The sequence below is a fragment of the Capsicum annuum genome, chromosome 4 (genome assembly GCF_002878395.1).
Source record: "Capsicum annuum cultivar UCD-10X-F1 chromosome 4, UCD10Xv1.1, whole genome shotgun sequence".
NCBI classification, from domain to species: Eukaryota; Viridiplantae; Streptophyta; class Magnoliopsida; order Solanales; family Solanaceae; genus Capsicum; species Capsicum annuum.
In genome coordinates this window covers 58,065,754-58,137,842 of record NC_061114.1, presented here as the reverse complement: position 1 = coordinate 58,137,842, position 72,089 = coordinate 58,065,754, and the positions used below count along the sequence as shown (strand labels likewise).

At 34.4% G+C, this 72,089-nt stretch overlaps 1 protein-coding gene, 1 non-coding gene and 1 pseudogene across 2 annotated transcripts; 2 read left to right on the top strand and 1 right to left on the bottom strand.

Annotated features, from left to right (window-relative positions):
• Positions 1-20,431: 20,431 nt before the first annotated feature.
• Positions 20,432-24,899, bottom strand: LOC107869025. Its single transcript, XM_016715615.1, has 3 exons — positions 24,813-24,899; positions 24,501-24,659; positions 20,432-20,569 (listed from the first exon to the last, which is right to left on the bottom strand). Exons 1-3 carry the CDS (start codon positions 24,897-24,899, stop codon positions 20,432-20,434), a joined length of 384 nt encoding a protein of 127 aa, XP_016571101.1.
• Positions 24,900-27,058: 2,159 nt separating this feature from the next.
• On the top strand, positions 27,059-27,165 carry LOC124898220. The gene has a single exon (XR_007055196.1). It is a non-coding gene; the product is annotated as a small nucleolar RNA R71 (small nucleolar RNA).
• A 32,918-nt stretch (positions 27,166-60,083) lies between these two features.
• LOC107869756 lies at positions 60,084-62,988 on the top strand (annotated as a pseudogene).
• Positions 62,989-72,089: the final 9,101 nt, after the last annotated feature.

Sequence of the window (72,089 nt, the reverse complement as noted above, 5' to 3'; positions counted from 1 at the left end):
ATGGGTGAACTTGTATTTTGTGTTTTTATTTCCGTGATCGCATCTGAAAAAATAAACGTGTGGACAAAGTGGATTTTTAAAAAAATAAATTAACAACATTAAAAGAAAAAAGAAAAAAAATAGTGAAAAACAAACAAAAAAAATAGGAAGAAAGAGAAATACAACATTCAGGAGCCATTTTGGAGGAAATGACTATTATATGGTAATATGAATTCAAGAGCCATCTCGTCCTTTCCCCTTTAAAGTTTGGCGAATTCATATTCAAATTAAATATTTGCTTAAGTCTTGTGTTAACTATTTTAGATGTAGGTCATTCCAATATAACAATCGGACTAGCCAGATCTCTTATGCACCGACCCAACCTATTTAAGTCACACTACCCAAATTTCACATAATTTTAGTGCTCAACCGCTTCCTCTTCCTTTCAAGCTTCCATAGAATAATCAAAATTGAACTGTGGAGACAATTATGGTCATTTCCTTACGGTTGCCTATGGCGCCATTAGTTTCATGTTCTTCATCTTCATCGATGTCTCGGAAAATAAATCTATGATGAAGTCTTAATAGTACTAAGATTTATGAATTTATACAAAATTGATAGTTCAACAATATTCCATTCACTTTCACCGCTAGCTATTGTCAACACCCACTGTTAATAAAAAAGAATTAGGTTTTTATGTTTAACACTATATTCGTAATGTTTTTTTCTTTATGTTTCAGGCTTTTAGGTTTAAGAAGTAGGAGTGGTTTTCAGAAGAAAAGGACTAAAGCTTATTATGAGTATAAAAGTCATTTAATATCCAACGCTATTTTAGTCAACCTACAAATTATATTCTAACATCGAGAGTGAAAAGATGAAATTTGTTGTATTAAGGGAGAAAGTACGACTCAACAAAAGAAATATGGTTGTATTCTTTGGTTAAATCCATTAGCCCGTTAAAGAAAAGTCCTTTTTTCACCGAAATGTTTTTCATTTTTAGGATTCAACCAAGATATCATACGTGCTATGTGTATAGGATTGCTTATTGGATGGATTTAATAAGTCTATAAGTTAATTTACAGTTAAGTTATCAGTTACGGTTTAGTTTTGAATAGTCCTACATGTGTACCTTGTTAATTAATAAAAAAAATATATAAAATAGACTAATTATTACGTGTAACCCATATCATTGAGTCCATAACTTCAACGAATTAAAGTAAGGCAAAATGACCTTCTGGATCTCTGTACTTTGTCGGTTTTGTAAGTTGGACACTTCTACTTACATGTTTGTCATCTGGATCCCTGAACCCACTAAAAAGTAACATTTTAAACCCTTTTTTGGTGAGTGTAACACACTCTCCCCCACGTCAGCTGTCATGTCAGCTGCCACGTCTGTCACGCATGCCATGTCATTTAAAAAAATAATAAAAAAAGTATTAAATTAAATTTCAAGTCATTTTTAAAATGCTACATAACAAATTAAATATTAAAATTAATTTAATTAAATAAGAAAAATTTATAAATTGTAGAAAAATTTGAATAATCATATTTTTATTTTTGCTCACAAATTAAACATCAAATCCATTCCAATTAATTAAAATTCTTCTCCAACAAATTTAAATTTTTAACTATAAATTCATACATACAAACATAATAAATTTTTTATTTTTATATTTGAATATTTTTAACAAATTCACAAAATTTTTTAATTTTTTTCAAGCGAAATTCACTAATTTTTTTCAATATTTACTATCACTCACTTTCAATTTAAATTTAAATTTTAATCCCCAAAAAAATAAAAAGATTTCAAATTTAAATTTTAATTAAAAAAAGAATTGAATTGAGAGGAAAAATTAAAATAAAAAATAAAAAGTGAACGTGTAGGGGGGGCTGGGAAGAGTGTTGGGGTGGGGTGTGGGGGCTGGGGGTGGGGTGGGAAGAGGCTGGACGGGGCTGGTGAGGTGTGGGGGTGGGGTGGGATGGGGCTGGGTAGGGTGTGAGGGGTGGGGACGGGCTGGGGTAGGGGGGGGGAAGGGCGGGACGGGTGTTGGGGTAGGGTAGGGGCTGGGGGTGGGGTGGGATGGGGCTGGGTGGGGTGTGGAGGTGGGGACGAGCTGGGGTGGGGTGGGGTGGGAAGGGAACTTTTCTTGTTTTAAATTTTTAAAAATATTTTTAAAATTGATTTTTTAATTTTTAAAAATATTTTAAAATTATTTTTAAATCTTTCAAAATATTTTAAATTATTTTTAAAATTTAAAAATATTTTTAAATTAAAAAAGATTGAGGGGAAAAAAGGATTCTTTTAAAAAAAAAATTTAAAATTTTAAAAATATTTTTAAATTATTTAAAAATTTTTAAAATTATTTTAAAATTTTTAAAAATATTTTTAAATTTAGAAAGATGGAGGGAAAAAAAGAATCCTTTTTTTTAAAAAAAAAAATTTAATATTATTTTTTAAAATTATTTTAACGTAAAATTGGCCAAAAATTGACCCCCACTCGCACTCCTAGGCGAGTGGTTACACTCTATTTGTCCTACTCACCATGACTTTGCCACATAGGCAAGGTCCCCGGTCAAAAGGTGCGAAATGTTGTTTTTTGATGGGTTCAAGAGTCCAGATGACAAACATGTAAGTAGAAGTGTCCAACTTACAAAACTGACATAGTAGAGGAGTTCAGAAGGTCATTTTGACTTAAAGTAATTACAAAGTAATATCTTTGAGTTACAATATAAATATCAAAGGAAAACTTTATCTCCCTTCGTTATAGTTTAGGAGTGTCATTAACATTATGTACACAAGAAATTTTTTTTCATATATTTTAGGATTCTAATTAATATTATTCAGAAAAAGAATAGCAACAACTAACAACAACAAAATCCTTTGATATTGTTATACATGTATAACTCCTTTTATAGGAGTATTCACAAATCAAGAACGAATTTAACTTCAGAATCCTTTATACATGTATAACTCCTTTTATAGGAGTATTCACAAATCAAGAACGAATTTAACTTCAGAATCCTATATGATTTGTATTAAGATATAATTGATAGTGAAAGAAAAAAGAGAACTCCTATTTTTTAATTAAAAATTCCTCCCGTATCAGTTTTTATTTGCCAAAATAAAAAATATTTCTCACGACAGTTTCTCTTTTACCAAAAAACAAGGTAGTTTGTATTTTGCCAAAAATGTTATTTCTACAACAAAAAATATAATGACGGTTCATTATTTTACAAAAATAAGGCACGACTTTCTAGTTTTGCGCCAAAGAGGTACTCTTACTTTTTTTCTCAAAAAAGTAAGGCAATATCTTAAGACTCCTTCTCTCTGTATAATTTTAATTATGGTCAAAAATAACGGCAACTTTTTAATTTTACAAAAGTATACTCGTTCGTTTTTATTTTTCAATGTAAGACAACATTAGTTAGAACTCTTTACACAATTGAACATCTAATTATATGTGTATACTCATGAAAATCATACTAAGAGAGATATCCGAAGGCACAAAACCATAGATTTGCTTATACAAAACCACATCATAACAAAGAAGCAATAACAAATACTTTCTAGCATTCCTTTACCTCATCTTTGTCAACATGATATTAATTGTTGGAAACTTGCGTTGTTAATCACTTTACATATTTCAACAAACTATCAAATTATAAAAAGAAATAGAAATTGACAAAAATCATTATCCATCAAAATAATAGTGAGTAAATATATACTCTTTTAAGTAAAACAATGCATGTATGTATATACTAGTTTAGGTTTAGGCGCCTCGCGCGTGTACCTCACTTTGTTGAGTTCAAACATTACATTAAATAGGACATTTGTTTAAATAATAAAGATGAACACAATAATTAAATTCAATATCTTTTGGAGAATTTATTTAATTAAACCTAATATTTATCAAAAAAATTTATCAAAATCGATCGACATTTATCTACCTCCTATAAACTGCAAACTGCAACAATACAATACGATGATAGAGACATCAAAATAATAGAATTAAATCTAACTTTTACATAAAAATTTTCTCAAAGCCGTCTGACGCTCATCTACCACCTGTAAATTATAAAAAAATAATAAGATAATAAAAATATCAAAATAATACAACTAAACTTTACCTTTACACAAAAAAAAATTATCAAAATAATACAATTAAACATAATCTCCATCATCTTTGGATAAAAAAAGTGGTATCATTGAAATAGGACATGCAAATCACAAAAAAGTAGATATAAACCATGCAAATAACAACTTAAATTCTTTCTTTTTCCGCTGCTTGATTTATTTATGCTATGGATACTTTTGGCCTAACTTGATCATGACAAACTCAACCTTACAAATGAGACACATTAGTCAGAGACCAATTATTATGAGAATAACCCTTGGTCCGAATGAAAGCTTGTTTTCCTTTTAAAATATTGTTAACGGGTATCTCTAATATTTATATAGAAGTATTTGCTTAGTATAATTCTATTTTATGAGTATTTTTCTATTTTATTTTAGGAGTATTTTTTTAATTGATCACTATAAAGGAAAGTATTAATTGATTCTCCTTTCATATATTTTAGGAGTTCCATATATTTTAGGAATCTAATTATAAATATAATAAAAATAATTAAATAATAATAAATTAAAAAAAATAGTGAAAAGACATTTTTGTCTAAAGGAGGGACTTTGAATGAAGGACAAAAAGTTTAAATCACTTTTCTAAGGGGTTTCACGCTTTTGATATATATATATATATATATATATATATATATATATATATATATATATATATATATATATACATAACGTCCATGAAGACAAGATCATGAGTTCAAGTTACCTTCAAATACAAAACATTAGAATAAGGACAAAAATGCCTTCTACGCATGAGAAAAATAACATCGAGCATGTGTATAAGAAGAGTGTTGTAGACCTAAATATGATTAAGAAAAAATTAAATACATCTTAATTAAGAAAAAATAGATTGTTATACACACACAAGTAAGAATTAATCTGGCCACAAATATGAAAATTCAAGAAATAAAAGTATGACAAGAATTGAAATGACACACCCCAGATTTTGGCCCTTGAAAATTATTGAGCTTTGAGCTCACTGCCTTGATTACGACTTGACCATACGAATCAAATGGTGTCTTGACGGGTCAGGTGGCCCTAGTTGTAGGGTGTCCAGTGGATGGAGTTTGGGTTTCTGCCTTGGTTACGACTTGGCGATACGAGTCGTAAGGACTGGTGACGGGTTGTTTGGATGAGCCATAACCAAATCAGTAAGTTTGTGGCTTGACTATGCTTTGAGTACGAGTAGCTCACTAAGAGCTGTGAGGCTAGGTTATGAGTCGTGAGGTAAAATCGTCGGTTGTCTAGTGTCTAATCCATTTGAGTTTTGTCTTGCCTACGATTGAACCTTACGAGTCGTAGGGTCTGGTTACGAGTTGGGTGGTTGAATCATAAGGTTGATAGAGTATGGGGGTCTTGGTCACTGTCTTGGTTACGGTTCATGGTCACGAGTCGTAAAGAGTGGTTAGAGTCAATGGTTGACTCGTAGTCAAAGGCGACACTTTTTCAGCATTTAACTTAGGGGCATCTTGGATATTTTACACTTTAACCCCATGACTTAAAACCTTCCTTGGGACTTCATCATTACATTATTCTCAATAAAACACTCCCAAAATTTTCTCTCAAACTCTTTGTTCAAGCTAAGGCTAGGGTTTTAAAGAAAGTGATCATCTAGGGTTCTAAGGGTGCTATATTTTCCAAATTTCTTGATGTTTCAAGCATGTTACTCCTCTCTCATTGTTATTTTATAAAAAACACATATTTTAATGTATGACTTTCATGGTACTATTATGGTTTTGAAATAAAGGTTGGGGGTTTTGAATGCTTATCGTTGAATAATGTTTTCCCATGATTTAATTATGGGTTTCCATGTTTTAAATATGGTTTTTAACATGTGGGTGCATGGGTATGGTGGTTGAACTTGAGAATGGTAATTTTCTCTAAACTTGTGACTTTTGAAGTGATTATAACCCCAACTTTATATTGTAAAATTGATTTGTAGTTATGAGAAAGGTGAAACTTTCAACTAGGGGTACAATGAAATCCCCAAAGTGTTTGGCTCGACTTATTTCTTGAAACTAATGCATGGAATGAATGCTTAAATGATTAAGGATAATTTTGAAAATCTTGTGGGGTACACTAGAATCCCCGAAGCGAATATTTTATGAAAACCCTGTAGGGTACACGGGAATTCCTTAAGTGATTTTAATAATAGAGTCTGCGGGGTATATGGGAATCCCCTAAGTATTGGCTTAATGACATTGCTTGCAAACTATAGTTGGTATGACGATACCACTTAATAATGCCTTCATTATTGACTCCTGGAATTAGTGGTTTGGTTGTGTGTTAAATGTTTTAAAATGGTGATAATGAGGGTTGTGATAGTTAGCCGTGAAGATGTGAGTCCGAAGGACGGACACTGAAAATTCATGTTTGCCGACATAAGGGTTGGTCTTGGTGACCATGTGCTTGTGGGGTACAAGGGAATCCCCAAGACAATACACGTATATATGTATCATGGAGGGTGAAGAGGTATAAGAGAATCCCTGACCATCTATGATAGCTTTGGTTCATGCGGCAACACGCACTGGGCCCGTTCAGGGGGTAACACTGGACCCATATAGATCGTGGGTGGATTTATGATGGTAAAACTACACAACCTAGGCTAATATATTAAAATGCATGCTAAACTTTATTCCCTATCCCGACACGGTATGTATGTATATATGTAATTGTATATGGTTATTCGCATTGGTTTGATTTGGTTTTGAAGTAATGGCATTACTTTATCTTTATCCCACACGGTGTAGGAACTGACCATACTTCCACTCCCCCTGCTCAGTGACTTGGTAATTCGGGGACAACTTTTGAGTTAGACTGAAGTGATGATTTTTCATACTCTGGAAGACTCCATTTCATGATATAGATGGTTTTAGATATGGCCGGAGGGATATTCATTGGTTCTAACTAGAGGCTTTGTTGGACTACTATAGGCACGGGCGATGTCGGTATTGGTATTAACATTGGTATTGGTATTGGTATTGGCATTGTGATTGGTATTGGATGGTTAATTGATTGTGGATTTTGATTTTGGTTCTAGACTTATTACAATGTCTTTGATTTGATGTTATTTTATCTTTTTATATGTTCGGAATTCATCCGACTTTGGGAGTAGGGTGGTTAACGGTTTGAGTATTTGGGTGGTCTCTGGTCCTGGTTGGACTTGAGATATCCTACACGGCCAGGCCCTGGTTTGAGTCGTATCAGATTGGTATCAGAGCCTAGGTTCATGGTCAATTGGGTGTCCACAAAGCCGTGTCGAGTAGAGTCTCTTTTAAGGGTGTGTAACGCGCCACACTCATAAGGGAGAGGCTAGGAGACATTTAGGAATATTTCTCTTTCTTGTGTTCATTTTTCGAGCTGTAGAGTCTAAAGTCCTGAAATCTTCTATAATTCCTATTTGTTCACTTTACAGATCATTCCTCCCAGACGATCTGAAGCTTACAAAAACTCCTCTGTCCCACCCGAGGACAATGTTGATGGGACACGCCCTGCTTATGGGGTCCAGACTTGGTGTCCAATTCCTGATTGCCCTTTTAGAGTTCCACTAGTCCTCTCCACTCCTTCTCGAGCTCCTCAGGATGATATGACGAATGCTGAGTTTCATCAGTCTATTCATATGTTGGCTCAGTTGGTAGCTTCTTAGTCTGAGTGTTGTGATTATGTTACTCCATCTTCTGAGGCCACAAGGGTTGGCCATTTTATGAGGTTGAGCCCTTAAATCTTTACTGGTGTTGAGGTCGAGGAGGATTATTACGTTCAAACGCACATGCAAGTGTATGCGATCGTACAAGTAATATAGTGACTTAGACAGTCGGATATCGTACCCACAAGGACTACGCAACTAGCAATTCAACCAACTTTTGTTTTAGACAATGAGGTATTAAGTGTTGTAAAGTATCAAGATGATTTTGAAGTTTCAAACAAAAATATAAATAAATAAGAAATAACAATTTATGACAATAGGAAAGCAAGCAAAGGTTGTAAACAATAATGATGAAAATTCTAGGGTTGAGGCATTTCTAACAATCTTACAAATCTCCATTCTTATTGTAGTCTAGTTGGTTATCGGGTTGTTGATTCGCAGGGTTTATAACACGATCAAGGTCTCCCGACCTCTAATCTTCTACCTATATGAACTTTGTAACTATATCATTGAGCGGGGCTAAACTAATCCATTTAGATGTATATGGCTATCTTCCTGCAATTGAACCAAACAAGGCTTCTAGATATATCCCTATCTTAGATGTTAATTCAAATCCTCTATTTTATAAGAAGATGAGAACCTTCATCCTTAATCTCTTCGTTCTATCCTATGATTTTCCTCCTGGATTCACATAGAAATATAGATTTATTCTAATGGTGGCCACTCATCAAAATAGTAAGCACAAGAAATTAAGAAAAGCCTAGATGATAATCCGACAAGAAAACTACGATAAAGAATATCAAAGAGTGATCATGTTCTTGGCCTCAACCCCAGAACAAGGGTGTTTAGCCACCCAAGTCTCAATTCAAGATCAAAACTAAGTGACTAATCATACCCAAAATTAATCTTGAAGTAAAGAAGTTCAAAAGAAATTCTAAGAATCCTAAAAAGGAGATTTTGCTATTTTTTCGCCGTTGTTGTGCTTTTCCAAAGTAGTTTCAAGTGTACTGAATTGTTCCTTTTATAGCTGGGTCAAATAATCCTGCTTTTTCCTTTTACTACGATGCGATATCATCACCATCGCTATTCTCACCGTGATGCAATGCAATCGCGGTGAGCTACTGGATCTTGACAATTCCAAATTCTTCCTTCACCGTGACGTGGTAGGCTTCATAACTCGAGCAATTGAGATTAATCCTTCACCACGACGCGATGACATACTTGATGAGCTTCTGTACTTTTGGTTTCTCACCTTTTTCTTCCTTAAATCCTTCTCAAGCCATGTTCCAATGACTTCATTGTTCCCTTCATTATTTACCTCTCGTTAATGCATCCAATCACAATTAATTCCATCACAATTTGGTCCTGTATACACTAATTATGTCCATTAGATAAGGAACATAATTAAAGCTCAATTATAATCAGAATAACATATTTTTGCTCTCAGAACAAGTCCAAATAGAGGTGAATGTTGGTGATTGGACATATAAATATGCCCAAGATCACCACCCTACACTTAAAACCTTGTTCGTCCTCGAACAATCAACAACACATTCACTCAAGTTTCACATCACAACCTAAGATTTATGCTTGCGTTGGGCACTTACAATTCTAACAATGACTTTTCATCTCAAAACATGTTAAAATACTTTTATGCACATGAGACAATTCTTTTCAAACCTCATTATCTCAAAAGTGACATCCAATTTGTTGGAAAACTTAATCAAATCACTCAATCTAACAACATAATAAGTAATCTGGACTTTCATTTGTATGCACCCCCACAACAAGAATGTTTCCCCATACCACTCATAATTTTTCAATGTATCACATGAGGGGAATATCAGAATTAAATCACTAACTCTCAATAAAGAATTCATACATGATAGATAATGAACCATAAGCATTCCCTTAGTGTACTACTCCACTAATAGTCGGATGTTAGGATGAAGGATCAACTAGGTCTTTCATGGTTGCAATATAAGCTAAGGGACGGGTAGGAACTATTTAGGAAATAGTGACTAATCTCCCTAAGCACTTTAATACCTTGCATTATAAAATTAAGATCATTCTCTCTCAACCCAACTTCACCTTTTCTACCTTCACACACATTTGTTTCACCCCAATCTTATTAAGCACAATAACATACACTATGGTGGGAGTATTTTTCTTTTACATCATCATTCAATTTTTAGCCCTTCTCTACACCCATTTAATGTTACACATCCTTGTGATAGCCACCCTCAACTAAAGCTATTTGCCTTGGTTGAGGTGCACAATGTCCTAGCGGACCAGGGCCAAAATAGGTTCATTGTAACAAAACTGGGATACAAAAACTGAAATTTCTTTCAAATTTCTCTAACTCCCAACCACCATAATTAAATACACAAATAACTAGTCCTTTAGGGCTTCACTTTCACCTTTCTCCTACTTTAATTTCACACTCCCTACTCATTTAATCATCTATACTAAAGAACTTAGGAGATTTGGATCAAATAAAAGTCTATCAAAGAAAGGATTAGGCTACATATGAGGCTACCAAAGAAATACGACTAAGGCTCAACGGGGCTTAACTAGGGATATTCATAAGGTTGGTGAATGAAATCTAAAAATTCGGCTGTCAAAGAAATTCCAACATCATTTCCTACAACCAACACTTTTTATTTCACTTTGTAAACACATCGAAAAAGTTCTAGACATTCCTATACATGTATAATACAAACAAACACTCACACTCATATTGCATGCTAGGAATCAAGTCGGATCCTTATGGTTCTCGATCTTGTTCTTTGTCAAATTCACTTTAAGATAACAAATTATAATTTCACCATTGAAATAAAGCATCTAAAATTACCCTTCTAGTTTAAGACATGCTTTTGTCTTAAAACCAATTCGTTCCAAGTCACTGCACTAATGGCCCAACACAAAGCACTTCTCTAAAAGTTGTGATTTGGTTCTCATCAAATCTCAGCTTCTAAAGACTAACTCCCCTTAAGACGGTCATCATCCATCTATCATAGGGGAGGCCAACTAACTATGACGATTTATTTCGCATTACCTTGTGGACAAAAACGTGCATATTGCCTTGAGGGAAACAACAACAAACACAACTAAAAGCAAACCCACTAAATCATTACTAACTATTACAAACCATAATTTTCCGAATAGCTAGAAATAGATAAATTAAATATACAAACAGAAAAATAAAAGTTAAACATCCCTAAAATAGAAATAAAAAGAAAAATTGTCTTCCAACATAAACCAAAATGCCAAGATAAAGAGAATAAGATGCGAGACACAACCACTCCACACTTAAATGAAACACTGTCCCAGTGCTTATAATTAAGCTCAAATAATGAGGTGGCGTAATACTCCTTGCTTAAGTCTCAGCCATGTCATTATTTGCGTCATTAGCATCATCACTGTCATCATCTGCCTCGTCGTCATCATCTGCATCGCCTTCATAACATTCATCAGGATGCTCATAATCATCTAACTCAATATTTGAGTCACACCACTGCCGCTCATCATCGGTAGGCATATCATCATTAACGGGCTCACCAAAATCTGGCCCTATCCTCAACAACATCCTGTCATAATGACCCAGGGGGTAATCCAGCTCCATCGTATGAAGCTCTTCATTGGTGGATGGTCTTCCCCCTACCCGCAACTACAACATTTGTAATCCATATATTCTGGAAATAATCTCATTAGTTCGGGCTTGACGCTCGAACACAGTAAGGATCAAACCATGAGCTCCAGCTGTGCTCCTAGCTGTAGTATCATTAATAGGGCAAGCATCCACCACTGGCTTGTAGTCTAAATCCTCCCCTTCCACTCTGTGCCTTCTCAAAAACTGGGTCAACAAATCTCCAAAGCCTTATCTGTACCCCTCATGGTAGCACGCCTTCTTCATTGCAGAAAAGATCACCTGGCCTACATTAATGTCAGCATCATTACATATCAAAGTTAGATTTTTGAAAAAACATCATTTTCAAGAAGTTGACCCCCGAAATTCGAAATCATAATTTTCTAAACCGAGGGTCGAAATGAGATTTAAAAGCCGTAAAATCACATCAAATATGCTAACATGCTAAAATCAACATTCCAAATCTGCTAGCGAAGTTGAATTTTCCATCAGAGGTCATTTCAACTATATGTGGGTCCCACACCCATATTTTTAATTTTTCAACTTTCCGACAAATAGGTCAAAATGAGCTTGGGTGCACCAAGACTCGAACCAAAGGTCTACCTAGCCTAAAATCGATATTCCGGAGCTTCTGGAGTAGATCGTTTAGCCATCCATTATACGGATAAAAAGATATCCTCATAAGTCCAAAATAAGGCCCTCGAAGCCATCAAAAACCACAATATCGTATAAGTGATACCAAAATGCATCGATAATCATATCAATCACTCCCACACTCCAGAAACACCATAATGCAACTATGGGGAGGGGTAAAATAATCAAATCACATAAAATCATAAATTTTACATATTTCATCAGATTTTTGAGTCGTTACATCATCTACCACAAAAATTCTAGTTCATCCTCGAACTAAGGCAAAAGAAATACCTGAATCAACAAAGAGCTGGGGATAAGAACTATGCATATTAGACTCAACCTCCCATGTAGCCTCATCTACAGGTCGATGTCACCACTGAATCTTAACCACAGGGATAACTCTAGAGTGCAACCGCCTAACATCCCTAGCTAAAAAATAACAACTGTGTCTTCAACAAAAGACAACCGCTCATCTAACTGAATCGAATTCCAATGAATAACATGAGACAAATCAGGAATATAGCATCAAAGCATAGAAACATGAAAAACTGGATGAACTGATAAATCATGGGGCAAAGCCAACTCATAAGCCACATTACGAACAGTTTGAAGAATCTCAGATGGACTAATATACATGGGACTAAGCTTTTCCCCCTTCCCAAACCTCATCACACCCTTCATGGGTAAAACTCGAAGGAAAACATGATCTTTAATGCCAAATCTTAAGGCACGAAGTCTACAATCAGTATAACACTTTTGTCTACTCTGAGCTGCTCTAAGTTTGTCCTGAATGACCCAGACTCTGTCTAAGGACTCACGGAGCAATTTCGCACCTCAAGGTCTTATCTTTGAAACATCAAACCAATCCATTGGGAAGCGACAATGCCTACTATACAATGCTACAAAAGGAGATCTATCAATATTGAAATGGTGGTTATTATTATATGTAAACTATGCTAAAGCCAAATGCTGCTTTTACTGGCTACCAAAATCCATTACACACGCGTGGAGCATACTCCAAAACCTGGATAGTCCACTCTGACTGGCCATCAGTCTGGGGTGAAATACTATGCCAAAATCAACCCAAGTACCCAACTCATCTTAAAAAACCTTCCAAAAGTGAGATGTGAACCCAAAACCTCGATTTGAAATAATAGACACCGACACACCATGCAAATGAATAATCTCACAAATATAGATATGAGCCAACCTCACACTGAACGAGATTTGAACCAGAATAAAATGAGTTGACTTGGTCAATCGATCCATGATGACCCAAATACTGTCAGAACCATGAGATGTACGAGGCAAAATAGTCACAAAGTCCATGGTGATTCATTCCCACTTTCACTCGAGAATGGTTAACCTCTGCAACAATCCACCAGGTCTCATATGCTCGATCTCCATCTGCTGACAACATAGGTAATGGGCCATAAAATATACCATATCTCATCTCATACCACCCCACCAATAGTGTTGCCTCAAATCATGATACATCTTAGTCACACCTGGATGGATAGAATATCTGGAACAACGGGCCTCCTCCAAGATTAACCTAATCCAATCACCCACCCTCGGCACACAAACTCAGCCTCTAATCCGCAAAACTTCTTTTGAATCAAGTGAGGCTTCCTTAGTCTCCCCACTTAACACCTTATCTCAATTCAACCTCAATGCAACATCATAAAACTGATGAGCTCGAATTTTCTCTATCAAAGAAGATCTAACCTCCACGATTGCCAAAACATGCCAGGTGTCAAAATATTAAGCCCAACCATCTGGTTATTTAAAGACTGAACCTCTAAGGCTAAAGGCCTCTCCTGGGTCAAAAGATACTCCAAGTTACCCATTCTAGTTGACTTTTGGCTCAAGGTATCTACAACTATATTAGCCTTGCCCGGATGGTAGAGAATAGTCAAGTCATAATCCTTAAGCAACTCAAGCCAATGACGCTGCCTCATATAAAGATCTTACTGGGTTAAAAAGTACTGAAAGCTACGATGATCTAAGAAGATCTCACAATGGACTTTATACAAGTAGTGCCTCCACAATTTCAAGGAAAACACAACTGCTCACAACTCTAAATCATGCATAGAATAATTTCTCTCATGAGGCTTTCACTGACGAGATGCATATGCAAGCACTTTGCCCTCCTATATCAACACAACACCTAATCCAACACCAAAAGTATCATAAACACGGTAAAACCCACACCCTTTTTGGACAAAGACGATATAGGAGCTGAAGTTAATAAGTCCTTAAGCTTTTGGAAGCTCTCCCTACAAACATCAAACTACTGGAAGGAAATCTTCTTATGAGTCAACTTGGTCAATAGAGCTTCAATGGAGGAGAAACCCTCAACAAAACACCAATAATAACTTGCCAAGCCAACAAAAATCTAAATCTCGATGGGCAGAGTAGGTCTAGCCCAATCACGAATCGCGACAATCTTGGTTAGATTAACCATAACACCCTCCTTAGTCACCACATGACCCAAGAAATAAACAAACTCCAACAAAAACTCAAACTTAGAAAACTTAGCATACAACTTCTCATCCCTCAATCTCTAAAGCACAATCCGCAATTGCTCTTCATGCTCAACCTCACTCTTGGAATACACCAAGAAATCATCTATAAACATAATAACAAAGGATTCAAGTACGGTCAAAACACCAGTTCATCAACTCCATGACGCGGTTGGGGCATTAGTCAACCTAAAAGATACGACCAAGAACTCATAATGACCATATTGAGTTTAAAAAGCCATCTTCAGAATATCCAAAGCTCTAATCCTCAACTTGTGATAATAGAACCTTAAATCAATCTTCAAAAATACTATAACACCCGAAGTTGATCAAATAAATCATCAATGCAAGGAAGATGATACTTATTCTTAACCATCACCTTATTAAACTGTCGATAATCAATACACATCCACAAAGACCCATCCCTTTTCTTCAGAAACAAGATAGGCACACCCTAAGGTAAAATACTAGGTCGGATAAATCCCTTATCCAATAGCTCCTACAACTGATCCTTCAGTTTCTTTAACTTTGCTGGAGCTATCCTATAAGGAGGAATGGAAATAGGCTTGGTGCATGAATCAACATCAATAATAAAATCAATATCTCAATTCGAAGACATACTAGGCAAGTCCTTAGGAAACACATCCATAAACTCACGGACAACACAGACAGAATCCAAGGAAGGAGGCGAAACAACATTGGTGTCATGAATATGGTCCAAGTAAGATAAATATCCCCTCTCAACCAATTTATGAGCCTGAACCTAAGATATAATCCTTTTAGGACCCGAATGAATTGTACCCTTCCAAAGTATCCTTGGCGCATCCGACAAAACTAAAATCACAGTCTTAGCAAAATAAGATAAGACAGCATGATAAGGAGCCAACCAATCCATGCCTAGAAAATATCAAAATTTACCATATCTAATACATGCAAATCTACCAAATTCTCACGCCCAGCAAAAGTCACAACACAAGATTGATGCGCTCCATCCACCACTAGAGAATCACCTACCGGGTTTGATACATGAATAGGCATGGCAAGAGGCTCACTAACAAAATTAAAACTCAAAGTAAAATACACAGACACATGGAAGAAAGTCGATCCAGTATCAAATAATACAAATATAGGTCTAAAATAAATGGGTACAATACCTATAGTCACAGTATCAGAAGCATCTTCCTCTGGTCTGGATAGTATGACATAGCACTGCCCATGACCACCAACTGGTTGAATAACCCTATGACCACCATCACGGACTCCACTACCTCTACCTCTTGCGCCTCTGGTGAACCCCCTATCTTTTACAGCTAAAATAAGAGTATCTCTAAACACATGGCGGGACAGTCCTTGACCATATGGGCAAACTTATCACACACAAAGCAATCTTTAAACTTGCCCTGATAGCACAACCTCCTGGCGCTTTCTCAAAATGCTCAAGAGGTAGATCTATGCATACCCGACTAACCCCTCCATACTGTAAAATATTTCCTTAAACACTATCATATGAGTCATGACTCGCTGAAGTGTAGGAGGCAAAATAAGTCCAGTTGGTCGAGATCCTGCCTGTAGGGGTGACATAGATGAGGGCTGTACTTTTTATCCTGAAACACTATACTCTAGTGTCAACGCTAATGGAGAAATAGTACTTGGGGTCTGATGAGTACCCAAAATTAAAGTAGGTGCAACTGGAGGAATATCATCACTAGACTCTGGCACAAGTGGAGGTACCATACTCGGAGCTGGGGAAACACTAAATAAACTCAAAGGAGTACCCTCCAAATAGGTTAACAGACGAATCAACAATAGGTTAACAGACGAATCAAGAATCCCTCTAAGACTGAGGTAGAAGAACTCTGAGGTACTGGAGCTGAACCTACGCCTTTAACCTGCTCAACACAAGGCTCAGGGGAGAGTTCCCTAGCACTCCTCCTAGACGAGGCTGATCCATAGGCCCGTCCACTCCCTCGAGTCCATATATGACTCGAGGCTTGCCCTCTAGATCTCTGCATCTATAACCACACTAGACCTAGTCGAAACCATCTGCACAGAATGAGTAAAACACAACTCAGAACACGGGGTATGAAAAAACTTTACACGATAAGGAATAAAATAAGAGAAGTATTCTAAGGACATCTTATAGCCTCTTAAATATAGATACGTCAATGCATCAATTTTGAGACTCTATTAGACATCTCATTCTTACACCATTAAAACCAATGAAGCCTGGTTGCTCTGATACCAATATGTCATGACCCAAAAATGAGGGTTATGATGGCACTTGTTGTGGCGTACCTTGACAAGTAAGCCTATCACCCAAACTGATACGAAAAGAGGAAAAGACAAAAATATCCCAAGGTAAGGCTTCTAGAATGAAGCTGAACCATATAAATAATCTTAATAATGCAGAAAGAACTTATCTAAAATACCAATCATACCCATAACCAGGTGTCAATAGTGTAAGAACTACTAATACAATCCAGGAGTCAAATACATCAGCAAAATACCCACAAGGGAATAATATCTGTCTTCAAATACTAATAAAAAAATAACTACTATAGAAAGATAGAGGTAACTTCGGTCACATAAATGTCCAATCGCTACCTTGGAAGCTCCAATATTTGCTTGAGTCAAGCAAGCTGAGGTGCACTCGAGCTAGGACCTGCACAAAAAATGTGCAGTAGGCATGAGTACGATCCACTTATACTCAGTAGGTATCATAGACCAACCAAGAAAAGTAGCAAATAAAGCATACAAAATATACACTAAGGGCACATCACCTGCAATCAAAAAATATCCCACAATGGTAGCCTATAGCTCTTGCACTAACGGTTCTAATATATCTCACATATATTGCAACATCACACCAAGATAGAAAAAAAGTACGTATTATATCACATACAAGAAGAACAAGGGGGAACATGCATATACAAGATCATCAAATACAAGTAAAAGAAGATAAGACAATTACATAAAGGTCAAGTCAATATGGCAATACAACACACTATAAACACAATAAAGTAAGTGTGATGTATATGATGATGATGATGATGCACGAGGTCGTCGCACAAACTCCAGGATTGTTGCACAATCCCCATATACACCTATGAAGGCAAGACTTCCAATGCAGGACCCATGGGGGGTTCGTCAACCCGTATATAATCCATATATATCATATCTTTTTTGGCATATCCCTCAGAAAGGTTTTATCAGGTGTTTCCAGTGTTTCTCAAATATTGCCACGGTTGTATCAATGTTATATGAATGAGTATGATATGAAGATGTAATTCTCACAACTAGTCACAATGAGTACTTCCACAATCAAATACATGATATGTTTCCACAACAAACCACATGATATATTTTCACAACCAACCACACTAATACATTTCCACAACCACGTGAGTCAATATCCATTCATTATTTTTGTTTCATCCATGAATTTCCATATATCTCGTATGACAATAAAGTATGAATATAATCACAATACACCAATGATACCACATTAAGCATTTTAATAACACAATACAATTATTCACACGTCTTCAAGGCTATCAATATCACATAGGACCTCACACGGTTACACATATCACATAATATCTCAATTTTAATAATTACATCACATAGATAGACATTTTTCATGATTAGTTCCAATCTTTAACATGAATTTTGTACCATTATTTACTACCCAGCCCAGTCTGAAAGAGTTAAACTATAACCTACCTCGAAAGTCGAAACTGGTCAGCTACACTTTGAACCCACTACGAATAATCTCTAACACCACTAAAACATCAAATATGAAATATACGCATCAAAAAGAAATCAACAACACATATATTGACTACTTTTGATTCAGGGTCAAAACGGACCCCCAAAACGGATTTTCGAAACACAAGGGCAAAATCAGAACTTTACTTTAAAAATATGTTTCCCATATTTTTAGGAACCTACAGCTTAAAACCCAAGTTAAATTGAGTAAAAAATGAGGTTCAAATCGAAGAAAATTCATTTTTGAGCTTTACCAGGTAAAATCTTTAAAATCTGGGTTAAAATCAAGAATCAGAGTTGTTTTAAAGGTTAAACTGATGAAAACTAGTAACTATAAAATAAAAATATTATTCAAATAAAAAGGAGTTAAAATGGGGTTTAAAATCATGTCCTAAGATTTTTGAGGTTTTGAGAAATTTATCAAGAAGTTACTAAGAAAATGGTGAATTATTACCTTAAATCTGTGATAAAATCAAGAAATATATGTTAATCTAGCTTTCTAAACTCCCACAAACTTCGCATATAAGTTTCCACACTAGTTTCGAGTTTAACCTTCAAGAGGCAAAATGAAAAATGAGCAAAATGAGCCCTAAACTGCTATATATGTTGTAGAAAACTGCACAAAAAAGTTGTATTTTTTTTAAAGTCCAATCCAGACTTCGACGGGGTGCCTGAAATTTGTTTGGAGTCTGATATATGCAAAAAAACTATGCAAATACACTAAATTTGACATTCCGAACGAATTGGTAAAGTCGGATTTTTGAAAAAATATCATTTTCAAAAAGATGACCCCCGAAATTAGAAATCACAATTTTTCAAACTGAGGGTCAAAATAATATTTAAAAGCCGTAAAATCACACCAAATATGCTAACACCTTAAAATCGACATTCAAATATACTGCGCAGTTGGATTTTCCGTCTGATGTCTTTGCGACCAAATGTGGGTCCCACACTCATATTTTTAATTTATAACTTTCTGATCAATAGGTCAAAATGAGCTCGGGTGAACTGAGACACAAACCAAAGGTCTAACTAGCATAAAATTGATATTCCAGAGCTGTAAGCATAGTCCATTTGGCCATCCGTCCTATGGATCAAAAGATATCCTTATAAATCCAAAATAAGGCTCTGAAAGCCATCAAAAACCACAATATCGCATAAATGATACCAAAATGGATTGGTAATCATGCCAATCACTCTCACACTCCAGAAATATCATAATGCAACTAAGGAAATGGGTAAAATAGTCAAATCATATAAAATCACAAATTTTATCAAATTTTTGGGTCGTTATATTCTTCATCCGCTTTTCTTACCTCGTATTGTACCTTACTTGCATAAATTTTCACAAACCATATTTCAATCTTTGATGTGACAAATTCTCTCATCCCTGCACAAAAAAAAATAAACAATATAAGGAAAAGTAGGTTGCCTCCCACTCAGCGTCTTAGTTTTGGTCATGGCACAACTCAATCATGTTATGTTTTTGCTTTCTTTTCTATCAACTAAAAATTAAACTACATTATTACATTACATTTGTGGGTTTCCTCCCACGCAATGCCCTAGTTTACATTGTGGCATAACTTAGCTCAGTTTTACTCACCCGCAAAGGTGATGGATACATTGTGCTTATTTTCATGATCCATCCAATAATGTCTCACACGTTGTCCATTCACTAAGAACTTCTCAGTATTTTCCTTGTTCTACTACTCCACCACACCATGAGATGTCATACACACTACCTTAAAAGGCCCAGACCACTTAGATTGTAACTTACCTGGAAACAATTTCAACCTTGAATTGAATAGCAAAATAAGTTGTCTAGGTTCAAAAACTCTATCAAGGATATGCTTGTCTTTCCATTTCTTGGTCTTTTCTTTTTATAGTTTGGCATTCTCGTAAGCATGGAGACGAAACTCATTAAGTTCAACAAGCTTCAACAATCTCTTCTCACCCGCGGCCTTCATATCAAGATTTAGCTTTTTCACTGCCCAATAAGGTTGATGTTCCAACTCTACAGGCAAATGGCAGACTTTCCAATAAACCAAGCGATATGGAGAGGTACCTATGGAAGTTTTGTAGGCTATCCTATATGCTCATAGTGCATCATCCAACTTTTTAGCCCAATCCTTCTGCAGACCATTAACAATCTTTTGCAAAATCTGCTTTATATCTGGTTGGATACCTCCACTTGACCACTTTTTTGCGGATGGCACACAGTGGCCACCTTGTTCCTAACACCATATTTAGCCAAAAGATTTTTAAATGAAGTGTTAATAAAAGGCATACCCCCATCACTGATTATAGCTCTGGGAGTGCCAAACCAAGAGAATATGTGCTTCTTCACAAACTTTAATACCACTCTTACATCATTAGTGGGGAAAGCTGCAGTTTTCACTCACTTAGATACGTATCAACTGCCACTAGTATATACAAGTTTTCATTGGATGGTGGGGTTTTCACATAAATCATTGTGTTTTTTTAATTCTTGCCAATTTAATTCTTTATTATTTTATCTTTATCATAGCCTCAGGGACCAGGTCCCTAGAATAGTGGTGCACCCCTACGTTTCATCATATCACATCTACCTATTGACCAGTGCATTCAATGGATGTTCACTGTGGAAAGTCCAAAGGAAAACCTACTTATCCAAATGTAATTAGCCTTTGCTTGTTGATCACAAACTTATCCATAAATTTTTGACAAAATAGCCATTTACCATTCATGTGGGGGATTTTTGGGTTCTAAGCTAATGCATGAATGAAACATGGAGGGAACAAATTAGAGAGAAAGTGAAGTGAAGTGAACTTTCACTTAAGTAAGTAAAGTTCTCACACATTAGTGGAAGAAAGGAACTTTCTTATCTTTATATTGAGAAACACTCCTTCTTGCGGATAGTGAAGCAAGAACAAGAGATTCCTCGTGGCATCATCATTGCTCACTGGGCTCGACTTCGGCTTTGGCTTTGAATTTAAAAAATGATTGAGATACTAATTTTTTGAATAAAATTTATTCAAAACATGGAAACAAGTAAAATTTTTAATCCAAAAATCAATAGAAATGTTTTTCTTCATTTGCGGACGCAGTACAAATGCACACACAATGCACCATGAAGGAACGCGATCCTTCGAGAAGGAGACACACTTTTCAAAAAAAAATCACGACCTCTGTATGCAGACCTAGTACAGGATAACTTTTCCTGGCACAGGTCCAATGCAGATATCACTAGAATTTAGTAAAATGTCACCTGCGCCCGCAGGTCCAGTGCAGGGGGCAGGTGAAGTAACTGTTCCGAAAGTTGTCTCTTATCGTGAATCATTGCTTATTTTTTCAAAGGGACACCTAATAGTTATAAATAGCTGAACGTTTTCTTAGATAAAGGTATGATTTTGAATTGAAAACAATCTTCTTTTACTTCTAAAAAATCTTGTGTGATCAATAACTCATTGAGTGAGTTTGAAGTTTCTAAAAATTTGAGGTACCGCTATTTTCAAAAAGAGAATTATTTTATCATGGGAGAAAAGATTCTATAACCTCAGGTACTTGAGGGGAATAAGTTCCTTAAGGACACACCGTGAAGATTATGGACTTGATTTTAAACTTTTCTGCTTCATCTTTATTTCTTAAAGTTGATAAACACTTCATTTTGATAGTTCATTTGAACTTGTGTTTGAAGTTGTTGGAACTTCATTGTAGTTCTTAAACTTAGTATTGAAATTCGTATTGAAATATACAGATTTTGTACATGAAACCAACAGTAAATTTATATCATGTGGTGTAAATAGTCTTGGTGTTCCTAAATATTCCTCCTGACATAATTCCTTACACAATATAAATACTAATGACTTATTTCTATACACTAAATAAACGATATCAAATACAAGAAGCCCACATAAGTACTATCTAATAAAAGGGAATAGCACACAGCTGGTCGTCAACATATGTGCTTCAGATATGTGCTTTCCTAATGTAATGGATGCTTTGGCTTGGTGGTCTAGTGCCTGTTGTTGCACGCATAAGGTCTCGTGATCGAGCCTCAATAATAACTGATTTATTTAGTCTTTTAAATTTAGCTTTGTATTTAGCTTTGGACCAAAAATTTTAATATTGAACTGTAATTTATAATGCACTCTTACTTGGATTCTAACAAAAACAGTGTTGGACTTGTGTGTGGAGAAGGCACATTTATGTCATAAGTATCCACTAATGAAATTAGGCCCATTAAATTTTATATTTTTCACTTTTAATTTATTTGTGCATATTATGACTCTCTATAGTTTGTATTTTTATTTGCATAAAGATATTTCAATAGTTAAAATCTTTTCCAAATCTGTTGATGGAAATCATGAATTATTGTCAAATCCAATGCGTGATTTTCTAGGGTAGACACTACACATTAACAACACATACTACACATGCATAATGTTCTTTCCCTGTGGTTCTGGTCAGCAAAATGGACAAAGATCTCTACCAAAAGATTCAATTATACCCTCAAATTATGTAAAATTGAACAAATATGTCATACATAAATAATTTTGTCCACTCCTATATTTTACCATTCATCAATCTAAATATATCACTAATTTTGTTAGGATCCCTAATTAATCTAAGTATTAGTTGAATACAAAAATGAAACTCAAGATCCAACAAGTACCCTTCGACTATCAGGTATTAATAACTTTCACCCTCTATTATCTTTTAGTGTCAAAATTACCCTCATTTCTAAAAATTGTACTTACCACATATATATTTTCTTGCTAATAAAATGGTCCATTCAAATTTAACCAAGTTAAGAAAATATCTTTTTGGCTAACATGAAACCTCCTTCCAAATTGCAAACTTCTGGGAGGATACGCTTTTCATTGCTTATTACATATACAACATGATAGCCTCATCATTTTTCCTATATAAAGAGATAATAATTGATGGTATAACTTTATTATAAGTTCAAATGGATCATGACAAAACTGACATCAACCAAGGGGTCATTAGTTTATGTAGCTTTCAACATGATCATTTTGTGATATTTATTCTTCTAGTTGGACGTATATATGGGAATTTAATGAGAATTGTACACAAATAATAATTAGTGTATCCATCAAAAAATAAAGTTGTCAGAGGACATTCCCTACATTGATTTCATAGTATCAATAATAGCTAATACTTGTAAGGGTGGATAAGTTATACAGTTGGTGGACTTGCCTAAAATAAGAAAAATATATCGCAACTACTCTAGTATAAATGAATGATAATTTGACTGGTCCTCAAGGTGTTGGTGGAGGTCCATAGGTAGGTAGGATAGGAGATTGGTCAGGAGCTCCGCTAGATGGTGGGAATGGTTAGTTGTATGTTGTACTTGATAGACTCGAGGCAAAGGCTTCAGATGCTGTTATTATAGGCATAATTTCAGTGTGCCATAAATTGACTTTTTCTTTATTTGATTAGAGATAAACTTATTCTTTTTATGTATACTTATTATGCATCGCATTTAGAGTTATATTAGGATTCTTTATTTGTTATGTAATGTGTATCTAGTCTCATAGGTAATTTTTTAATAGTGGATCAAGTTTATAGATAATATGTTGTGACTGTTCGAGAACTTAATACCCAGGCTGATCTTATTGTATTACACATAGTGGATTTTGATGTGATTATAGGCATAGACTAGTTATCCCTTTTACTGCCCAAAAATGATTCCACACCCACGTCACTGGCATCACACATTAACTAGAATGGTAACACCCAATATGGAGAAATCAAGATGGGTGCTTCTATCAGTTTCTTCTTCAGCCTCTCAAAGGCTTCTTGACAATCAACCCCAAGATCCTTAGTTTCTTTTTCTAGTAGTTTACACATAGGAATTGTAATCTATGAAAAATCTTGGATAAATTGCCTATAAAACCCTGTATGCCTTAGAAAACTTCTCACTCCCTTCACTGTTACTGGATATGGTAGGTTTTCTATCACTCCAACCTTGGCTATATCCACTTCAAGTCCTCTACATGACACATTATGACAAAGGACTATTCCTTCCTTAACCAGAAAGTAATATTTTTCCTAATTAAGTACAAGATTTGTCTCCTCACAATGATCTAGGAAATGATCTAGACTCTACAAGCATACATCAAAAGAGTTACTATAAACAAAGAAGTCATCCATGAATACCTCAAAAAGTTCTTCAACTATGTCATAGAAAATTGCCTTCACGCATTTCTGAAATGTTGCTTGTGTATTGCAGAGACTAAAAGGCATACGTCTGAATGCATATGTGCCATATGGGTAAGTAAAGGTGTTATTTTCTTGATTTTCCAGCACAATGTTGATCTGATTAAACCCCAAGTAACTATCCAGAAAGCATTAGTATTCTTACTCTGCCAACCTATCTAGCATTTGATCAATGAATAGGATGGGATAATGATCCTTTCTAGTGGCTTCATTCAATTGTCAATAGTCAATGCAAATTCTCCAACCTATTACCGTGCGAGTCGGAATCAACTTATTAGCTTCATTAGTCACCACAGCTATCCCACCAATCTTCGAATGAAGTGCACATGGCTGACCCATTCGCTGTTGGAAATAGGGTAGACAATCCCAACATCAAGCCACTTGAAAACGTATTTTCATATCACTTCCTCTATTACTGAATTTAATCTTTACTGTTGCTGCACTCTTTCCTTGTAACCTTCTTCCATGTATATATTATGCATACAAAAAGCTGGGTTGATTCCAGTAATATCTAATTCTGCCAACCAATTGCCTTCTTTCTTCTTTTCAAAACTATCAATGCTTCTCTTACCTACATATCAGATAAACCTGCAGACAAACTAATAGGCAAGGTATCATTCTCACCAATGAAAACATATTTTAAGTGTGAAGGAAGAGCCTTAAGCTCTAATTTTAGAGCTTCATCAACTGAAGCTTTAGAAGATGGGCCAATTAGCCTATTCAATGGCTTAAAAGGTAGCTTTATCATGTTAATAACCGCCAAATTCATAACTTGAACCAATTTAAACGCCTTTGCATCTCTATAAAGATCAAAACCCATCAAAGCTCACTCGAGTAGATCATCAAAAAACAATAGATATAGCTCAGATGCAAGGTCAATAACTGATATAGAAGACAATTCTTCATATATAGCAGGCAATTTTAGCACCTTATATACATCAAAAACCTCCACTTTGTCATGCTCTCTCATAGTCATCTTTCCTAGTACTACATCAATAAATGACTGCCTATTACTAGAAATGGGTGTTCTAAAATATATGGAATAACTCGATCAACTTCAAAATCAAGAATAAAAAAGTCTACTAGAAAATCAGTGATCCCACTTGTACTAACACATCTTTAATAATTCCATCCAGCCTAGCAAGGGACATATCAGCCAACTTCAAAATAATGGTCGTGGGTTTAGGACTCCCAAGACCCATTTTTTAGAACCAATATATAGGCATAAGATTGATGCTCGCTCCTAAGTCACACAATCCATGTGCACTGATGGCCTGCCTAATAGTGATCTGGCAAGTAAAACTATCTAGATCCTTCATCTTTGTGGGCAATTTGTTCTGTATCTTAGATGTACCCTCTTCAATAAGTGCAACTATAGTATACTCTATCAACCCGTTCTTATTTGCCACTATGTATTTTAGATACTTTTTATACCTTTGGAACACTCTGTAGAATATCAACAAGAGGAAGATTTACATGAACCTTCTTTAGAAGATCCAAAAACTTTTTATAACTTGAATTCTCTTGGTGCTTTCGCTACCTTTGAGGAAAGGATAAAGGTATAGTCTTCTTCTCTACTTGAATTTCATCACTTGTAGCTTTTTCTTTAAACCTTTTCTCCTCATTTTTTTAAGATCATCATTAGTATTATGGGACTAACTTGCTTCGACTCCTTTAACTGTAAACCACTTCTCATTATGACTGCATTTACCTGCTTTGGATTTGCCTCTGTGTCACTAGATAAGCCTTCTTAATGTCTAGTATTTTATGCTCCCATAATCTGACCGAGTTGTAACTCCAGATTTCTCATAATCAACTGTTGAGTCTTTATATATGCCTGTTGAATCTTTAAATCTGCTGCTATCTGTGCTTGATTAGCTAACAACTGCTTTAATATCTCCTCTAGATTGTTTGTTTAAGTAGTGCCTTAATTACCCTGAACCTGCTACAGTTGATTCTGCTGTGCTGGCCCTTTATAATGATTATTATACTGTGCCTGATTTCCACCCCATAAGAAATTAGGATGGTTCCTTCAGTTGGGATTATAGGTGTTACCAAAGTTTTGTTGTCCCTGATGATTCGTATTCCCCACATAATTGAAAAATTTTGGATTAACCGCTCAAGCACCTCCCACGTGCTCACTATTTCCCTAAACCTCACACAAAGAATTTACCTATTAGGCTGCATTAGTTGTACCTACTACTTGCAGAACCCCCAATTTCATACTGTTAAACTGAGTAAGCATCTAATTTTGCATTGCTGCAAGCTGAGCTGATAGAGTAGTGAACTGATCTACCTCTAACACACCTGCAACCTTCTTAGGAGAACTCCTCGAGTTAGCGTACCATTCAAGATTCCCTTGTGAAATCTGATTCATTAGTGTGTACAATTCATCATAAGTCTTTCCAAGAGCTTGCCCACCTGTTGCTGAATCTAAGAGAATCTTGGTTTTTGGCTCTAATCCCTCAATGAATGTATGAACAAGAACATCATTAGACTGATGATGGTGAGGGAAATTTTTTAACATACTCTTAAATCTCTCCCAAGCTTGGTAGAGATTCTCTCCTTGTTTCTACCTGAAACTCAAAATCTCACTTCTCAAATATATAGTTTTCCCTGATAGAAAGAATTGAATAAGGAACTTTTGAGCGAGATCTTCCGAAAAAGTAATAGAGAGTGGTGGTTTAGCATATAACCATCTCTTCGCTTCCCCAATTAAAAAGAAGGGGAAGAGAGTCAGTCTGACATAATCAGTATTCACCCCTATAAGAATGTAGGTATCGCTTATTTCCAGAAAGGTCTGTATGTGTTGTTATGGGTCTTCATGTGAAAATCCAGCAAATTGTCTAGGCGAATTCAACAATTACACCATATTCTGCTTCAACTTAAATCGACCACCTGGCTCGGGCTTGGGAATACTGTTAGTAGCATGGTTTATGGGTGGGATTTCCACCTCACAAATAGTTCTACCAGCTACTTGAGTAGGAGCAACTAGAATAACTGAAGCTGGAACACGCCCGACATTTGGATCAACTGGATCAATTGAGTCATTAGGATCTCTGTGTTAAGCCATTTGAACTATTCGGATTGGATATTAAGCTCTTCGCCTCTGTTGAAATACCAGTTCTGGGTCCAAATAAGGCTTTACTAACTCTCTATCTCTCATTGGTCCTATATTCAGCTAGTCCTACAAAAATTCTGCAGCTAAGATGAAGTCGTTAACACTTAAACTTACTATCAAAAAACAAATTTTTTTACAAATTACTATTTCTACTAGTCCCTGGCAAGAACACCAAAAACCTATTGTGTTTAAATGCACACTTAAGTGTACACGATCGTACAAGTAATATAGTGACTTAGACAGTCGGATATCGTACCCACAAGGACTATACAACTAGCAATTTAACCAAATTTAGTTTTAGACAAGGTGGTATTAAGTGTTGTAAAGTATCAAGATGATTTTTAAGTTTCAAACAAAAATGTAAATAAATAAGAAATAAAAATTTATGACAACAACAAAGCAAGCAATGCTTGTAAACACTAATGATGAGAATTCCAGGGTTGAGGCACTTCCAAAAATCTTACTAATCTTTATTCTTATCACAGTCTAGTTGGTTATCGGGTTGTTGATTTGCAGGGATTATAACACGATCATGGTCTCCCGACATCTAATCTTCTACCTATATGAACTTTACAACTACATCATTGAGCGAGGCTACAATAATCGATTTAGATGTATATGGATATCCTCCTACAATTGAGCTAAATAAGACTTCTAGGTATATCCCTATCCTAGATGTTAATTCAAATCCTCTATTTTATAAAAGGATGAGAACCTTACTCCTTAATCTTTTCGTTCTATCCTACGATTCTCTTCATAGATTCATGTAGAAATATAGATTTATTCTAATGGTAGCCACTTATCAAAATAATAAGCACAAGAAATTAAGAACAACCCAGGTGATAATCCGACAAGAAACTACGATAAAGAATATCAAAAAGTAATCATGTTCTTAGCCTCAACCTCAGAACAAGGGTGTTTAGCCACTCATGTCTCAATTCAACATAAGAAATAATTAATTAATCATACCCAAAATTAATCTTAAAGTAAAAAAGTTCAAAAGAAATTCTAAGAACCCTAAAAGAGAGATTTTATTATTTTTTCGCCGCTGCTGTGCTTTTCCAAAGAAGTTTCACGTGTACTGAATTATTCTTTTTATAGATGGTCAAACAATCCTAGTTTTTCCTCTTACCACAATCCGGTATCATCACCATCGCTATTCTCACCACGACGCGGTAAGATTATGGATCTTGACAAATACGAATTGGACCCTCACTGCGATGTGGTGCAATTGCGGTGAGGTAATGGATCTTGACAATTCCAAATTCTTTCTTCACCATGATGCGATAGGCTTCATAACTCGAGCAATAGAGATTAATCCTTCACTATAAAGCAGTGACATACTTGATGAGATGTTAGACTTTTGGTTTCTTGCCTTTTTCTTTCTTAAATACTTCCCAAGCTATGCTCCAATGCCTTCATTGTACCCTTCATTATTTACCTCTCATTAATGCATCCAATCACCGTTAATTCCATCACAATTTGGTCCTGTATACACTAATCATATCCATTCGATAAGGAACATAATTAATGCTCAATTATAATCAGAATAACATATTTTAGCTCTCAGAACAAGTCCAAATATGGGTGAATATTGGTGATTGGACATATAAATATGCTCAAGATCAGGGATCCTCAAAGTTTTCTTGATGAGATTGAAAATATCTTCTGTGTGATGCATGCCACTAATGTGGAGGGTGTGGAGTTTACTGCCTACCAATTTAAATATGTGGCATATCAGTGGTACGAGGAATGGAACAAGTCAAGGGGTGACGATGCCGAGTCAGCTCTATGAAATAATTTTTCTAGTTCTTTCCTGGACCGCTTCTTTTCTCTAGAGCTGAGGGAGGCAAAGGTGGAATAATTCATTAACCTAAACCAAGGCAAGATGTCAGTCTTGGAGTATGCCTTAAAGTTTTGCCAGTTATCTTAGTATGCTTCGAGTATCTACCATATAGGCTAGAATGAGGAAGTTCACTTCTGAGTTATTCCGAGATATGAATTTAGAGAGTAAGGTTGCCTTATTGAATAGGAATATGGATATCTCCAAGTTGGTTGTGTACATGTAACAGGTTGAGGAAAAAAAGAAGAAGCAGATAGAAATATAGGAGAGGTAAAGTAGGAATTTTAGATTTTTTAAGCAGTGTGGAGGTCACAAGAAGAATAACAGGGATGGAGGAAAGTTGTCCAAGAGGACGGCGGAAATTCTGGGTCTTATTCGAAGGCTAGTGTTCCCTACCCAAAACCTTTTGGTGACAAGCATTTTTAGGATGGCTCCAGTTCTAGGGCCTAGGGTGCCCAGTTTCAGGCTAGTGGGACCCAATCAGCTCTATCATATTTTTTATGTAGATTTTATGGTCGATTGTATTACGGTTACTATGATGAGGGAAGTTGCAATTGCTTCAACTATGGTCAGCAAGGGCATATGCTTAAAAACTATCCCATTGGTAAGGTTGCTTCTGAGACAAACAAGGTTCTGGTTGCCTCTTCATTAGCTTCTGCATAAAAAGGTGCACCATCTGGCTCCAGCACTATTCAAAACTGACTCTATGTTCTCACTACCCATCAAGAGTTTGAGGCATCGGTTGATGTCGTTATTGGTATGTTCAAAACTCTTTTCCCGTGATGTGTACTATTTACTTAATCCGGGTTAACTTTTTATTATGTGACCCCATTTGTGGTTGTGCATTTTGGTTTTATTCTGAGTATATTTTGGACCCCTTTTCTGTTTCTACCCCGATGGGTGACTCTGTAGTTGCTTGAAGAGTCTATAGGGGTTGCGTCGTATCTGTAGGTGATTACGAGACTTTGGTGGATCTGTTTGAATTAAACATGGTTGATTTTGATGTCATATTAGGAATGGATTGGTTGCTTTTATTTTATACTTTTTTAGACTGTCAGAACCGTTAGGTCATTTTTAAATTCCCTAATGAGCCGATTATTAAGTAGGAGGGTGGTTCTTTAGTACCCAAGGGAAGGTTTGTATTGTATCTTAGAGTCCAAAGATTAATCTCCAAACCAAGGGGTTTCTTTATCATTTAGTCCTGATTAAAGATTCTAACTCGAAGAGTCCTTCTTTACATTCTGTTCCAGTGGTGAATGGATTTCGTGAGGTTTTATCTGATGAACTTCCTGATGTCCCTCCTGATAGTGAGATTAATTTTGGGATTGATCTTATTTCGGCCACTCGTCCTATCTCTATTCCCTAGTATATAATGGCTCCAGCTGAGTTAAAGGAGCTTACAGAGCAACTAAAGGATTTTTTAAACAAAGGTTTTATCCATCCTAGTGTATCCCGGTGGGGTGCACACATATTGTTCGTGCGTGAGAAGGATGGTTCCCTTCGGATGTGTATTGATTACCGAAAATTGAATGAGGTGACGGTAAAGAATAAGTACCCTCTTTCAAGGATAGATGATTTGTTTGATAAACTTTAAGGTGCTAAGTTTTTCTCCAAGATTGATCTTTGATCCGGGTACCATTAGTTAAAGATTAGGGAGGCGGATATCCCTAAGACTACTTTTCATACACAATATGGGAATTTTGAGTTCCTGGTTATATCTTTTGGGTTGACTAATGCCTCGATGATATTCATGGACTTGATGAACAAGGTATTTCATCAGTTTCTGGATTTATTTGTCATTGTATTCATAGATGATATTCTGGTGTAATCTATGAGCTAGGTGGACATGTTGATCACCTCCACATTGTGTTACAGAACTGAAAGAGCAGTAGTTGTATGTCAAATTTTTGAAATGTGAATTCTGGTTGAACGCTGTTACTTTTCTGGGTTATGTCATATCTAGTGAAGGTATCATGGTGGATCCACAAGAAGTTACAGTGGTTAAGAAATGGCCTATACCTACGTCTCCAACCGATATTCAGAGCTTCTTAAGTTTAGCCGGTTATTACAAAAATTTATGGAAAGTTTTTTGACTATAGTTGCCCCATTGACTAAGTTAACTCAGAAGAAGATGGAGTTCTTGTGGTCTGATGAGGGCAGTTTTGAGAAGCTGAAGAATAAGTAGACTTCGACCCCTGTCTTGACTTTTCCTGAAGGCATTAATGGATTTGTGGTCTATTGTGATGCGTCTCATGTGGGGCTTGGTTGCGTTTTGATACAACATGGCAAGGTGATAGCTTCTGCCAATAGGCAGTTGAAAGTGCATGAGAAGAATTATCCGACACATGACTTGGAATTCTTTGTTGTGGTGTTCACGTTAAAAATATGGCATCACTATTTGTATGGAGTGCATGTCGACATCTTTTCAAATCATAAGATCCTGCAATATGTGTTCACCCATAAGGTTTTAAATTATAATTTTGATAATATCTATAAAATAATACTAAAAATACTGATAAAACGCCAGACAATGACAACTAAAATATGAGAACTGACTAACTATCTGAGATATCCAAAAACCTCTAAGCTGACTGAATAGAAGTTGATGGGACAGGCCCTAACTAACTCCATCTATCTACTGAACTAAAAGCATAACGGTAAAATAGTTTGTCCTCTAAATATGAGGACTCACCACTCCTATGGTTGATAGTCTAGAAAGTCTATCCGTGATCCGAGATTTGGGCGTTCGAACCTATAATATGATATATCATAGCATAAGAAAAGAGTATGTGATTAGTACATTGAATGTACCGGTATGCCAAATGAGGTAGGCTGATATGCATGGTTTTATGAACATGAATAATAACTGTCTGGATATATATATATATATATATAACATAAAATATTAAATAAAGCATATAAAATCTGTAGATACTAAGGATACATAAAATATGTAAATACTGAGAATGCATAAAACCTGTAAATACTGAGGATGCATAAAATCTGTAAGTACTGAGGATGCATAAAATCTGTAAGTATTGAGGATGCATGACCAAGCATAACATATTTTTTGAATATAGTCTAAAAACTAAAATACTGAGTACTAATAATTGAGTAACTGATATCTGTATGCTATGGTCAAGCAAAACTTAATTACTGAGCTGAATACTGGACTGAGAATTTTGAGCTAGCTATAACTGACATGCCCTAATATACTGTCAGGGTCAAACTTGTAACCCAAGTTGGAAATGTGTCAGTACTGTGCCATGGGTACTAATACTGGCTCTGTGGATCCACTAATTTGAAGTCCCGAAGGACGAGGGTGTTATGCCTAACGGATGGGGGACCCCTCAAAATCTACAGTGGCGTCATAGGTCTGGAACCTAGGTACTGCTACTAGTGCCTCATACCTAACTGACGGGGGAGACACCATCTCTACGTTCACTTGATGCTAAGTGTTACTTCCAATTGAATGACACTGATTATTAGAATGAACTGAGTTTAATTGAATGTAATAACTGGTCAAACTGATAATGCTGATAACTATTTTGAAACCATTCTGTAGATACTAAAAACTAGGTAAGCAGCAAAATTTTGGGTATTCAAACCCTAGGACTCGATAGAAATAATAGCAGGATCATATTAAAATTTTGAGGACATGATATGCATGTATTTATTCGAAACTCATTTTTGTAGGCATTTTATCAAACACTTGCAATGCATGGTTTAAGATAAGCATGGGATTAGTTTTAAAGCTTGAAGTAATAGCATGATTTCAATAATAAAATCACCAATTAAGGCTTAAATCAACAAACAACACCATTCAAACATGTGAGGTTTAATAACAACAACAATTACGTGTAAACATGGTGTAGAATCGAAATTCAAGGGAATTCATGGTTAAAAATAATAGTAATCATGTAAAAATCATAACTTTGAATTTTAAATTGGGTTCTTGTACTCCATGGGGGAATAGGACCCATGAATGAACATTTAACATACCTCAAAAGTTTGAATCTTGAAAGAGAATAACTTTTCTTGAAGGTTCTTGAATAGTGACACTTTGATTCTTTAGTTTTCTTAAAGAAGCATTTGAATCTTGTTCTTGGAGAATAATCTTGAAATAAACACTAATTTTGATGTCAAGGATGAGTGAGGAGTTATGTTCTTTAATTTGATGGAATTAGGGGTTAAAAAGGGTGAACTAAAGACCCAAAAATCTTATTAAAACGTCTATAAATCGTTTGAACGGATACGATTGACGGTCTGGGTGTGGACCGTCACTCTGGTGGCTAACCATCACTTAAACCATCATTTTATGGCCATAAAATGAAATCACTGCCTGAGTTACGACGGCCAGAGTGACGGTCCGTCACTAGCTTGACGGTCCATTAGCTTTCCCATCGGACCTCAGCAGTCGGACAACTTTCTAGTAAAACGGGCATAACTTTTTACTCCAATATCGGATTAAGGCCAAATTAGTATCTTTGAAAAGATAATTCAATTTTATATTTGTTGGTGAGTCATGACCTCAAAAATTCTTAGTACGGGATGTTTTGATTCATCTAATAGATAGGACGTATTTGAGGCCTTAATACACATCAAAATCAATCATAAAACTACCAAATCACTATAATTTATTTCTCATGAGCTTGAATCATGGTTCTAATAATGTTGGGATTCTCGGGGTATTACAATATCTCCCCCTTGGGAACATTCATCCTCGAATGATGTTTGTTAAGCTGAGAGTACTGTACTGAGGTAACTGAGATCATGTACTAAATATGCATAACTTGGAACATGATTGAATAACTAATTCTGAAACATGATACATGAACTGAATATCATGAACTGAAATAATTTCTTGAATACATTCAATGACATGAGAATGGTTATAAGACTGAGATAGAAACGAGAGGCTCAACTTATTAGTACCAGTACATCAAGCTAGATCTTAGTACGTGAAGAGAAAATGGAAGGTTTAGGACATGAAATCTCGAGGAAATTATAGTACATATTTCCTTTGGAATATTATGTCCCCCGAAATATACTAACTTGCTCAAATACTGAGGAAAGACTGAGATGATGTATGAAATACTTATGAACTAAATCATAACTGGATATTTGGAATCTGAAACTGATGCCTGATGCATGAACTGAATTGAATTTATGACTTGCATGGTCATGAAGGAATTTCCATGCATAGGAGAGATGAAAACCATAGGAACTTGTTTGCCTGACTGCTAAATTGAATTACTGGCTATACAAACTAACTCATACTGAAAGCTTATACTTAACTGGAGTATTTCTTCGACACTCTTTCTATAAAGTTCTAATGACTTTAGGAAGAAAGAATCTTGGGCATAGTCTGAATAAGACATTTGAATAAGAAATCACAACATGGCTAAAATTCTGTAATATGGAACATAGGCCTACGAAACATCATCTAGGATAGAGTTACTAAGTCTTATGCACTGCAACTACTATCTTACAATATTAGCCATACTTCTCAACTACTCCCTCAACTATACTTTCTACTTTAACACTACACTTCACTTGAGTCTACTGAAAATATTCATACTGAGGTCTGAGCTGGACTGAATTCTCCCACTATGTCCAAGCCTACTCAAATCTACAAAATCCGCATATCACACTGTGACACTAGAATGAATCTTGAATTTAACACATTCTGCATCTTCACAACTCCTTATCTCATGAATAATTCTTATTAACTCCTCAACAACTACATTCAATTTCTTACTAGCCATCTACTATGCATAATTCATTTATCCAGTTACACACCAACATGACATTCAAGCCTATCTTCATAACTACATATGAACTTATAAACAACCACCCATCAAAGCATTTTTTTTCATATTCTTGAATACCCCGATCAATAAAACTCTCAGGTGCTTCCCCCAAGAAAATACGCACAAAGTTTTCAACTAACCATGACATGTATCAAAACTTAGCCTCAATTTCACTTCACACTTTCAGCTTTAGCTAAAATAAGCATACAATAATCTTTCATCAACAAGAAACGTTTAGTATCTCCCACATAAGCAATTGCTTATCACTACTATTATTTCATAAGAAGAGGTCACTGAAAAGTTAAACATGAGGACTTGAAGCATGAATGAACACTATACATAACTTCACACGTAACTGGGGCATGAGAAATAGAGTATCAAACATTATGGATTCATCAGGAGATCTAAACTAAGGATATACATAAAATAAATCTGAATTTCGATCATCATTAAGAGTGTAGCATGAGTATTGGAACTAGACATACCAAAAAGCGTGAGTGCACGAGTTATGAGCTGCATGGCCTGAGTTTGGAGTTTCTGAATTCATGGAACATAATTCGTACTACTAAGTGAACTGTAACTCCTTATACTAGGAACTGTAAGCGTACATGATTTTCGATAATGTGCACGAATATGAGCTATGATCATAGAGCAGATATGTAAGGCATGAGTAGATATTGTAATAATTGAAGTACAAATACTGAAATAAGCATGGGTCAGGAATCTCCCTCCCTAGTGTTGTTCTATAACACACAAGCATCATTACTAGAATCTGAGAGCCTAACTTGGTCACTTGTTCTACTATCTCCCCCTTAGCTTAAAGCCATCATTCTAAGTTTCTGGGCTACTTAGCAAACTCTAAGATGAACTGAAACTACTTTACTCTAGTGTCTGAGATACCACCAATCTCTTGCGACATCCCTCAACTGATAAGTGGTATACATAATGCCATGCGACTCAATAAAACCCAGGTTATGTAACTTCTCATGACAGTTAATCAAGAACTCATAGGCATCCTCGCTAATAGCACCATTGAACCTAGGAGGACCTAAACGAATAAATATCTCAAACCTCTTCTGATCCTTAGAAGACATAACTGCACTCGTAATAAGAGAGGGCATAGTAAATCTGGCAGGCTAAGATCCCATCTGAGAAGGTAACATAGATGAAGGTTGAACTCTCGACCTCAAAATACCATACTCAGATGTAGGGGCAGAAGGAGGCACAACACCAAGGGTCTATGGAGTACCAAAAGCAGAAGTAGGTACTTTTAGATGGTCCCTACTCTAAACTGCAGGAACGCCATAAGCATACTCTAGCATAGATGAAGGTAGAATACTCAAAACTAGAGGAACACTAGGAGCACCTAAAGGACCACCCTCTAAATGAGTCAATAAGCGAACCAATAATTGCTTCAACACTGAGATAGAAGAACTCGATGAGATCAAAGTAGGACCCACATCCCTAACACACTCAACTAGAGGCTGGGGGAGAGTCCCCTAGCACTAATCCTAGATGGGGAAAATCCTTATGCCCATCCACTACCTCGAGCCCATCTACGACTGCAACTCGCCCTCTAGACTTTACTCTGTCCTCAGATAAAGGCTTTGTATATCTAACCTCACAAGATATAGTCATCACCATCTATACAGAAAAGAGTGAAGTAAAACTTAGAATACAAGGTGTGAAGGAAATCTGCTTGTTAACGAACAAAATAAGGAAAATATAGCCTCTCAAAGATAGATACGGACGTCAACGTACCAATTCATGAGATCTATTAGATATCTCATTCTTACACTATTGAGACCAATGAACCTAGCTTTGATACCAATTTTTTATGGCCCAAAAAACAAGGGTCATGACGCCACTTATCACAGCAAGCCTTAATAAGTAAGTTTATCACCTAAACTAATATGAATTGAGAAAAATGATATGTACCCTATGGCAAGACTCTTAGAACAGAGTCAAACCACATACATATATAGTAAAGCAAAAATACATAGTCAATTATACCAAAGCAAATCCGTAAACCTGGTGTCACAATGTAAGAACATAACTAGTCAGTAGTCAATTTTGGATGCATGAAACCAACCGCTACTTCAAAGCTCCAAATGTCGCTCGAATCAACCATCATGAGGCACACTCGAACCTAGATCTATACGGAAAGGGTGTCATGGGGGTGAGTATGGTTCACGTGTACTCAATAAGCATTATAGGTCGACTGAGCAAAATATAAAATAAAGCATACAAAATACACACTAAGGGAATGTCACCTGCAACCAGAAAATGTCCCGAATGGTAGCCCAGATCGTCTCCACTAACAGTTCTATAATATTCAAATATACCATAGCAATACAAGTATAAACATATCACACATATAAATATGAAGGAAGAAATACACATGGACGGGTATCACATCAAAGAAAATACTAGATCACGAAAAAGTACAAAGTAAGTAAAATGCAATGGAAATGATGATGATAATGATGATGATGAACGAGGTTATCGTACAACCTATGTATACACCTACGAAGCTAAATATTTCCGCCATTAGACCCATGGGGGATTTGTCAATTCGTATACTTCCAATATCTAATACCAATATCCATAACTCTTCTCCGGCACATCCATCAGTAGAGAATTTTCAAGATGTCTCATTTTTTGTCAGAAAAAAGTAGTGTTTCCAATATTTCCACGGTGGCACCTAGGTTTCATGAAAGAATATGATATGAGGATGTAATGCTCGCAACTAACCAGAATGAGAAATTTCATATCTAATCAATATACCAACCAAGTGAGCCAAAATCCACTCTTTAATCCAACCATCCATGGATCCAACATAATTCATATGCCAATAGAATGAAATATATTAACAAGTCACCATTGATACCACATTAGGCTTTTTTATAAAACAAGATTACAACTAATTTCCATGTATACAAGGCCAATAGCATCATAAAGGACTGCACATGGTCACACATAATAAATAATATTTCAAAATTGCTAAATAACATCAATAAATAGGCCCCTACATGGGCACAACACAATAATATCGCAATTTTCATGATTAGTTCCCACACCAATAACATGATTTTTTACCAATATTTACTACCCAACTTAGTCTGAAGAAAGTTAAGTCATAACCTACCTCATATGCCAAAAATCAATTTGAAAGCCCTCAATTCGAAGCCTTACTCCCACGAATGGACTCGAAACCAACTAAGACAGAAAAATATAGAATTTTTGCGTCAAAATAAAGCCAATGATACCTATATTGCCTATTTTGTGTTGAGGTCAAAATGGACCCACAAATGAATTTTTAAAAAAGAAGGGTAAACTCATAAGTTTTATTTTTGAAACATGTTTTCCATACTATTAGGAGTCTACAAATGAAAAACCAAGCGTAAAAGAGTTAGAAACAAGCTCCAAATTGACAAAAAATTATGTTTAAGCATTACCGAAAAAACCTCTGAAATTTATTTTAAAATCGAGAATTGGAGTTATTTTGGAGATGAAATTAATAGAAAAGTGATAATATTAAGATTAGAAACTAACTCAAGTGAGAACGAATTGAAATCGACATTTAAATTGGAGACATACAATTTTTAGGCTTCTAGGCCAAAATTTCTAATTTTTCACTTTAAAATCCGCATTTAAACAAGAACTAAATGATGAAATTATAGAAAGTGGTTGAGATAAGTGTTTTGGAGCTTACCAAGCTTGAAAATGGAGGAAATTGCTCAAAATCACAAAACCCTAAGCTCCAAGTTTCAAAAATGGTGAAAATGAAGAAACATAGGTATTTAAAGGATCCAGACATCGCATACACAATCACTGAGTTACTTAAGTGACTAGGTAATAGCGTACGTGATACCTTGCTGGAGGGAAAGTATCGCATAAGCGAACCTGTCATCGCTTACGCGGGGCTCATGATCACGACCAAGATATCGCATAAACAATACTTGGTCTGATCTGCTAAGTGCATAAGCAACCAAAGTGTCACTTACGCGAGTGCACCAATTGGAGACTTAGAGAATATCAAGTCTCCACGGACCCCTCAAAATTAATCTGAAATCCTGCAAACGCAAATGAACTAACAGCGCCCAAGTGCCCACGCAAGTGTACGTGGTCTACCAAGTAATATAGTGGCCTTCAAGAAAGTCGAATATCGATCCCACAGAGACTTGATTTAACAACGATTTAATTTTAGTTCACTGTCTAGATTAATTTAGTGCAAAAGTAACCAAAAGCGAATTTTGATTTATTTTATAAATTAAAAATAAAATAAATAATGCGAAAAAATAAATTCTTGGAACAATCAATAGAGAAAAGCCCAGGGTTAAAGTACTTCGAACAATCATACTATGTTATTGAATCTCATCCGCTAACTTTCTTATCTTGGTTGTTGATTTGTAGGGTTAATTGCATAATCATGATCTCCCAACCTATAATCTTTTATCTAATCTAGATATTGCAACTACATCGTTGAGTGGGGATGTAATAATCCAATTAAGTTAATTAAAGCTATCATCCTACGTATGAATCAAGTAAGGCATCTAAGTATATCCTTGTCCTAGACACTAAATTTATTTCTTTATTTTATAAAGGAATAAAAACTCAAACTTTGTTTATTCCCATGTTCTATCTCCCTGTTTCCTCTCCCGAGATCAAAAGGTCGACAATATATGTATTTTATGGGTGATCAATCCATAAAATAATTAAAATACGAATAAACAAACAACCAAATATGATAAGTAAAATTTAATCCAAAATAATAGTATTCATGTTCTTGGCTTTAACCCCGGAAGGAGTTTTTTAGCCACTAATATTTATAATCACAATTCAAATAATTGAACACATGATATAAAAAATTAAAGATTAAAAATAAAATTAAAATCTAATAAACTGTGTAGCCGCTCCGCTGTAATTTTTCTCAAAATAGTGCCAGGCGTCTTCTTTGTGTCCAGGTGTTTAATCACCTTTATATATAATGTTGTCCAACTCCTTTCCAATTTGACCAAGCAAAAATAATAATTGTTGTCCAGCTGTCTCCTCCACGCGTCCTCCAAGCACACCAAAAATAATACTGACACTATTCCTAATTTTAGTAGCTCACGTGGATCAAGAAAATCCAATCCCACTAGCCGCCTTTTTCGTGCAATGTAATTTATATTTAAAATAGGACAAACACTCCCAGCTGTGTCGACAACATTTAATTGTTGTGCATGAACGACTTTACGTCGTCTCACTTGATTTTGCATTTAAAAATTTGATTACGTGTGAAACGTCTTATTCTTTATTCATGCCGTTTATAGTATATTTTTAATAAATTTTGAGTCTTTTTATCATTAATATATTACCATATTTAATTCATCAAATCTCCTGCAATATCATACACCACATATTCAAGATTAAAATAATACAATATTCTCAACAACAAATCAAAACAAGAGCTTAGATAAGGCAAATTTACAATAATCTTTCACTTATTATTCCGACTCTTGACTTAATCGAATTAAATTTCTCACATTACAAACAAGTTATTCTACTAATAATTACATCATTAAAATATTTGAAATAAATTAAACACATTAGAATCCACCAAAACCAACTAGACACACATCTATCTCAAGCTAGTAAAACTAGTTTTCGAGGTTGAACTCTAAATTACTCAATTAAATATAAACTTGTTTAAAAAATACCTTGGACATTGTAAATGCACACTTGGACACTTAAATTCTTATTTGTATCAATATGAATATGTTAAGAACCCGAATAGCTCTCAAAGTAAGGTGAAATAAGTTAGAATAATGATACAAAAGTGTATAAAACCACCTCAGATCATTACCCCACACTTAAACTTTTGTTCGTCCTCGAACAATCTTCACTCTAAGCATACAAATCTGAGGTGACGCTACACTCCTACTAAATTAAAGACACTCAATCTAGTACTACAATGACTACACGAAATGCAAGTTCAACACAAAGCATGTTATTTACACAATTGAAAGCTCATGAACACTACTTCAAAACATCCTAACCTCAAGAATTGACTTACCTAGTTGGCAAACTCATGCATATTGCTCAATCAAGAACATCATATAAATCACCCGCATTCATCAAACATATGCCCTCACAACAAGAGAGTTACCCATAATCGCTTACAATAATGCAATTTATAACTAATGGGTACAAGAATCAAATTACGCTCACTCTCACAAAGAATTCACAAGTTGTACACAATGAACCATAGGCTTTCCCTTAGTGTAATGCTCTACTAATAGTTGAATGTAAAGCTTAGGATCAATTAAGACTATTTCGGGTTAAAATGTAGGCTAAGGGACAGGTAGGAACTATTTGGGAATTGTGACTAACCTCTCTAAGCGCTTTAATACACTACATTATACAACTAAAATCACTCTCCAACAACCAAATTACACCATTTTATCTACCTCATTCTTTTATTTTTGCTCTATCTCTTTTAAGCATTTTGACAAACACTTGGTGGACGCATAGTTTACTACCACAAGAATTTATTTTTCTCATTTTTTCTACCATGGAAATATTTCTAACATTATTTATATCACATCAATCCACCACACATCAATTATCAATAACTATTACCTTGGGGCATCAATTTCACCTTTTTCTTCTTCAATTTTTCAAACTCCTTACTAATTCAATTTCTTCTTCTTTTTTCCAATTAAAGCACTTAAGAGATTTTTTGATCAAATTATGATCTATCAAAGAAGGAAATTGGCTACATATAAGGCTACCAAAGAAAAATCTAAAGGCTCAATGGGGTTTAACTAAGATAATGCACAAAGGATAGGTAAAAAGAAGGTATAAAACAAGGCTATCAAAGAAATGCTTATATCATCTTCTAAACCCACATTCTTTACTTCGCTTCACACACACCAGGTGAGTTCTAGACATCACATGCAACAAGAAATATACAAAAAATCTGGCACATGCTCACCTCACATAGAATCATCATAGACTTCCAATCAAACAATAGCATGAATTCAAAATTAAGCCACAAAATTAGAGTCACAAACTTGAGCCTAAGAGTCTTAAAAGTAGCAATTCACTCATTCAACATGATTTTTCCAACTAAAACACTTGCATCATGTACTCAAAAATAGCACCAATAAGAATATCTCACTTATTCCTAGCCTAAACTTTTTAAATTGAGTCAAATTTTGAAAATTTCCCCATCCCACACTTAAAAATTTACTTTGTCCCCAAAGTGAATTTAAAAGTAAAAAAATAAAAATACTCTCTGGGGCCTTTAGGCCTAGTTAGTAGCATCTTCACATAAAGAGGGGATCTATGGGACCCCACACTCAATTTTTGCCATGCTTCTTAACTCAGGCTGCTAGTACTCAGACTTTTCATTAACCTGTGACTCAATCAAAAATAAAAAGTATGTGAAACAAAAACTAATAACTAAAAAGAAAACATACCTAATTTAACTTGGGTTGCTTCCCAAGAAGCGCCTAATTTACTGTCGCGGCACGACCCAACTCAACTCAATCATATTTCTTCACCCTTTTACTTTCTTTCGAGAGTCATTTTTCATTTGTTTCAGACTTTTTTTACCTTTCAACATGTTAGGAATTGGTGGTTACATATTGGGAAGAGGTCTTTAGTGTCTTAGGCACCCCACACTCATCCCTTTCAATCACATTGATCATGCATAAATCTTTATATAAGAAATTTTCAATGAGGACCTTGTAAACATCAAATACCACCTCTTCATCATCTACCATCATCTTGAGTGTGCCTTTTCTAACATCAATCAAAGGCCCACCGATCTCTAAAAATGGACGCCCTAAAATAATTAGTACCTGTTCATCTGGCATAAAATCAAGAACAAAAAAGTCAGTAGGAATAACAAATTTACCAACCTTTATGAGGACATCCTTAATTATTCCTTTCGGATGTACCATGGAACTGTCTACTAGCTGTAAAATCACGGTGGTCAATCTATGCTTTTTGAATCCTAATTTTTCAAATAGAGATAGAGGCATCAAATTTATACTTGCCCCTAAATCACTCAATGCATGAACCTCTTTACTCCCAATTTGAATAGGGATGGAAAACTTTCCCTGATCTTTCAATTTCTTAGGAATTTTCTGTGTCATTATCACACTACACTCTTCAATGAGTGTTATAGCTCCCACATCTTGCAATTTTACCTTCTTCTCCACCACATCCCTCAAGTACTTTACATACTTAGGCATACTCTGCAGAACATCTAGCAAAGGTAGATTAATATGCAACTCTTTGAATGTGTCAATGAACTTTTTGAATAATGCATCCTCTTTCACTTTTATGCACTTTTAAGGAAAGGGCAATGACTGGCACTTCTTCACTGGTTCAACAACTTTTTCCTTCAAGTACTCAAACTTTCTTAAATTTTCAAGAACTTTGTCGGGAATTTGTTGGGTCACCACTTCAGCATCTACCTCCTTTGTTGCCTTAGGAGGTTTTTCATGAAACTCTTTGCCACTCATCAAGGTGATTGTAATGACTTGTTTTGGATTTTCTATATCAGTGGAAAAACCACCTTGGGGTCTGGTATTTAACGCTTGTTGTATCTACCCAACCTGCAACTCTAAATTTCTCTGGGCCACTTTCTAATTCTGTAATTCTTTCCTTTGACTGTTCAGGTCCGTAATCAATTGTGTTTGCCCAGCTAGGAGTTGCTTCAACATCTCTTTCATGTTTCTAGTTGACTGATTCTATTGGGCCTGTGGCTGTGGGGCGTTCTATAACTGATTTGGTGGCTGAGTTTTCCACTTCATGTTGTAGGCATTACCATAATTTGGCCTTTGAGCATTACCTATATACATCATAGATTCCGAATTTAAAGCACACATGGTAGCCGCATGACCACTATATTTGCATACTTCACAACAACTTGCAGCTTGTTAGATGGCATTGACTGTGGTTGCAGGTTGTGTTGCTTCCAAATTCATGCTGCTGAATGATGTGTTGATCAAATTCTATAAAGCAAAAACCTGAGCTGATAGGGCTGTGAGTTGGTCCACCTCCAACACCCCCGTAATTTTTTTCTTGGCCCTTCTAGAATCTGAATGTCACTCTTGATTTTCTTGTGCTATGCGGTTCAGTAACGTGTACAGCTCATCATAAGTTAGCTTCAATGCTTGGCCACTTGTAGCTGAATCTAGTAAAATCTTCGTGTTGTGATCAAGAGCTTCTACAAAAATATGAGCAAGTACCTCATTCCACTATTGGTGGTGTGGACAATCCCGAAGAAGGTCTTTGAAGCATTCCCAAGCATGATATAGATTTTCATCAGGCTTCTGTTTAAAGCTCACTAACTCACTGCGAAGTCTCGCAGTTTTGCCTGATGGAAAGAATCTGATGAGGAATCTTCTGGCTAAGTCATCTCATGTTGTGATTGAACTCGCCGGCTCTGCATTCAACCACCTTTTAGCTTCCCCAATAAGTGGATAGGGGAAGAGTGTCAGCCTCACATAATCTGGAGTCACCCCAGTTGGAGTGAATGTATTTGTAAGCTCAATGAAGGTCTGCAAGTGGACTTGTGGATCCTCGTGTGAAAGCTTTGCAAACTGTCCACTACTAATAAGAAGCTGCATTATATTGTATTTCAACTCAAAATTTCCTCTAGCTGCCAGTCTTTGAATTGGGGAAGTCAAGTTCGTTGGAAGTGGGACTGCCACTTCCCTAACCTTCCCACCAGCTGCTTGTTGTTCTGCAGTCATAGGAACAATATGCTCTTAGTCTTCTTGGAATTGAGGAATTCTGGGGAGAAGGATTGCTTCTCGCCTTCGTTGATGGTAAAGTTGCTCAGGTTCGAAACTTGGTTCAACCAAGTCGTAATCCTTTGCCAGCTTTCTACTTTGAAAACTTGTTTCCTGCAAAAACAAAATCAAGACCAAACGTAAAAACACCAAATAAATCTAAAAGTAAACCTAAAATAAACAATTGCCAAAATACAAGTCCCCGATAATGGCGCCAAAAACTTGACAGCGTCCAAGCGCACACGCAAGTGTACGTGGTCTACCAAGTAATATAGTGGTCTTCAAGAAAGTTGAATATCGATCCCACAAAGACTTGATTTAACAATGATTTAATTTTAGTTCACCGTTTATATTAATTTAGTGCAAAAATAACCAAAAGAGAATTTTGATTTATTTTTTAAATTAAAAATAAAATAAATAATGCGGAAAAATAAATTCTTGGAACAATCAATGGAGAAAAGCCCAAGGTTAAAGCACTTCGAACAATCATACTATGTTATTGAATCTCATCCGCTAACTTTCTAATCTTGGTTGTTGATTCGTAGGGTTAATTGCATAATCATGATTTCCCAACCTATAATATTTTACCTAATTTGGATATTACAACTACATCGTTGAGCGGAGATGTAATAATCCAATTAAGTTAACTAAAGTTATCATCCTATGTATGAATCAAGTAAGGCATCTAAGTACATCCCTGTTCTAGACGCTAAGTTTAATTCTTTATTTAATAAAAGAATAAAAAAACAAACTTTATTTATTCCCATGTTCTATCTCCCTATTCCTTCTCCCGTGATCAAAAGGTCGACAATATATGTATTTTATGGTGATCAATTCATAAAATAATTAAAACAAGAATAAACAAACAACCAAATATGATAAGCAAAATTAACAAAATGTAATCCAAAATAATAGTACTTATGTTCTTGGTTTTAACCCCAAAAGGAGGTTTTTTAGTCACTAATACTCATAATCACGATCCAAATAATTAAATATAAGATCTGATAAATTAAAGACTAAAAATAAAATTAAAATCTAATAATCCGTGTAGCCGCTCCTTCGTAATTTTCCTCAAAGCAGTGACAGACGTCTTCTTTGTGTCCAGGTGTTTAATCACCTTTATATATAATATTGTCCAATTCCTTTCCAATTTGACCAAGCAAAAATAATAATTGTTGTCCAGTTGTCTCCTCAACGTGTCCTGCTCCAAGCACACCAAAAATAATACTAAAATGATTCCTAATTTTAGATTTTAGTAAGTCACGTGGATCAAGAAAATCCAATCGCACTAGCCGCCTTTTTCGTGCAATGTAATTTATATTTAAAATAGGACAAACGCTCCCAGCTGTATCAGCAGAATTTAATTGTTGTGCATGAACTACCAACGCGACGTGTTGCTAAACGCGTTGGTCCATCTATGCTATGCGTTGACTTTGCGTCATGTCATTGGAATTTGCGTTTCAAAATTTGGTTAAGTGTGGAATGTCCTATCTTTTGCCCATGCCTTTTGTAGTGTATTTCTAATAAATTTTAAGCCTTTTTATCATCAATATATCACCGTATTTAATTTATCAAATCTCCTATAATATCATACACCACATATTCAAGATTAAAACAACATAATATTCTCAACAACAAATCAAAATAAGAGCTTAGATAACGCAAATTCGCAATGATCTTCCACTTATTGTTCTGACTTTTGATTTAATCGAATTAAATTTTGCACATTTCAAATAAGTTATTCCACTCATACTTACACCAATAAAATATTCGGAACAAATTAAACACATTAGAATCTATCGAAATTAACTAGACACACATCTAGCTCAAGCTAGTAAATTAGTTTTTCGGGTTGAACTCTAAATTACTCAATTAAATACAAACTTGTTTGAAAAATAACTTGGACATTGTAAATGCACACCTGGACCCTTAAATGCTTATTTATTTCAATATGAATACGTTAAGCACCCGAATTGCTCTCAAAATAAGGCGAAATAAGCTAGAATAATGATACAAAAGTGTATAAAACTACCTCAGATCACGAACTATGCTACCCTATCAAATTCGATGCTCCGGACTCAATGACGATATTAAATTATCGAAAAAAGTTATTTTTACATAGTTGACCCTTTAAACTCAATTCAACAACTTTCTGAATTGAGATATAAAATCCACGAAATCATGCTAACCATGTTACCACTCTAAAATCGGCGTTCCAAATTTGTTGGAGCAGTTCTTTTTGTCATCCAATGCACATATCAATAAAATTTAACTAAAAAATCAACTATAAGGCTTTTCAAGCCACCAAAGACTATAATATCATATAAATCACATCGAAATACACCGGAGACCATGTTAATCACCCCCATACTCCGAAAGTACTACAAAGCAACTACAGGGAGTGATAAAATGGTCAAATCACACAAAATAAATATTTACATGAATCATCAAAAATTGAGTCGTTACATTCTAGCTTGGAAATTTTGTTCTACTAAGTCTTTAGACGACTTCTTAGAGAGAAAACACCCTAAGACTTCACTCAAACATCTAGGAGAGTTCCAATTAAACTTATCTAATTACAACGTTGATTTTATTGTGATTTAACATGGAAATCTTATTCTAATTCGTAGCTCCTAAGAGTTCTATTATAGATCATTGAAGAAGTAGTTCTAGTGAATCATAGAGAACTATCATAGAACGATTGTAAGCATGTTTAGGACAATTCTTGGCAAGATTAATATATGTCTATTCTTCAAACTAAATCTTCTCTGAAGTAATATGGAGTTTCCCACATATGTTTCTTTTCGAACATATTTTTTATTTACAAAAGATTTGCAATAAGACGTATCGAATTCTATGGAAAAGTTTAATATTTAAACTCAATGTATTCAAAAATGGTAAAACAGTGATATTTTAAAGGTTTATATAATTATCTTTTTCATACATATATATATGTACAAATAGGTTCACTCTAAGTAGGCATTTTGACATGTGATTTTATGTTAGTGATGTGAAATCATAACATAAAATCAGTGTTTGATCATACGATTTCATGTCATGATTTCGTATCATTACATAAAATCCCAAATTCTCAAAAAAAAAAATATGATTTGAAATATTTCAAATAAAAAAATTATGCACAAGTTTATATTTTTTTTTAAAAACATCCCACCATTTACATCTAATAATCATTTATTTATATGTAAATAAAATTTATAATTCATATTATTACTCTTTAAACTATTTATATCTCATATAACTATTACTCTCACCAATATAAAATTTATTATTACTTCAAATTGACTCCTACTTTACCATTAAAAAAATTCATTCATTAAAAAATATTTTTTTCAAATTCATTCATTAAAAAATATAAATTTTCATGATGAACTAAAGGAGTGATGTAGTTACTAGTTAATAATGATACTGACCAATAACTGACTCAAAGTAACAATAATGGTTCATCTTTTCAGTTATCTGATCTAGAAATGCAAACTCAATGTAAGGAGATGGCTCATATTGTTAGGATATACTATTAACTATGTGGTTTATGTTATAGTATTATATTTTCATCCCATGTAAAGATAATTTATTATATTAATAAAATCTTTATTTGAATAGATCATTGTGTTAACATGCGTGTCCTTTACCTACATAAAAATAATTTTGTATATGAAGTATTTTAACACATGCATGAAAGATTAAAATTATCGGTTATTATAAGTTATAAATTGATGTTCACAATCATAGATGAGGTAGGACAAACATTTTGATGATTGTAGCACGAGACTAAATATAATTTGGTCTTAATTATGGAAGGGCAATATTCCAACTTCTCGTGCCAGTACATTTCGTATGTATTTAAGGGAATAATTAGAGATATTTGTTTATGTTCTGAATAGTAATAAACAACTTCTGTAATCCATTACATGTACTTATACTCTTAATCTTGATATAATTATTATGATCTATGTGGTTTGATTTATTATTTTAATCTATTAAAAGGTGAGATTCTCTTATGAGCAACATATTCATAATAGATTAAATGATGACAAAACACTTACTGAAATAATAATTAGTTGATAGAACTATGTCTAGAACTTAAGCAAGGAAGACACCCCTTTATGGTAGCCTATAAGTTTTTCATGTGAAAATCCCGCAGGTGGATTTTATATCCGTCATGTGAAATAAGTTAAGTATTATTAATAAAGAATTAAGTTAGTCAATGAATTAAATTTTTAATAAAATTAATTTAATTGATTGGTGTTGGTAGTTCTGACATGGGAAATTAAATAAGATGTAATGATAAATTTTAAAATAAAATTGAGGAATGCATTTATAGATTTTTAGTTGAATAATTTCTAATTTATTGTCACTACAAAAAATGAATATAATTGTGGAGGTTTATTTACGAGGGTTATTTTAACCCCTGCAAAATTATGTTAAATGTGACGATTAAAAATGTGCCGCTAAAAATTATATAATTTGCAGAAGTTTTAACCCCCGCTATCTATTAAAATAATACCGCCAGAAAATTATATAATTTACGGAAGTTTTAGCACCCGCTATTCATTCCCAAAAATACCTCTCCAAATTAATAATTTGCGGGGTTTTAACCGTCGCTGTCCATAAAAAATAATACCACGAACTCATAGGTATATTTCCCTCTTTCCCCCCCCCCCAAAATATTTGTTTCTCTCATTTTCCCCAAATTATTTCTCTCATTTGCTACTTTGCGGGGAAGGTCACGCCGGCCATTGCTGCTGGAGAGGTACGCAGGCCGTTTCTCCAGTGAGTTTTCCAGCTCCGGCCATTTTTTTCAAGCTCCAATCGACTCTTAGCCATTGTTTAGAGTGAGTTTTCTCTTTGTTCAATTTAAGAAATTTCATATCAATTATGCCCTAATTTAAGTTTAGCTCCTCCAAAAATTAAAAGAAAATCAGCTATATGTTCAGAGAAGTCCATTTTTCAATTAAAAAGAAGAAGATGAAGAATTTTATGACTTTGTTTTCTTATAGAGAATGCCATGACTTTATTGAACTGGCCAGAAAAGTAACAAGATGAGTGAATGAGAGTTCTATTAGAAATAAGGAACTGTATTTTCCAAGATATCAAATCTAGTGAATAGAAGAATTATAAAAATAAATTGTGGATTTCTTGTTTCTGTAGGTTGCATCTTAATCTGTAGGAAGAGGGGTTGTTGCATTGGTATTTGGTTGTGAATTGACTGGAGTAGTGCCTTTTTATTTTCTGTAGGGACGATAGTAAAGAGGTAGTTGCACAACAATTTTGCAACTGTTAACAGCCATATACTAAGTCCAGTCTTGCGTTTGTTCAATCTGCTAAAAGCCAATTTTCTCCTGAAAGCAAATTGCTACTTGTCTGTCAAGAGGGTCTAAGGTAAGTTTATTTTGTTTATTGGTAAAGTTTTGATGGGTACCTGAGGTAACTGTTAATGATTTTCTATAAGTTCTCGTGAGTGCAATGACTTATTTTCTGAATTATTATCAGTTTTGTCTAATGTGAAGTGCAATGACTTATATTCTTCACTGCAAATTATGTTTGCAATTTCAATGTTTTCTATAGAGAGTTGTATCTGAGTAAGATACCACAATTCTCTGCCTATTGATTCGATGTCTCCAACCATAACTTTGATTTTTCTCATTCAAGAACTTGTTGTTTTATTCCTTTCTGGTGCTACAACATCCTATTGAATGCTACTAATGCTGTTGTTTGTGCCCCTTTTATAGGGTATTCACCTTCAAGTCTTCTATCAATCACATGAGCAAATCTCTTTGGATCTCTTAGATATGGCCTTAACCATTCAACTAAATTATGTTTTCTTTCTCTTCGTGATTTATCTAAATACCTTTTACCAGTCAGCAGTTCCAACAGAACTACCCCAGAGTTGTATACATCACTCATTGTCGTCAAATGACCTGGAAATGAATTAGCTAATCACATGGACATAGTGATTTTATATAACTGTTCAATATGTACAAATAATAAGACAACGCAGATCATTGTTTATATTGTCAGTGTTTGTCATGTATCTAACTTGCCTTTAACAAGGTTTGTATTGTATAAGCAATTTATTATTGTCCAATTTGAATATAAATTCTATATGTTGGTGTGTTTCGTGCAACTTCTTATGAGAACTTGTTTCTTCTCTTATAAATCATTTAACTCAATAATTTAGTTTTAGCAGTTCTAGAGTAGTTTGGTAATCCAACTTGTAGTAATTAATTAGCTATTTAAATATCTTTTTTTGTCTTTCAAAAGTCATATTGTATTACTTTACTTTGTCTCCATCATCAGTGATAGTGTAAACTTAGAAAGATTGTTAGGTTATTTGGATCTTTCCCTTCCTATGTGGGTTAAAAGGTGCCTTTGTGAATCTAGCCTATCTTTGCCTTATGGCTCATAATGTAAAGACATATAAATATATGACCTATTTTAGGTCTGAAACAAGACGAGAGAAATTGTTGATTGTTTCTTGGAAGAACAACACTACAAAATCAGTTTTATGGCAGACGGCCCGATTGGGCTAGTTATTAAGTAGTCCAGTCGAGGTGTTAATCAAAGTTTCTTCTGTATATCTCACTCATATCTGAGTGACTTGATAGATTTTTTAGGTTGCATCCACTGTTTGTTTTGTATGAGATGTTAGCTGTTATGCCTTTTTTTTATTAATTTGTCTGGTGTTTAAAATATGCAGAAATGTCCATTTAAGATTTGCTTAAACTGGTAGAATCAGTCATTATGTTGTTACATACTTGCTTCAGTACTCAGTTCTAAGGTTCTGTGTTTAGAAGCAGCTCAACATTAGATAAAAAGGCAAAAAGCTAATCTCATTTTCTTCAAAATTACTAGCTAAATGGAGAACCCCAAAGTTGATTCTCCAAGCTTCCCCTTGGAAAGAATTCATAGACTAAGAGTTTATTATTATCCTCCCAGCAGTATCCAATCAATTTTACCAGATGTGGATGCCTTAGTTGTCCCAGGAATGTCTTCCCACCCATGTATGGGCTTAGAATTTCAGGAATCTCAACTCTATCCTCCCTCTGGTAGTTCTCAAGTATACAATACATAGTCTTCTCTGTCGCAATTGTTAGTTCCTTTCTAGTTTTCTTGTAGTTAAAATTAACTAGTAGCAGTAACGTGAAGACATTTATTTTTGTAAAATGATTTTGGTATGACAAGGCAAATAGGAAATTTGGAATCAGTAAGTACATTAACAATTACAGATTCCCCTCAGAATTATAACTTTTCTTAGTTCCTTATGATTAATTTGCTTTAAAGGGAAATAAAATACAAGTTTATCAAATAGTATCAGATATAATTGTAGTCAAAAGCCAAATATTGTAATTGTTGCTTATAATTATTTGATCAATATGCTTTATTGAAGATTACTGTAGTTATGTTATAGTGTTACTACTCTAAGGTGTAACATCCCAGATGTCATCTTACTAAACACTGCATTGTTTACGACAGATATGCCAAGGTTCAAGCTGATGCAGAAAAAGAAAAAACTAGGTCTGTCGATATCTACATCACAAGGTACTGAATCAGCACCTTCTTTTTCTGGACAAAACAAATAATGAATTCTCACAATGAGATAATGAGTGCTTTGAAGGCATATATGATAATGAATGAAGGAACGATACCGAAATAATTTGTGGGGCTCTTTGATTCTCCTTCAATGGTTTCTCCCACAGCAGTAAGTAAAGTTCTCTTTACCTTTTTTAGGCCATTCCTAGTGTGTTAAAACTGATTTTGCTACTGTTTCATGCTCATGCACTCTATTGTGTTTAAATCACTTGACTGATTTTTCTTCTATGATTGTCATTATATTAAACAGAAGAGGTCAAAATTTTGGACAAAGCGTTCTTAGGCAGTGTCTCCCTCCCCTTTTGATATGTTTCCCTTATACCATTCGGTTAACCTCATCTCCGCTTGCTGCATCCATGCATTCCATGCTGCTCTCTTCTTGTGTCTTGCACCCAATGAGAAACCAAATTAGTCAGAAGTAAGGGTGTTAAGTGGGTTGGGCCGGGTTAAACCTGAACCGGCCCATGAAATTTTGTCGGGTTGTGGGCTGGTCTAGTTTCGAGCCTGGTTAAGTGGGTCGGGCAGGGTTCGGGTCCAGCAGTAATTTTTTTAAAAACAACCCTGAACCGGCCTACTTAGTGCAACCTGGTCTAACCCATCTAAACCCGGTCAAATCCGGTTAAAAATCCAATCAATTTTTTTTCCCAATATACACTATATATACCCACCTATATACATTTTAAATACGTTAAACAATATATATACACTATATATATAGTATAAACTACATTAAAATTTAAAAAATATATATACATATACAGAAGTACACATAGATACGTAACATTCAATATATACGACTATACGTACTACTTTAAATAAAACATATACTACAATATAAAATATATACACCTATATAAGCACCATTCAATATATATGTACTACTTTAAATAAAACATATACTACAATATATATATATATATACACGTATATACGTACCATTCTATATATATACATACTACTTTAAATAAAATATGCTACGAAATATAATATATATATATATATATATATGTATATGTATATAGTTATATACTAATTTATAAAACATATACACATGTATACGTTAAATATATACGTCTATAGAAGATATATACATATATATATGCACCATTCAATATATATGTATACTTTAAATAAAACATATACTACAATATATATATATATGCTACAATATATAATTATATATATAGTTATATATTAATTTATAAAACATATACACATGTATACGTTAAATATATATGTCTATAGAAGATATATACACATATATATGTACCATTCAGTATATATGTACTACTTTTAATAAAGCATGTACAACAATATATATGTACTACAATATATAATTATATATATAGTTATATACTTATTTATAAAAAATATACATATGTATACGTTAAATATATACGTCTATAGAAGATATATACACCTATATAAGCACCATTCAATATATATGTACTACTTTAAATAAAACATATACTACAATATATATATATATATACACGTATATACGTACCATTCTATATATATACATACTACTTTAAATAAAATATGCTACGATATATATACACTACAATATATACACACACACACTATATATAGTTATATTCTAATTTATAAAACATACACACATGTATACGTTAAATATATACTACTTTAGAAGATATATACACATATATACGTACCATTCAATATATGTACTACTTTGAATAAAATATACTACAATATATACACACACTATATATATAGTTATATACTAATTTATAAAACATATACATATGTATACGTTAAATATATACGTCTATAGAAGATATATACACATATATACGCACCATTCAATATATATATACTACTTTAGATAAAATATATTAAATATATATACACTACAATATATACACATACTATATATATAGTTATGTACTAATTTATAAAATATATACACGTGTATACGTTAAATATATACTACTTTAGAAGATATATACACACATATACGTACCATTCAATATATGTACTACTTTAAATAAAATATACTACAATATATATACACTACAATATATACACAGTATATATATAGTTATATACTAATATATAAAACATATACATATGTGTACGTTAAATATATAAGTCTATAGAAGATATATACACATACATACGTACCATTAAATATATATGTACTACTTTAAATAAAACATATACTAATATATATATACTACAATATATAATTATATATATAGTTTTATATTAATTTATAAAACATATACACATGTATACGTTATATAAACGTCTATAGAAGATATATATACACATATATAAATTAATAATACTTGATAGTAAATTAATAATATATTAAAATTAAGTTTTAATTAAATTTAATTTACAAAAAAAATAAAATTAACCGGGCCGGTTAACCGGTGGGCTTGGGCCGGTTTTGGTCTGGGCCATGTTAATGGGGACCAAAATAAAAAATAACCCAACCCGGGATACGGTACCCTACAGCCCGTGGGATGATCGAGCCGGGTTTGCTTGAAGGGAGCCTTTGTACACCTGAGAAAGTTTGCTAAAAGTTTGAAGTTTTTCATCTCTTTCACTGTTATGATCTCATAATTCTTAAGGTTTATCTCCAAACTGGCACTGCTTGAAATCATAATAATATTTCTTCAATTGTCGAACTAATCAACTTCGCAACACATAGCAGAAGTGTATCATCCGCAAATAACAATAAGAGATTTGTTTACCTTCCTTCCTTTCCTGGGATGAATTCCCTCAATAACTTTTAATTACCACTTCATTCATCATCATGATAGGAGAGTTCTTTCATTTGTTCTGCTGTGTCCTTACCTTATCAGTTCTGGCATTGGCTTCACCAACACGACTGCTCAGTTCTGCCCTATCCATAACCTTGATATGATCAGCAGAGATGTTAACTGCATTATTATCATTTGGATCTGATGTGTGTCATCCTTACCCTTAGATTAGGAAGAATTAGCTTCTAGTATAGCAGTCCTAGAGTTGTTTCTTCTATGAATTATAGTTGTCTGGAAAACAACATTGATTTTCTTCGTAGGCACCTTCTTTTTTCTGGTCTTTTCTTCTTGTTGATGTTCTGCCTAACAAGATGTATTGGAGAGAGGTGATTAGATAGGACATGGTGCATTTGTAGCTATCTAGGACATGGCCGTAGATGGAAAGCTGTGGAGTATACAGATTAGGATAGAAGGGTAGTAGGTAGGTGTCTGTCCACTAAAGTGAAGGGCTGTTGTCCATTGAAGGGCTGTGAAACCTTTAATCAAGCTTCATTTAGTATAGTCTTTTCTTTTCTAAGTTCATAGGACATGTACTGTAATTATTGCCCTAGACACAATGCAAAGATCTTGAATATAACATGTAATATATGTGTAGCATAGAGTTTAAGAAAGTAGCCAGACCAAGGTTTTTGAATCTTGTCGTCTTAAACTAAACATATCAAGTGGAAAACTAAAATTAAAGAGTAGCTAGAAAAGAAAATAGACGTTCTTCTTGAAACAAACTAAAAAGAAAAGTAAGACTAACAAATTTAAACCGGGGGATACTTTATTTTCCATGTTTAGTTTACCAGGTTCACTACGAAGATTATCTGTTTTATAGTCTATAACGGTGTAAAAGATCTGTAAACTCATGACCAAAATTTAGACCCTTTCTAGGAAAAGAAATGTCAGTTTTCCTTCTCCATATTCACTCATAGAATAACCTAGTGTTTGATCATTCGTAATGATGACCTAATCATGCATTGAAAGTAACTTCAACATACTTTTCCTATTTGGGAAATTTATAGAATTTACAGCTTATGAGACTTTTATGTATATAGAATTGGGGTAATTTTAATAGTTTTTACAACTTATGAGATTTTTATGGTCATGAGAAAATATACAACATAAAAAATTCAAATTGCATATCCAATCATGAATTTGTATTATGATTTTAAATCACTACTTCATGTGGCATGGCCAAATGGCCCCTAAAATACCGAATTTATCCAACTAGGACAGCATCGCTCCTTTCAAATTGTGATTGCTTTAGCACATTGCATAATGAATTTAGAGGTAATAGCTCATCTCAGTCTACTTCCCGATTGGCCATAATTACTGTTAGCCCATATGTTATTGGGCCTTTAGTTTATGGACCTTTAGGTTATTGGCTATGTATATATAGCCTACTCTTGTTTTAGTTAGTTTTATGCTTTTCAGATTATATTGTAAACTTTAGCCTTTCTTCCCTTCAATAAAGTTCTATTAACAATTACATTCTGAAATAACAATAAAAATTTGGCTTAAACAACTTCTCAAGACAGTGTCGAAGATAGAATTTATATTGGAGACTTCAAAATAAAAACTAAATACACGAAAAAATTGAATGAGATTCAAAATGTATTATGTATACACATATAATACAAAAAGAAAAAAAAGTGTAAACCCCTTTAGCCATACCTTCTTCGCTCATGTCAATGTATATAAAGGAAATGCAAAAATGTATGTATTAAGTTCTAGCCTCGCTCGTGTCAATAAAAAAAAAATGTCAAACATGCATGTATTAGGTTCCCAATGGATGATAAATTCCACTGTAACGGTAGCAGTACTTAGTCATGGTCATGCCGAATTAGAGGTTCGACTGATTACAAATTTACAATTACTATAATTTTATTTGTTATAACAAATTGTCCGCTTTATTTTTCAGAAAATTGGGTGATATTCTCTTAGGTCTAAAATGACATAAAAAAAAATTAATGTTAAATTAAAATAAAAAAAATATGTTTTTCTCTTCATTTTTCAGAATGCTTTAAGCTAAGGCCAACAATCCAAATCCAATAGGCTATCATTAATGGATGGGATACGATGATGAGATCACTAAATTAGAGATTTGTCTTTAAATCCTGAGGATGAAAAATTTGTAATAAAGAGCTTTTTTATATATATAAAATGAAAAATTTATAATAGCGAGCTTTATATATATATATATATACACACACTTGTTTAGTATATGTGCTTTGCATGTGTGTCTCACATCAGTTAATAAAGATATATATAATAGGAATAAAATTATTTTTTAATTAATTTTTTATTAATAATTTAGAGATAATTTTATGTCCTTTTAGTTGTCTTTTCAAAGGAAATTTGAATATTCACAATGAAAACTTACCTGTTCACCATCTAAACTGTCACAAACATGTACACAAATTGAAATTTAAGAGATGTCACAAATCATCTTTAAATTTTAGTAGTTCACATGAGACTTGAAATTATTCTTATGATAACTAAATATATGTGAATATATTTATCAATCACTTCATACATCTAAATGATATGAGAATGTGCGTACGTTTATCTCAAAATACATAATTCAATTTTATATCGTAAATTATAAATTTTAAATTGTACATACTTTTGGTCATTATTACTTTTAATCAAAACAAAAAAGAACATTGATTAATTTCATTATTTACGATGCATAGATTTATGTAGATTAACTCACTTTCAAACAAACCAATTCAAAGTGTTTTAACCAAATAACCAAAAGACATCGATCGACTTCGTTAACTAAGATGCATAAATTCACGTAATCATCTAACTTTCAAACAAGTCAATTCAAATTAAGGATAAATCAATTCAAATAAAATTAAGGCTACACTTTTAAAATGCCACAAAGCACGCATAACAATTCACACATTAGGTTAAGGACAAATTTTAAAAACCTTAAAAATGATGAACTTAAATTGAAGATAAAGAATTTGATCTAAAATATTCTAAATTGGCATCACATGTAATAGGAGTAGTAATACAATCAATATGTACTTACGAAGAAATACATGGCTCAAAATCATTTTTAGATCGCGGTATTTGAAACATGACTACATTTACAAACATCTTCAGTTTCCTGCACATATATGTTACTAACAAAACTAAAGATGTTAATTCTTATCTTGAGATAAATTAAAAATGATAATAATAAAAAAATAGAGGGGGGAAAAATGATATTATAAGAGAACTGAAGAGCGATGAGTTCGTAAGACTCCGTAATTCTTTTTATAGAAGTTTTAAAATGACAAAAAAAATATGGATTAATAAATACTCCTATAAGAGTTGTGTTAGGATTTAGTTAGGGTTTGTACTTTAGATTCTTCCGGCATATACTTTTTATGGTAGGCAATTTTTATTGTTTCTTTTATTTCACAGTAATTTTATTTATAGTAGGTAATTTATATTGAAATTTTTTTAAGTAGGTAGCTTTTGTTTTGCCAAACGCGAGGACAATTTATTTTGCCTATTTTAGGAGCTTTATTTTTTTCATAAATTTTAAGAGTCCTTAATTTAATAAAATAGTAAAAAGATAATTTCGTTTATGGCGAAACCTTTTAATGAAGGACAAAAAGTTCAAATTATATATATATTGAATCCTACGACATGCAAACTAAATTACTTCGACAAGTGAATACCAGCGTCGCAATAGTAATTCAGCCTAGTATGAGAGGAATTATTAATTAACAGCTGAAGAAGTGTTAGTGGCTCAAAGCTACCGTACGTCGGATTATGATTGAGCATCCCTATTTCAGAATCCGAGCTGGACTCAATATGTGCTCCTGCCGACCCACAATAGGGACCTTTGGCCCCCAAGGGCAAATGTTGGTTGCTAAGTTGTTGCAGCAGAAGAGTCGCGTTGACTGCTCTGCAGTACAATTTCCATCAAGCGACAAGTAGGATCTTTTTTTATTGGAAACTTAAACATCTGATGGGTGTATTTAAGTGGCAGAGTAGCCAACTCTTTATCACTTCCATTCATTTATTTATTTGATAAAACAGGCAAGTGAATACCGAATACGAAATTCTTATAGATAAAACAATTCGACAAGATCTAGCCACATTAAAAAGACTGACGGCCCTGAATCCTATAAATCTAAGCTACTTCCCTAGAACTATCAGTATTTAATTAGAAATTGTTTCAGAAAATTATATTCCTAAACCTTCCACTTGAAGTATGGACTAAGACAGGGTGATGCACATGAAAGTGGCCTATTACTATCTAATTAGATTTTCTTTAACCAAATTCTCAACCCCAATGTGCTGCAACTAGTGCTAGTGGTCAATAAATTAGAAATTGCGTTTGGCAGTTAGTTTTTAGAAAATCAGTTCGCAGTGCCTAATTGTTTTTTTTTTGTCCCTATGTAACAGACCCAATTGAGATAAGTGATTTAAGTATTTTCCTTGTAGACTATCAATAACTAATTTGGCCAAGATAATTGAATAAAATATCAATTATATCCAATTTTTCGTCTTTATAAACCAAAAAGAGTTGTACTTCCCTTACTCGTCAAGCCTCTTTACTAGTCTCCCGGCCAATTTTGTTATTATTTCCCTAGCACTTTTAACTATGTCTTATCATTGTAATAACCACTTTTCTCCTCATATTCTCTGCATATTTAACCAATGCAATTGATGTGTCTTACGACAATAACAACAACAATAACGAAAAATTGACACCGGCGAGAGATGAGGAGGTAAAGGGTATATATGAAATATGGTTGGCGGAGCACGGGAAAATATATAATGAGCTAGGAGAAAAGGGGAGAAAATTTGAGATTTTTAAAAGATAATTTGAGGTTCATCGAGGAACATAACAACTCGGAAAACCGGACGTACGTGCTAGGATTGAACCGTTTTAATTTGCTGATTTCATGAACGAGGAATACAGGAACATGTTTTTGGGCATGAGGAGTGATGCTAGACGCCGCCTTGTCAAGTCCAAGAATGCTAGCCATCGTTATATTTTTCGGGCAAGTGACCATCTGCCGGAATCTGTTGATTGGAGGAGGAAAGGCGCCGTTGCTCCTATTAAGGACCAAGGAAGTTGTGGTAATTACTTATATTTTTTCCGGTCAATATTAGTCCTTTGAAGTGTAGAATTTAACCTTTTGGAACGTAAAGGTGCATTCGATACCTACATATATAAATCAATTTACACAGATAGTTAGCATACATAGTGTAATAAAACTATTAAGTGATAGATAAGCATTCAGTGAAGTTATAAGCTAATTAGCATCCATCCATTACTAAAAGTGAAAGCCACGGATGACTGATATAATTGAGCAAATGAAAATGTATTTCTTTCTAGTAGCTTAAGCTTTCGGATTGGATAATTTGACATTTCACATGGTATCATGACAAACGGGAGACCTGAATTCAGTCTTGTTGTCATCCATTTTCAAAACAACAATTTTCCACACTTTGCGTATCAAAAAAGAAACGCGCATGCGTAAGCAAGCGTGTTAAAAACATAAACAAACATATAAAAAAAGTCTGTTCTCTCCAATAAAGCAATAACTTAGTGTAGTTACATGCACCATTGAGATAAGTGGTTTGGTTTTGGTTAAAGTTTGTTTTTGTATATTTATTTACAGGGAGCCGCTGGGTATTCTCAACAGTGACTGCGGTAGAAGGCATAAACCAGATACCAACAGGAGAAATGATCACCCTATCCGGGCAAGAATTAGTCGATTGTGACAAATGTATAATGATGGTTGCAATGGTGGCCTAATGGATTATGCTTTTCAATTTATCATTTCCAATGGTGGTATTGACAATGAAACTCACTATCCCTACAAGGGCATCGACTACAATTGTGATCTTGTTCGGGTACGCTTATTCCTTAAGCTTCCATTTTTGTTGAATACATCCCCCAACTTTTTAAATTTGTCAATAAATTTCATTTAGACACTCAACATATAATTTGTTTCAACTGAACATATCTTAAATGGTTTACTAACTAGCTAAAACTTGAGACAGAAGCGCATAATAAGAACATTTTATCATGTGTTTAGATGATTCACCAAAACAAACCATAGGTCGAGTATCTAAATAAATTTTATTGATAAGTTTAAGAAGTTATCCTTGTATTCCATGTTCCCAATCACACAATGTTAATATGTTATATACATGCTTATTCAAATGGTAAAAGCATTTTTTTGGTGGATTTAAGTACACAAAGGACTAAAGACTATTTTACATTACTAGTATACTTTAATGTGGTGAGAGGTTAGTGGACATTTCCATTAGGTCTGTAAGTAATAGTTATCATATAACTTTAAATGTAATTACCTTCATAAATTATCTAATTGTGTAAATATTCAAATTTACATTAATCTTTTTTTAATTTTCAATTTTACAGAAGAATGCAAAGGTTTTCAACATAGATGATTACGAAGACGTGCCTCCAAATGAAAAATCACTTCAGAAGGCTGTGGCACATCAACCTATTTGCGTGGCCATTGAAGCCTCCGGCAGGGCTTTTCAGCATTACTCCTCGGTAATTCATAACCTTTTTATAATGTAAAATTTTCTAAACATTATAGTGAATAAAGTTCATCGGTCATAAACTAATTCTGTTATCTTGTACACATGGAAACAAATAAATAAACATAAATAAATCGACCGAGTATGCTATTATATTCACTGACTGAAAATCTTGAATACGCCTATATATGCTGTCAGGGCATATTTAGTGGGAGATGTGGAACACAATTGGACCACGGTGTGGCGGTGGTTGGGTATGGCACGGAAAAATGGAGTAGACTATTGGATAGTGAGGAACTCATGGGGCTCCAACTGGGGCAAAGCCGGGTACATCAGAATGGAGAGGAATGTAGAAGACACAAATTCTGGCCAATTTGGAATTGCAATGGAGGCTTCTTATCCAATTAAGAATGCCACAAACAATATTATTGTTGGACAAGAGGGGATTATAAAGAGTGTCAAAAGAAATACAACTCCCCCAAAGTGGATGACATGGCATGGATTATGTCTATTTTGTGATTTTTAGGTTATTGATTATTAACTAGTGTAGGTAATTTCTTTATCTCATGGATGTTCTGCCAAATGTGGAATTGCAATGGAGGCTTCTTATCCAATTAAGAATGCCAGAAACAAAATTATTGCTGGAGAAGAGGGGATTATAAACAGTGTCTGAAGAAATATAACTACCACAAAGATGACATGGCATGGATTATGTCTATTTTGTGATTTTTAAGGTTATTACTTGTTATCTAGTGTGGGTAATTTCTTTATCTCATTGATGTTGTTATTCCATGAGCATTATTTGGGCATTTCTTGTAATTCATTTGTCTTATGTTTGGTTACGGATGAGAGCGTTCATAGTGTTGACAAAGTCAAAAAGAGAAATCAATGATATGATATTTAACTTGATCAAAAAGCATTTCTTAATTTCGAATTAACGTGGCACACTTTTCTTTTTAGTTCGTTAAAAAGATATATTTTTTTTTAGTTCGTTAAAAAGATATATTTTTTTTATTAGAAATAACTTAACTTTAAGATGTTGAAAATAATGTTGGTTCACCGCCATCTCCGGCGAGCTTACCCATAACTCTGACAAACCATTCTTCATTTCAAGCAAAGAAGAAGAAGATGAAAGGAAGGGAACAAATTCAAAGTTTGGAACAATTGGAGCAAATATCAGATGATATTGTTTTCCCCCTTTCCACTAGGACCACACTCATGTCCTCTATAAGGCCTCAAGTTGATGTTTGTTGAACTTCATCTCAGTCGTACGATCTTTTTAATCCCTTGATGTCGGTTAGAAGAGAAAACATTGAACTCTAATACCTGTACAGAAATACATTATTTTTTCTTTATTTATTATTTGTAAATGCTTGTATGAATACATGAACAGTAATCAATAAGAAAGGGTACATAGAATTTTTTTTAAAATTTTGTTTGTTTCAATCTTATCAAGTTTTCTAATTTTTCACTCATCAATTTCACTATTTTTCTTTATGATATCAGAGCCAGGTTGAATCCCTAGATCAATAGGAACAACTTTTGCTTCGAGCTCAGAGACTGCTGGATCCAAATCAATGGATTCAAGCAGTCCTTATTTCCTTTATCCTTCAAATTCCCCTGAGATGTCTCTTGTGAATTTCATCTTTGAAGAAAGAGGGTATAAAGGATGGAGAAGATCCATCCTCGTTGCCCTATCAGCTAAAAATAAGCTGGGCTTCATTGATAGGACTTGAAGACCACTTGGATCTGATTTACCAGATTTTAAACTCTAGGATAGAAGCAACAACATGGCAACCTCATAGTTGTTCAACTCTCTTTCCAAAGAGATTGTTGATAGTTTTATCTATTCCAAAACAGCAGAGGCTCTTTGGAAAGATCTTGAGGATCGTTTTGTCAGCCTAATGGGGAAAAATCTATCACCTGGAAAAAGAATAAAGTGACTTAGTTTACAGATCAAATGATATTGCAGGATATTATACAAAAATAAAAGGTTTATGGGATGAAATGGATCTTTTAAACACTAAGAATTGTTGCTCAGAAAGGATATTTCCAGCAAATCTTTGCAGGATGAGGACTCACCATTGCTGCTGCTACTGGTGCGCTGGGATAACTAGGTACGATCGGGAACCTGAGCGTCCGAAACTATGATATGAAACATCATAGAGCAATAAACGAGTATGCGATCAGTACTTTGAATATACTGGTATGCTAAATAAGGTAAGGCTGAGATGCATGGGTTTATGTGCGTAAATGATAACCAACTGAATGACTAACATGTGATAACTGAACATGAAGTAATAACTAGCTGAATGATATGAAGTAACTTAGTAAGCATGCATGGAACATAGACTATCTGGTTAGCGTGAGAATATTGAATATAAATGCGTGAAAGCTGTAAAATTTGAGAATGCATGACCAAGCATATAATATGTTTTTGATATAGCTTGTAACGTAATTATTGAAATATGATAACTAAATAACTGATAAATTGTATGCTATGGTCAAGCAAAACTGAACTTAGTTTTGAACTGAACACTGAAAGTAAAATTATGGGGGGTATCATCTAACCAACATGCCCCAGTCTGAGCTGATCGGGGTCCAACCTGAGACCCTAGTTGAAAGGGTGTCAGTCTTGTGCCATGGGTACTAACAATGGCTGTGAGTCAACCCTATCTGGTAGGAAAACATTTTGTCAACCCTTAGTGGCAGGAAAACTCATGCGAGATATGTCAACCCTTATCTCGCAGGAAGATATCTCAACCTACGCTGGCTACGTAGTTCTGTAACTCAGGAATTACTACTAATGGTCAAACCCTATACTAACATAAATGCCTTTAACTCTGGGTTAGCGCGGGGCTGAATCCTACTCCCAACTGGATTGACATTGATTACGGGACTAAGCTAAGCTTAACTGAAGAGGGAATTGACTCGAATTACTGAACTATTCTAAGTTTGACTGATATGATAACTAACTGAACTGATAATGCCCAAGCTATTCAGAAACTACTGAGACTATGTAAACAACTAAATTTTGGGTATTCATAACCCCCAGGACTCGATAACAATAAGAACAGGGTCACATAAAAGCTTTGAAACCGTGGAAGGAAATTATTGTTCACAATTATTCACTTAAGCATTTCATCAAATGCATGGAGAACAAGACTATAACATGAGGATATTTCTAGACATGATGAGATAGCACGATCACATGGCAAAATCATAAACCGAGGATTTGTTCTGAAATTCTCATGGACATGATATAGCAACCACAATATTTAAAATATTTTAAAGCTTTAGGGGCATATTAAGTAGTCATTATTCAAAATCTTTTCATCTAGGCATTTTATCAAACACTTGCAATGCATGATTTAGGCTAAGCATGAGAATAGTGTTAAAAGTTGTAGTAATAGCATGATTTCACTTCTAAGATCACCAACTAGGGTTTAACACCATTCAAACATATAAGGTTTAATATCACCAATAATTTCATGGAAATATGATAAAGATTCAAAATTCATGTAAGTTCATGGACATAATTCATAAAATATGTAATAAGGGCTGTTTTTAATGAAAATAGTTTGTAAACATCATGTATAATCAAAATTCATAAAAACTTCATGGAGATAAATCATTATAAGCATGTAATTTCATGATTTAAAACATAAAAGATCGATTCTTGGACTCCATGGGTGAAAAGGGCCTATGGATGAACATTTAACATACCTTTACGCCTTGATCTTGAAAGAGAATCAACTTTTCTTGAACGTTCTTGGATTGAGAATCATAATTTCTTGGTTTTCTTATAGAAGGGTTTGAATCTTGTTCTTAGGAGATGATCTTGAGAAGAAACCCTAATTTTCTTATTCTTGAGAGTGAAAAGGATTATGAGTGATGAGAAACTGATATTTTAGCACTTAGTAGGGTTTTATGCGTGATTTAAGTTGTGGGAGGTGAGGGAAAAGATCAAAATATCCCTCCAAATTTGAATGAGAATTGCTGAATTTTAAGGGTGACGACCTTGGTTGATAAGTCGTCACTTAGGTGATGGCCCATCACCTCAGGTCGTCACTTAGAAGCTGGAATTAATGATTTTATGCCTAAGGCTGACGACTTGGGCTGATTATTCGTCACATATGTTACGGCCCGTCAGCTCAGGTCGTCACTTTGTTGACAGGTTGACATGCTGGAGTAAAATGAGCATAACTTTTCGCTCCGATATTGTATTAAGGTGAAACCAAATGCGTTGGAAATAAGATTAAAATATATTTCATTTGATATATAGTATGACACCCGAATCAACATATTCTAAGAGATACACTTATTTAAAGTTGACCCTTGCTGGAGCATTTATCAAAATTCTATCGACAGAAAAGTCCTCAACTCGTCTTTGAGTTAAGAGGATATTATGACCTCGATAAATAAGTGAAGATATTCCCACATCATATATTTGATAATCACACATATATAGACATAAAATCATTGGGTTTGGGTTACAACGGTTTGGATTTTAGCCCGAAAATGTGGGGTGTTACAATATCTCCTCCTTTGGAACATTCATCCTCGAATGAGACTGGTTAAGATGAGAGTACTATAATAAGGTAACTGATAGTATATACTGAACTTGAATATACATTAATCCGAATGTGATTGCATAACTGAGTCTGGGCATGATACCTGAACTGAACTGGCCTCGTGGATACATGCACTGAAATGAGAATGGTTATAAGGCTGAGATGGAAATGAGAGTCAACTAAAGAATAACTGTTACCTCCAGCTGGATCTAGTTTCATGAGTAAAAGATGAGAGATTTAGAAAATGAAAACTTAGGGTATTACAATATCTCCCCCTTGGGATGGTTTATCCCCCGAATAATACTAACTTTCCTGAATTATTAAGAAAAGACTGAGATGATGTATGGGAATCTTAGGAACTGAATAATGACTGAATATCTAGAATCTAAAACTAATACAGAATGTGTGAACCAAACTGGATTCACAATCCACATGGATGCGAACAAACTATCTCTTGGAAGGGGCATATTCATGAATTTCAGATAGTAAGACAAGATCGGAAGACGGTAAAACCATAGGAACTTATCAGTCTGAATTCTAATTTGGATTATTGGCTATACAAACTAACTCATACTGAAAGCATATACTTAACTCTATTATTTCTTCGACACACTTTCTATAAAGTTCTAATGACTTAGGGAGCAAGGAATCTTGGCATGGTCTGAATAAGACATCTGAATAAGAAATCACAACATGGCTAAAATTTTGTAATATAGAACATAGGCCTACGAAACATCAGCTAGGATAGAGCTACTAAGCCTTATGCACTACAACTACTAACTTTTAAGCTTATCGAATACTCTCTCAACTGTACCTTCCATCTTAATACAGCACTTCACCTGAGACTACTGAAAATATTCACATGAGCACTGATAACTCTATCTACTGAGGTCTGATCTAGACTGAATTCCCCTACTGTGTTCAAGCCTACTCGAATCTATAAAATGCACAGATAACACTGTAATACTAGTCTGAGTCATGAATTCAATACACTCTGCAGTTTCACAGCTTCTCATCTCATGAAAAATTCTGATTTCCCCTTCAATAACTAAATACAACCTCTTACTAGCCATTCACTAACGCGTAATGTATTTATCCACTTACACACCAACATGACAATAAAGCCTATCTTCATAACTATAGCCTCGAATAAAACAAGCATGCAACAATCTTTCCTTAATATAAAATATTTACTCTCTCCCATCTAAGTAATTGTTCATCACTATATTTCATAAGGAGAGGTCACTGAAAGACTAAAACATGAGGATCTGAAGCATGAATGAACACTATACAGAACTTGACACTTAAAAGAGTCCTGTGGAATAGAATATCAACATCATAGATTCATAAATAGATCTAAACTGAAGATGTACATGACATAAATCTAAATTTTTTTGATCATTAGGAGTGTAGCATGAGTACTGGAACTGAACATACTGTAAAGTATGGATAATGAGTCATGAGTTGCATGACTTGAGTTTGGAGTTCATAACTTCATGGAATATAATTCGGACTGCTGGGTGAATAGACTCTTTTTACTAGGAACTAGAAGTGTACCTGATTTTCTATAAAGTGTACGAATATGATCATAGGGTTGATATGTAAGGCATGAGTAGATATTGTGATGACTGATAAACCTTGCACTAAGAAAATAACGGGTTGGGAATCATCCTCTCCTACTGCTTTTCTACACATACTGGCATTATTACTAAAATCTGAAAGATTGACTTGGTTACTTGTTCTATCATCTCCCCCTTAACTTAAAGTCATCATTCTAAGTCTGTGAATGACTTAATCAATAACTCTAAACTATAAACTATCACCACTTTACCTTAGATCTGCGGTATAACAATATGCATAAATGATGAACTCACCTTGAAAAACTATACCTGATAGTGTAAAACCTGTTGCTAGTACTTTCTTCTGAGATAGAACTCTTAACTTTTTATAGCCCCAATACTCATCATACAATAGCTTAAACACTGACTAACTTAGAATTTTCAATTCTTTTTTCTATCAGCTCAACCTTTAAAGATTCAAACTTATATTCTAACACATAACATGTATATCCCCACATCTTTAATAACCATACTACTTTCATCATAGCCTACAAATATTATATCCACGAGATACATTTCAAATCAATAAACTTAAGTTCTTGCATACACTGCTTCACGCCTACTAATTCACCTTTCATACAACTAGCACCAGGAAATATAATCTGCTCAAATTCAGATAACACTATCCTAACTCTACTACTACTGCTAAACTCCTGGTTTTTTGCTTTTAACTCTAGGTTATATGATATCCTAGAATACTGAGAAGTGATCTAAGGGCACAACTTACTTTGGGTTAGTGCATGAGTTTTCATGATCATGAATGAAATATTTAAAACTTTGGAACATAACGGAACTGATGGGATACTTTTGAGCCTACAAAAATATCATAACTGTCTATGGGGACTATCGGGAAAAGCTCTATCTTTAGGGATTTAAGGTTGATAGTTTCTGTTACCTTGAAAACAAGGCAGGTCTGGCATGAATAGAGCAAAAATGCGAATCTTTATAACTTTCATAGAGGACCTTTCTATAGCATGATCTGAGATATGAAAGAAGGGAGACTTTTCCTAATACGTCTTGTAGCCTCTTGTCCATAAGTGTGGCACGCTTCATACACATGCACAAGACTCTACTTGACGTGGCTTTTAGACTCCCTAGGACACTTTAAAACCTTAGGCTCAGATACCAAGTTTGTAATGACCTGGAAATACACCCTGGTTGCCACATGGTGCTTACAGTTTCGAAAGACCACAAGCTAACCCATGACTGGTACTTGTTGCGAGCACTGAATAAAATCTCAAATAAAACCTGTGCGGAATTTAACTGAAGTGCCATAAGGTTTTAAAAATTGTAATCAATACTGAAACATGTTGTTAACGTCTGAAAATATATTGAAAACTAACTAATTATATTTACTAGTTTGAAAGCCTCTAACTAAATAACTGAAGAGTTAATGGGATAAGCCCCCAACTAACTCCGACTGTCTACTAAAACTGAGAAACTAAAATAAAATAACTGGTCCTCAAAGCATGAGGACTCACTACTGCTGCTGCTTATTGGTGTGCTAGGATAACTTGGTACTATCGGGAACTTGAGTGTTCGAACCTATGATATGAAATATCACAGCGCAAGAAATGAGTATGCGATCAGTTCTTTGAATGTGCTGGTATGCTAAATGAGGTAAGGCTGATATGCATGGGTTTATGTGCATAAATGATAACCAACTGAATGACTAACATATGATAACTGAACATGAAGTAATAACAAGCTGAATGATATGAAGTAACTTAGTAAGCATGCATGGAACAGGGTCTGTCTGGTTAGCATGAGAATGCTGAATATAAATACGTGAAAGCTGTAAAATTTGAGAATGCATGACCAAGCATATAATATGTTTCTGATATATCTTGTAATGTATATACTAAAATCTAATAATAGAATAACTGATAAACTGTATGCTATGGTAAAGAAAAACTGAACTTAGTTCTAAACTGAACACTGAAACTGAAACTATGGGAGGTATCATCTAACCGACATGCCCTAGTCTGAGCTGATTGGAGTCCAACCTGTGACCCCAGTTGAAAGAGTGTAAGTACCGTGCCAGGGTACTAACAATGGTTGTGAGTCAACCGTATCTGGCAGGAAGATATTTTTTCAACCCTCACTGGCAGGAAAACTCATGCGAGATGTGCCAACCCTTATCTGGCAGGAAGATATCTCAACCTATGCTAGCTACGTAGTTTTGTAACTCAGGGATTTCTACTAAGGGTAAAACCCTATACTAACAGGAATGCCCTCAACCCTGGGTTTGCTCGATACTAAATCCTACTCCCAACTAGACTGACACTGATTACAGGACTAATCTAAGCTTACCTAAAGAGGGAATTGACTCAGATTACTGAACTATTCTAAGTTTGATTGATATGATAACTGACTGAACTGATAATGCCCATACGCATCTGAAGCTATTCTAAAACTACTGAGACTAAGTAAACAACTAAATTTTGGGTATTCATAACCCCCAGGACTCGATAACAATAGCAATAGGGTCACATAAAAGCTTTGAAAACATGAAAGGAAATTATTTTTCACAATTATTCACTTAAGCATTTCATCAAATACATGGAGAACAATACTGTACATGGAGAACAAGACTGTAACATGAGGATATTTCTAGACATGATGAGATAGCACAATTATATGACAAAATCATAAACTGAGGTTTTATTCTGAAATTCTCAAGGACATGATATGGAAACCACAATATTTAAAACATACTAAAGCTTTAGGGACACATTAAGTAGTCATTGTTCAAAATCCTTTCATCTAGGCATTTTATCAAACACTTGTAATGCATGGTCTAGGCTAAGCATGAGAATAGTGTTAAAAGTTGTAGTAATAGCATGATTTCATTTCTAAGATCACCAACTAAGGTTTAAATTCAATAAACAACACCATTCAAACATGTAAGGTTTAATATCAACAACAATTTCATGAAAATGTGATAAAGATTTAAAATTCATGTAAGTTCATGGACATAATTCATAAAATATGCAATAAGGGCCGATTTCAATGAAAATAGTTTGTAAACATCATGTATAATCAAAATTCATAAATGCTTCATGGAGACAAATCGTTATAAGCATGTAATATCATGATTTAAAACATAAAAGATCGATTCTTGGACTCCATGGGTGAAAAGGGCTCATGGATGAACATCTAACATACCTTAATGCCTTGATCTTGGAAGAGAATTAACTTTTATTGAAAGTTCTTGGATTGAGAATTATAATTTCTTGGTTTTCTTGTAGAAGCGTGTAATACCCCGCATGTTTCTAAGCTAGGAAGTGAATAAGTATCCCTACGTATGAAATCTCCTATCCTGTGATTTATACTTGAGTGCATGACTTAACATGAATATCCTAGTGATAGGATAGGTTATGATGCATTAATCATGTTCATATGAGTCACTTAAGGTCATACAAGCTAAGAGTTTTTGAATCCATCAAGTTTTAGTGTTCGATTTTGCAAGGGTTATCTTTTAACGAGTATTACTCGATGTTAATGTGGTATTTTGGCTGATTTAGACCCACCAAATTGTAGAAAATCGAATTATCTTTCCAACAATACAAATTTCGCCTTAATCCAATACCCGAGCGAAAAGTTATGCCCATTTTCTTGAGAGGCAGTAAACATAGGCGATTGGTCAGGCGCCGCCCAACCCAAGCATAGGCGATCACTTGGGAGCCGCCTAAGTCAATTCCAAGTGTCAAAAACACTCCGTTTTGAGTTATTTTAAAGGAAATTAACTCTTTAAATACTCCTTACACGTCCCTAAACTTAACCTTACGAAATATATAGCTTCTAAACATATTGCAACCCTATTATCATCTCAAAGCTCATCAT

Excerpts from the sequence above, each read along its gene's own strand:
- LOC107869025 (XM_016715615.1), bottom strand. The coding sequence starts at position 24,899 with ATGGGTCAGCCATGTGCACTTCATTCGAAGATTGGTGGGATAGCTGTG. Across the intron at positions 24,660-24,812 it reads AGTTGATTCCGACTCGCACG|ATCAACATTGTGCTGGAAAA; the intron begins GTAATAGGTTGG and ends GGGTTTAATCAG. Across the intron at positions 20,570-24,500 it reads TAGTTGAAGAACTTTTTGAG|GAACAAGGTGGCCACTGTGT; the intron begins GTATTCATGGAT and ends ATATGGTGTTAG.